We start from the raw sequence: 72,089 nt of genomic DNA on the forward strand, positions 1-72,089 counted from the left end.
ACGTTAAGTACCTTTGAAATTCAAACCGCTACTACTTGACAAAATGATGAGCCTTATTTACGAAAATAAAGGATCGTAGTTCAAACTAACATGCCTACATATAAACATCATAAACAACACACAAAAGTATTATGTACATGGGTTTTAACATCGCAGGTACTTAGCGCGGTACCTAGTGCAGCCAAGGTCTATGCACGGTACCTAAGGCCCTCTCATACGGACATGCCGGTACTTAGCGTCAGCCTCGCACACACACACACACACACACACACACACACACACACACACACACACACACACACACACACACACACACCACGACCCTCGTCTCGATTCCCCCTCTATGTTAAAACATTTAGTCAAAACTTGACAAAATGTAAAAAGATGACACTGTCTTTAAAAAAACGTTGTATGCATTTTGTTCTGTTGACGCTTATCTTGGAAAAAATGTCTGTTTTTTGGCTGTGCGATTTGTTATTATTGTGTGTGCATACTACTATCGTAATACCGTACAATTAAGTAAGTAAACAGTTGCAATGGGGTTGGAGATTTCATATTACTCTGTTCATGCAATCCGCGTCGCCCATATATATCCTCTACATGTGTGCTGTTTACTTCATCACTGTCTTGTTTTGAATGACAATAATCTCTTAAAACACAAAATTCATGCCGACTTCACTAGGCATCCTGCCTACTTCATATTCATTCAACTATGCGTGTTTATGTTTATGTTGTTGTTGTTGTTGTTGTTGTTGTTCATTTTGTTGTTGTATTTAATTTATTTTCTTCTCCATGATTCGTGAAATCCCAGAATAAAAAAATCAAGTTATCTTTAAAAATCCTTTACTTACAAACAAAAATAAAGGCACAGAAACACTTATTCGTATTTCTACTCCCGTCTCTTCCTCTTTCTACTACTATAAGCCTACTATCATTTTGTTATTTTACCGATCGCTGTGATATCAACAATAACATTATTCAAATATTTCAATGTCAAATTGACAATTTGTTTAACTGTATCGGCTTTGTGAAAGCCTGACACACATTTAGTTACTTCTCCATTTTTACATTTAGTCAAGTTTTGACTAAATGTTTTAACATAGAGGGGGAATCGAGACGAGGGTCGTGGTGTGTGTGTGTGTGTGTGTGTGTGTGTGTGTGTGTGTGTGTGTGTGTGTTTGTGTGTGTGTGAGTGTGTCTGTGCGTGTGTGTGTGTGTGAGTGTGTCTGTGCGTGTGTGTGTGTAGAGCGATTCAGACCAAACTACTGGACCGATCTTTATGAAGTTTTACATGAGAGTTCCTGGGAATGATATCCCCGGATGTTTTTTTCTTTTTTTCAATAAATGTCTTTGATGACGTCATATCCGGCTTTTTGTAAAAGTTGAGGCGGCACTGTCACACCCTCATTTTTCAATCAAATTGATTGAAATTTTGGCCAAGCAATCTTCGACGAAGGCCGGACTTTGGTATTGCATTTCAGCTTGGTGGCTTAAAAATTAATTAATGACTTTGGTCATTAAAAATCTGAAAATTGTAAAAAACATTTTTGTTTTTATAAAACGATCCAAATTTACGTTCACCTTATTCTTCATCATTTTCTGATTCCAAAAACATATAAATATGTTATATTTGGATTAAAAACAAGCTCTAAAAATTAAAAATATAAAAATTATGATCAAAATTAAATTTGTCGAAATCAATTTAAAAACACTTTCATCTTATTGAATATTCCTTGTCGGTTCCTGATTCTAAAAATATATAGATATGATGTTTGGATTAAAAACACGCTCAGAAAGTTAAAACGAAGAGAGGTACAGAAAAGCGTGCTATCCTTCTCAGCGCAACTACTACCCCGCTCTTCTTGTCAATTTCACCGCCTTTGCCACGAGCGGTGGACTGACGATGCTACGAGTATACGGTCATGCTAAAAAATTGCATTGCGTTCAGTTTCATTCTGTGAGTTCGACAGCTTGACTAAATGTTGTATTTTCGCCTTACGCGACTTGTTTGTTTTATTTTAGTCAAAAGTTAGAGTCCAACATTAAATACTTCTTGCTTGTTTACATTTGGATGTTTCTTTTCTGATGCAATCTCGTATTTAATCCTCTCTGATTTTGTTTTACCTTACTTAGTTCCACTGGGATTTCCTTCCATAAATAACGCGCGTCAGGGTGACAGAACTGCACTCGTCTTCCCAAATATATCATTCGCACACGTGCGGCACGTGTGTACACACAGACACAGACACAGACATGCAGACACGCACACACACATACACACACATACATACACACACAATCACGCACAACCACACACACACACACACACACACACACACACACACACACACACACAGTCCGTTCGACAAAAAAACAAAATAAATACTGTTTCACACAGAGACACATTTTAATCACAAGTCATGTCCAAAAACACGTCATCATACGTCATGAGAATAATGCAGTGCTGATGATGCAACACTAACAACGACAGGCAACAGTAAGTTCTGATATACAACTAGTCCTCATCAATACCGATACACAATATATTCGTTCACTCTCCACTCAGCGAGACAAATAAACAGAATAACATTGAAACAAAACCAACTTGGGTGATGATATTCCTTATTCACAAGTTTACGGGACCGGTGACACCATAATAATAATGACGTTTTCCATTAACACACTATCGTGAGTGTTCACGTTTAACAGAATGCAACCATTGTAATACCGAATACAATGTAATACGGATGATGTCTGCAGTGCACTGATGAGGGTTAATGTTTACCATTTACAATCATGAATATTCATATTCTTTTCACATGAGCGTTCGCACAAGTGATGTGAGAGACCAAAAGTGTTAAGTTACAGTATTGTTATATACAAAGTAATATATTGTGACATATATGCGAACAACAGTGTAATACATTGTGAATGACACTCTACCTTTGTACGGTCGTTCGCAAGAGGGAGCTAACGCTCTATATTGGATTTTATGAGAGGCAGTGCTTTTGGCTTTGCACAAATTCAGTTGATGTAGACAACTAAGATACCATATTAACAGTCATAAGGCAGGGATGTGTTTCTTCATTTCATCAGATCGAGAAGAAGAAGATTTGATCAGATATTGTTTTAAACTTGCAAATCGGCGTATTTTTTCCAGACACATGTACTATAGGGAAGAAAAGCTAGAGTTTCTGTTGTTGTTTGTTTGTCCTTTTTATATTTAGTCAAGTTTTGACTAAATATTTTAACATCGAGGGGGAATCGAAACGAGGGTCGTGGTGTATGTGCGTATGTGTGTGCGTGCGTGTGTGTGTGTGTGTGTGTGTGTAGAGCGATTCAGACTAAACTACTGGACCGATCTTTATGAAATTTGACATGAGAGTTCCTGGGTATGAAATCCCCGAACGGTTTTTTTCATTTTTTTGATAAATGTCTTTGATGACGTCATATCCGGCTTTTCGTGAAAGTTGAGGCGGCACTGTCACGCCCTCATTTTTCAACCAAATTGGTTCAAATTTTGGTCAAGTAATCTTCGACGAAGCCCGGGGTTCGGTATTGCATTTCAGCTTGGTGGCTTAAAAATTAATTAATGACTTTGGTCATTAAAAATCGGAAAATTGTAAAAAAAAATAAAAATTTCTAAAACGATCCAAATTTACGTTTATCTTATTCTCCATCATTTGCTGATTCCAAAAACATATAAATATGTTATATTCGGATTAAAAACAAGCTCTGAAAATTAAATATATAAAAGTTATTATCAAATTTTTTTTTTCGAAATCGTTTTAAAAACACTTTCATCTTATTCCTTGTCGGTTCCTGATTCCAAAAACATATAGATATGATATGTTTGGATTAAAAACACGCTCAGAAAGTTAAAACGAAGAGAGGTACAGAAAAGCGTGCTATGCAGCATAGCGTAACCACTACCCCGCTCTTCTTGTCAATTTCACTGCCTATGCCGTGAGCGGTGGACCACGAGTATACGGTCTTGCTGCGTTGCATTGCGTTCAGTTTCATTCTGTGAGTTCGACAGCTACTTGACTAAATATTGTATTTTCGCCTTACGCGACTTGTTTTTCCTTAAATTTGAGCGGGGGGCCGATAAAAATGTAGCGACAAGAAGATGTATTACTTAATGCCGCCCGATTTTCGCTAATTATTGAGATTCAAAGTCAGATACTCAAACAAACTCCAAGCCCTGAACAAGTTTTGTTGATCAGGGTTATAGGGTATGCATGGTCAATCCTTGATTTATATTGGCTGCGAAGTGTGCAGACATTTAAAGAGTAATACTTAATCATACCTTAAAGAATCATTTCGAAAACTGAAATCTAAAAAGTAAATGTGTAAAAATTAAAAGAGGTATATTAAAAATTACTACTGACGATTTCTTAAAAATCTAGTCAACAAATAAGCGTTAATAACCTAGATCGGTTTGAAATGTTATTACAGACATCAGTCTCGTTAGCTTGTGTATTCAATTAAGCGTGTTCTAGATCTGAAGTTAAATAATAATTTAAACAACAAGAAGAGCAAACGCTCGATCGAGTCACTTTCGCAGTTCTGAATATTATATGAGGCATCAGATGGACAGGAAGAAATTGCTATTCACAACACAATGAGTCACGTTCACATAAAATTTGAGCCCGGTCACTTTTATAGTTTCCGAGAAAAGCCCAACATTAAGTTGTGTGTTGCCGAACAGAAAAGGCTAGTTATCTCCCTTGTTTTTCTGATAACGTTCGTAAAAGGCTACAGATGTAAATACTTTGATGTAAAGAATAATCCTACAAAGTTTCAATCACATCCGATGAACTTTGTCAAAGATATAAAATGTCTAATTTTTCCTTTGACGCTGACCTGTGACCTTGAAAAAGGTCAAAGGTCAACGAAACCATCGTTAAAGTGTAGAGGTCATTGGAGGTCACGACTAAACAAAATATGAGCCCGATCGCTTTGATAGTTTCCGAGAAAAGTCCAACGTTAAGGTGGTGTCTACGGACGGCCGGCCGGACGGCCGGCCGGCCGGACAGACTAACACTGACCGATTACATAGAGTCACTTTTTCTCAAGTGACTCAAAAAGGAACAGTCAAAAGAACGTCTTGGCAACTGGTCAGTCCAATTTGTAATGTCGTGATTCTTTGACTCTTTCTTACAATAAACGTCACACAATTAAAAAAAGAAAATATTATAGGTAGGCAACATGCATATGCCTATGGATAGAATAAACTTCCAAGGACTATGCAGGTGTTGTGGAAACATCTATTCCGTTCACCAAATACTAACAGAAGAAGGAAACGGATGGGGGGGGGGGGGGGGGTGTTTAAGGCGAATTCCGAGGAAACTGAAGAAGAGAAGGAAGACGATGGGGAGAAACAAGGGGCTGGGGTAGTGGACTAAAACGATCTCTCAAACATGCACGCTGAGTATTAGTAGGACTTCCGTTTGATGATGACACAGATACCACAACTGGTAAACGTCTTGGTATCGATACACAAATGTTGACATGATTTTTTGTCAAAAAAATAGACCACTACATCGAAGTAGAAATGAGCAAAAATCGCCAAAAGAATTTGTGGGGTCTTTTTACTCTACGAGAAATACACACACAACAGAGAGGGTAAAATAAAATAAACCACGAAACGGAAAAAAACACATGCGCAAAAAGGAAAAGACAAAAACATAAAAAATAATTGTGCACAAAATCCACGATGGTACAATGAGGTGTAATGGGGTGATATTATGCAGAATGGTAACGTTTACTTACAGACGACATGTTTGACAAAATGGAGCCCTCAAAAAAGAAAAAGGAATGTATTATGTTCTTTCACGTGATCAAAATAAAACCACTGAGGTTTAAAACAAAAATTTAAAGATGAAATTAAAAAGGCAAAAGTCTAAAAATGGATAAAAATGATTTTGACTTGGAATGGTTCAATGTAAAACCATGAGTTAAACCACAAAACAGATCGTAAAATCACGAATATTGCTTAATATTAAAGCTTTCATTGGTTTTACAAGCGAAAAATACTCACAGGTTCAAACGAATGGAATGAAAAGGGGATCGAGGTTACGCCAAAATACACAATATGCAAATCCTACAATAATACAGTACGCTCGTCAGATTTCCACTCTGAGTATAGCGAGTGGTCGACTCTAAATCTGCCTGCATGTGCTCTGTCATTCTTTCTTCACAATATTTCAACACGGGTTGTCTGTCCTAGGCTGACGCAATTACCATACGACTAACTCACATCGTCTGTGCTTTTTAATGCAACCGTGTATTCTGTCACTATGACCGTAGACATTATATCAGACAAAAATAGAATTATATATGTTTATATCCCTGCTTAAAGTAAGTTTCAACGGAATCAAGCAATGTTGCCGATAAAAAAATTATGCTGCCGAATGCAATTATTCAAGGTAAAATGTAAAGCCTAGTCTAATTTTGATGGCAAATTAAGTATATATAAAAAAAAGAGGGAACGAGGTGCCAAAGTGTGAAGTATGGTTAAAATAACATTGCAACACTCCATAAAAATTGTTTGGGTTTTAAATAAATAAAAGAAATTTTAAAAAAATCGAGAAAAAGGGGGATAAAAAGTTTCACCTTTTGCATTCTGAAATGTTTTCTTTGGAACAGACATTGCATGACTAGTTTACAAGTTATCCTGAGGTACGGAACATTCTGACAGTCATTCTGTGCTACAGTGTACACATGCTAGCGAGTTTTCTCTTCACATAAACTAGACCCAGTTACACACATTACGCATGTATGTTTGGCCTTTTATTTACACAAATGATAAATCAACACAATATGTATACCATACATCGTATCTTACAATATTACTTTCATTTGGAACTGTGTATTTGACCAGAAAAAGAAGAAATCACAATTTGGTATTTTGTTTATGTAATCTTTACATAAGTTTCTGTAAATTAGAATCGGTTCTTCCCTTTTAAATGAAATACACAGTTTGGCGCCTTACACATCTCTCAGACAAACTCAAGCTTGAGTAACGATGTGCAAACACAACATGTTGTGCAGTTTAATCTCAAAACACTCATAAAGCGTTCGTCACTATAACATGATAAAGAGTTCGTCACCAACGCGTGCGATGAGCATAGATCAACGTTTCGATGTTGGTAGCTCCAGAGGCGACAATAAGCGCGTGCAGGTATCTTCAAACATTCAAAGATGGTAAAGAGACACCAGTATCTTGCTCATGTTAACAGCCGGACTGTTCGTGCTCCTAGCTGCAAGTGACATGCAGGTACTTTGCAACTTACTTTACTCTGAAGCTACCAAACAAACAGGCGGAAAAAACCCGCGTGTCTGTTTGTAACGTCTAATCAAAGGAGTTTGTATGCAACGCTGTTCTTAAAGGCTCGAGTCCTTCCTGGATTTGTTATAGGCTGAAAATGGGATGGGATCATATGTGCAACTCTGCTGTACAGTCCTCGAGTTTTCTCTGGACCTATGATCCACAATGGTCTTTATCTTTCTGAACGACCAGCCGTGTAGTGTAATGGCAGTTTGTCAGAAAACTGTTGTTTTCTCGTATCTGGCTTCTGGGCTTGTTGGTCAACCGAGTCAAGTGTTCTGTCTGCAGTTGATGTTTATATCTGTTGACATCAGGTTGTGCTGACGCGTCGCATGATCTTGTTGGTTACTACACAATACACACACATTTGAACGTGTAGTTACATGACCGGTTTGAAGTGAAACGCAATGTTAGTGTGAAATTCATTCAAACCGACAGATATAGAATGAATGATTGAGACATTTGACTCCAAAACGTCTTGGTGAACATCAGCACAAAATCTGCGCACATTGTTAAGCTTTGGTCAGTTAGTTCTTGAAGACGAACATGGCGAGTGATATGTGCGAGACACTATCAGGTGAGACGGACGAGTAGTCCGTGCTGACAATGGTGAGTACAGTGTTCACTGGATGAGCCGTGGCGCTGTCCGCCATGTTGGCAGTCCTCAGCTGATGTGAGACAATGGTTCCTGACACCGTTACACGAACTCACGTTACATTGTACAACGTGAAACAAAGAGACAATTTATACGGGCACAGTTATTCTCACGGGTGATGACGAGTCAGTAGATAATGCCTGAGAACGCTCTCATTTAGTCCTCATTTAGGCATTGAGTCCTCACACATTCTGCAAACCCTCCGTAGCCAAGGGAAATCAGAAAGCCACATAGCTGTGCAAGCCTCATTCTCCAAAATTATTACATGGTATTGAAGCAATGATATCTTCATTGCAGCAAGGTAATTCTCAGCTCTCGGCGAACTTCGTTGACAACAACACATGCCTTGCCGAGAGGTACGGTTTCCCGTATCATGCACAGACATGACTTCCGGTAAAACCAACGCGCAGATTCCGGTAAAAAAAAAAAAACCACCAGAATTTACTTCTGGTAAAATCGACTGATACCAGCTTAAGATACCAGCCACCTTAATCTCATGCTGAAATGTTTTACCTTCTCCCGAATCTTCCCATCTAAGAGAAGATGCAGTCTGGGTTTCAACGTTTTCTGCAGAAAACATTTAACACGTTTCTGCCTACAAATCATGTTAGATATTTGGGTTGTGGACTAAATTTTTTTTTAAAACTCATTTCTTTCTGAAATTATTTTTGTTTACCTTTGGCATACAACGTTGGACTTCAAACTATTAATGAGGCTTAAACAGTCGATAAATACAGCTCATTGAATCAAGATTGATACCATCCTTGGTGATTTCAACTACTTCAAGGGTCAAGGACACAAATTTACAGTATCTCGGTATTTTGCTCTCGAAAATCCTGTGTTATAGCTCTGAAGAAATAATTTACAGATAAGAGCAGGTTCAGTACATAAGCTGCTTCTTCTTCTTCTTCTTCAGCGTTCGACGATGGCTGTGTCTAGATTACATAAGCTGCTAATTTACAATGTCTTTGGGGAAGATTCCAACCGTCACAGAGTATTCAAATCCCTCAAACTGTGAGGTAATGTTTCGCCTGTGTTCTGTACAACAATCTCAAGCGTCGTTCTTCGCGACTGACTTGACGAGATACTGAGTCCAGTAAAACTGTTCATGGTACGGCTTAACCCTTGAATGACGTGAGTAGGGAGACTTAAGCCCTGCTTTATGAGACAGGTCTCGGGAAGGCGCGATACAGTCTCTTCTGTGTGTGGAAACCTTCCTCGAGAGATGACAAAAGTCAGTTGTGTGTGTGGGAACCCTCTAGGGGGTGATGGAAATGTCCGTGGTGATTGTGCGAGTCCTCAGAGGTTCTGGAACCTGGGCGCCCAGCCACTGGTGTCCTTGGGGGCAGCCCCGTAGTCGAGGCAGTCGCCGTTGGTGGTGGGGCGCATGGCCAGGCCGTTGCCGTTGCTAGGCAGCGTGCCGTATGGCGACATCTGGGTCAGCTGTCCGTTGCCTAGCGACATGGCCTGGTGGTGGCTGTGGTAGCTCTGTGGGTGGGAGTGGGGGTTGGAGACGGGCAGCTGCATGGGGGAGAGGTAGTCCGCCATGTTGCCGTAGTAGGCGTGGTGGTTGTAGCTCTGGGCCGGGGAGTAGGCGGTGGCGGCCTGGCCGACGTGCGACCCGGTCATGTGGGAGTAAGTGCCGCGCTGCATGCACGACCCGTTGCCCAGGATGTCGTTCACCGGGGGGATGGCAGCGGCAGGGTTCCAGATGGACCCGGGGGCTCCCACCCCCAGCCCGCTGCTGACGCCGTTGGGAGGAGAGGGGGCGAGGGCGGGGGACTTGTAGTGGGAGGAGGCGGGAGAGCCGGCGGCGGTGAGGGGCGGGGGAGACTTGCTGGCCTTGATGCTCTTGGGGCTGGGGGCCGTCCCGCTGCTGGACTGAGGGCTGCCGCTACTGCCGCTGCCGCTGCTGCCCCCGCCGCCGTTAGAGCCGAGGTTGTTGTTGCCGCCGTTGGTGTTGGTGGTGGGCGTGGAGGCGGAGGTGGTGGAAGGGGCGCTACCGGGGCTCTGCTGCTTCTTCTGGTCCTGAGCCTTCTGCTGCTGGCGGCACTTGGCGCGACGGTTCTTGAACCACACCTGTTCAGGAACATACAGGTGCTTCACAGGTAAGCTTCGGATTCACACACAGTACTAGGACTACATATACAGCTTCAGCAGCTACTGCTTTCTACCATGAAAACCACCCTTCCTTGAAAAAAAAACCCCAGCTTGAATCCCAAGACCAAAAACAAAGAAGACAAAAACAAAACAAAACAAAACACACAGAAAGAAAATCACAAGACATTCCACAGAAAAAGCAAAGAAAGACGCAAAGGTACAAGAAGGCGAGAGTGTGGGCAGGCCAGTGCAAAACTATAAAGCCGAGGCAGGGCGATCAATACAGCCTTTAAAAAGCCCTAAAGCGGAGAATGGCGATCCGAAGCGTATAAATCGTGTGTCCGTGGCACAGAGAGAACGGCAAGAAGTCAATGACAATAGCAGGGAGAGCAGCCAGAGTCGATTCCAGAGCAAGCACACCACCCTGCATTGTGCCCGCCGTGCCAGGAAGTGTCGGAATACCATCGGAAGCGGCCATTGTCCCGCCTGGGCGGGTAGATATCCACCCGCTTCCATTCAACGGGTGCGAACACCACTGTTCTGTCTGGGATCGATTGGAAATTGGCTCGGTCAACTTGCACTTCGGTTCACTCTTCTTCTAACGTTCTTATCGGTACGATTCATCTTGTTTCTACTGGACAAAAAGAAACCGTCTTCACATGCGGCTCACATTTGAAAAAAAGAGTTACAACTGTGTGTTTGCGAAATCAAACGAATAAGAATAAAGAAGTTAAAAGATATTGATCCTGATTCTATAGGTTTTTTAATCCCCTTTTTCGTCCGGGAAACATTCAGCCAATCAATGTTGATCTTAGTGAGATAAAACTTCAAGTTCAGATTTGTTCAGTGGTACGGTTGGAGATGCACTTTTGTACTGTTGATGATGTTGTTGTTGTTCTGTTTAAAATTGTGTTTTACGTTACAATATCAGCGCATGTTCATTCTTAAAGAAGTAACTTTCCAGACTGATACGTCAACATTGAGAACCAGAGTTCCAAATTACTTTGCCGTCCAAGATCTGTTCATGTTCGGTCACGCCGTAACCTCTTTCCATAGATTTGCACACAAAAAGAGTGTCAGCGTGCGGACGCCAGGCCACAAAATGGCGATCAGGACAGAGCAATGGGGGTGAGGGCAAAGCACAGCAAAGCAAACAGAAGGAGAGCAAACAAACTATCGTCACGCACACTTCTGGCCGTCCAGTTTGGCTGGACGCGATTGTCCACCCCTTAGGCCAACAAAAAAAAAGGTCTGTTTACGGTAACATAGGGTGAAAAAATAGGGTCGGTAGGTCGGCTTTTTTTTTTCCATTTTTTTTTTCTCCCCTCTCTATGATGTTTCACAGTTAATTTCTTCTCATCAATCCCTGTTTTTGCCCAACATAACTATAAACAGTACTTTGAGCTTACCTCCCTTTTGTCGTCTGCTGTTTGAGCGCAAACAGCTCTATTTTGCATGCGTTTTTATTTTTTTTCAGACGATCCAAAAAAAAGATTAGGGTCGGGCCAAAAAACTAGGGTCGGTCGGGTTACCGTAAACAGACCTATTTTTTGGGGGGCCTTACCAACGCGCGATAATATTGTGGTACAGGTTGGACGTTTCTCGTGTCTGTGTAAAAACCATTTCTCTTCTTCACTTAATTACACCCCCGGTATAGGGGTGTGTATAGGATTCGGTCGATGTGTTTGTGTGTTTGTGTTCGCAAGTAGATCTCAAGAATGAACGGACCGATCGTCACCAAACTTGGTGAACAGGTTCTATACATTCCTGAGACGGTCCTTACAAAAATTGGGACCAGTCAAACACACGGTTAGGGAGTTATTGGTGGATTAAAATTATACAAGGACTTATAGAGGGACACCCCCGTTGGTCAAAGGGAAATAACCATTCTCACTGCCACCAACTGAGAAGGTTATTTCCCTTTGACGGGGGTGTTTTTCCTATCGGAGGAATTTCTTGTTTTGTGTGTAACTTTTACCCCCCTACGCAATAAGAAAATGAATTAAAGTGTACAGCCATCTCACTTCAAGACCTAACTTTATTTTATTCAAATAAAAATAACCCAAAACATTACCTTTCTTGATATTTTATTCTTTATTTTATTCAAAACTAACTGAGTGCACCATTCGATTAAATAAAGTGTAACAATACCTATTAATCCAATCGATATGAATATTTCTTTGAACAGTTTTTACTTACTGAGGACTGTTTCTGATTATAAATTCATGTATACCCTTCGAATTCCATTGTGTGTTTGCTTGTAACCACGTTCTTGCTATAGACAACTAAATCTCACTCAGATATCCTGTGTTCCTTCGATTGAGATAGATAGGTGCATTTGTCTAAATGAGAGAGAGAGAATGAGAGAGAGAGAGAGAGAGAGAGAGAGAGAGAGAGAGAGAGAGAGAGAGAGAGAGAGAGAGAGAGAGACACACAGACAGACACACAGACAGACGGTAAAGCAGGCAGAAAATGAAGGCAAGTCAATGACAGCCATCATTGCCAACACATGGGAATAGAGACGTCACGTCATTTGTTGTCGCAGGCATCCAGGGCGCGCCGAGACAACCACAGCCAATAACCCCCACAGCCACGAGGTGAACGCCATAGAAAGCCAGCGTGTTGTGTACACTGTCTAATTAACACTCCAGTCAGGCGCAAACTCTCCACCCTCACGTTCCCCTCGTCCCGTCAAACGGCCAACAAAAGACGGTCGTAACGACAGGAAGTTTTACACTGAACCGCCCGCCCAGTCCAATGAGCCGATGGCTATTCGTGATGGCACCAACTTCTGATTCTGGGAGGATGGGGAAAATAGACAGAGGTTCCGAGAGCAAGGGGGAGGGAAGAGTGATTCTGAGAGTTAGAAAAAGGGGGAAGAGAGAGATTCTGATATCAAGGGTGAAGGGGGAGAGAGATTCTGATGGGGGAGGGAAAGGGGGAAAGAACGGGCCTGCCTTTGAGTGATGGAACCAATTTTCTGACTCCGGACGAAGAGGGGAAAAAGCAGCGAGGTTCTCTTTTAGCGGTGGCATCCATTTTTGACTGCGGGAGGAAGGAAGAGGCAGAGTGAATGGGGAAATAATTACAACATTATTCGTTCTAATTTAACAGTCGAGGGCTCACACACAAACGGAGACGGCGCTCGCACAGGATCCAGAAGAGAAGACAAATGGAAGGAGAAAAGAGAAGGGGGTGGGGATAAAGGCACAAAAGGGGCGATGGCAGTGATGGTGATGGGGAGACTGGGAGCAGAATTAATTAGTCTATTTGTTGTCAATGAAACGGGGCAACAATAGGGTTCCTGCAAATGTGGCCCTCGCCGGTGGAATCAGTCATGCGAGACTGCAAATGAAGTCTGTATTCTGCTCCAGAGTGAGCGTGCTAATGAACGCAACAGCCTTTATTCTGAAGAAGCAGTATTTTCGTTGTTTTTTCTATGTACGACAAAAGGGAATAAATGCCGGCGTTCACTGACTGAAAGCGAACTTGTTGCGAATCTTAACGTTGTCCTTTGTGGCAGAAACAATGGAGATGGGAATTGTAATTACAAGTTCAAAGAAAACATTGCCTTGCAGAAAGAACAACAAGTCGCGTAAGGCGAAATTACTACATTTAGTCAAGCTGTGGAACTCACAGACTGAAACTGAACGCACAGCATTTTTTTTACAGTGACCGTAGTCCGCCGCTTGTGCAAAACGGAGTGAAACTGACGAGCCTGTTTAGCGCGGTAGTGGTTTCGCTGTGCTGCATAGCACGCTTTTCTGTGCCTCTCTTCGTTTTAACTTTCTGAGCGTGTTTTTAATCCAAACATATCATATCTATATGTTTTTAGAATCAGGAACCGACAAGGAATAAGATGGACTTGTTTTTACATCGATTTCGGAAATTTAATTTTGATCATAATGTTTATATTTTTTTAATTTTCAGAGCTTGTTTTTAATCCAAATATAACATATGTATATGTTTTTGGAATCAGAAAATGACGAAGAATAAGATGAAATTGTTTTTGGATCGTTTAATAAAAAAATAATTTTAATTACAAGTTTCCGATTTTTAATGACCAAACTCACTCATTAGTTTTTAAGCCACCAAGCTGAAATGCAATACCGAAGTCCGGCCTTTGTCGAAGATTGCTTGGCCAAAATTTCAACTCAACTCAACTCAACTCAACTCAACTCAAATTTTATTGGCTTCAATTTTCATAGAAGAATTTGTCTTGCGCTTGGGAGAAAATAAGAGTATAACATATAAAAACAGCATTCATATCACATTTCATGTATCACACACAGTAATCACTAGTATAAGCCTACAATTATCACATTTGTACCTGTATCATACATGCAAATAAATAGTATCACATTTCCACGTATCACACACAATATATACATTACATAACATACAGCAAGCTTCCATCTCCCGCGCCCCCCCCCCCCCCCCCTCCCACACATACATATCCTCGCACGTGCGTCGACTCCATACAAATGACATCATCAGTCCATTAACTAAAATGCACAATGACTAGTAGTGGGTACATGATACTTAATACGTGCTCAACTAGACCTGCTAACTAAAATAATAACAGAAACAAAAACAAGGACTGGGCACAACATTTACACGTGTGTGACCTACTTACATCAAGTGCCTGTGATCTATAAATAACAATGATTGCGTTTAAAGTAAAACATGAATAATGCCGATGTTTGCTAACAATGAATACATAATAACTAAGATAAGAATGTATGTGCTTTCATAATATGATTATTTTATAAAACACAGTGGGGAAATTTGGAAAATAATTTTTATACGAAACTGCGCACATCGAGTCGAGCTCTGTGGCGTGTGTGTTCGGAGGCAGGAGACACACATGGCTGTGGATATTAATGTTCGGTGGATTAAAAAGGATACCCCGACTTCGGCAGGGCAGAAGGAGGTACAAGACGGTGTGCTGTATTGCTGTGTGTGAGTGTGCTGTGCAGACCTTCTGTGTTATGTGCATGTTCTATTCTAGTCTGTCCGTAGGCTTCATCTGAGGGCCTATTGTGTACAAGGGGAGGTCACTTCCGCCTTATAAACAAACACATGTGGAGACCCACAGAAATACCATAGCATCGTAATGAAAGAGGGCAAAAATACTGATAACAGTCTAGGACATTATTTCTAGGACTGACTAAGCAATGGAACAACATTCAATTTAATTGAAAATGAGGGTGTGACAGTGCCGCCTCAACTTTTACAAAAAGCCGGATATGACGTCATCAAAAGTTTTTATCGAAAAAATGAAAAAAACGTCCGGGGATATCATTCCCAGGAACTCTCATGTAAAATTTCATAAAGATCGGTCCAGTAGTTTGGTCTGAATTGCTCTACACACACACACACGCACAGACAGACAGACAGACAGACAGACAGACAGACAGACCATGACCCTCGTCTCGATTCCCCCTCTATGTTAAAACATTTAGTCAAAACTTGACTAAATGTAAAAAGGAAATTGGGGTTGTCCGGGCTTTCTACCGATCCTAGAGAAGAGCGCATACAGTGGGAATGTCAGGACAGCTGGCAGCGTGAGAACAAGCCTCGAACCCCGTTCCGAGACCCGCCAAAACCCGTTCTGCTTGCCCCTCAGCCCTACACGGCCGTTATTCAGTGGGGCAACGAAAACCTGGCCTCGGGTGGCAAGGCCAAGGAAAACTCGGGCCAGCCTGCAAAAACACAGCGCTGAAAGACACCCGGGGTGGGTTAAACGGGTAGACAATGGCGTCCACTTGTGTCCCCGGTTTTCTGGTTGACAGATGTCAAGAAGGGAGTTTGTGGGGAGCGCGACGGGCCGGCAAAACACGGGAGGGCGCTCCGTGGTGCGCTGTTTTCAGATGACCAACTTCACTCACTTCAGCGCATAATGGACTCCGGCACTGTGTATACTCCCTACCCGAGATCGGCCCACCCCGTTCCCGTTACCCCTCGTGCTTGTGTACATTACCAACCCCCCGCTCCCTTTTCTTCTCTACCCCGTCTACACCCCGTTATAATGTACACAACCCCCCCCCCCCTCCCTTCACCCTCCACGACCCACTTGCTCTTCCATTCCATTAGTATGACCCTCACCGACTCTCCATCGTGGTTCCAAATGCTGCGCAACAGGTGAACGCGGAACTCGCTGTTCTGACCGCCACGGCTACTCAACCACATTATTATGTCAACACATAGACTTTTTCTCTTTACTACGGGCATTTTCACCTTCCTCCCTTCACCCCAGCCCCACCCACTTCAGCCCACAAGGTGTAGAAAAGTTTGCAGGCGTTAATGTACACCCCGATCCTGACAGTGTTGGCTGAAAGTGCCTATCCGGTCAGGTGAACAAATAGGAAACGTAACGGTGCGTGTAGGGATTGCAGGGAACAGTATGTGGATGTGACCATTCCGTGTGCACTAATAATTCATCAGTGACAAGTGTCAAACACACCACGCTTTGCATTAAACACACAGAATGGGTTTTACTGAAAACTGTACACTAGCCGAATTTGCTTTTTCTCCCGAGTTCAGTGAAGAGAATATATCTCTCCTTCAGGCCCAAGAATTTATTAACCCGAAATGTATACGCCATTTAGAACCAACAAAGTGAGATGGTACTAATCAGTTTTACCTATCCGAATACGTCCAAGGAAAATCAAAATTTCATAAAGATGTTGAACCTGTTCCAGCTATTTGTCTGCTTTGAAAGACTGGAAGGCCATGGCCAGCGTTAGTTAGACTGACTGCATGTTAACGGCTCCGATGAAGACCCACCAAAAACCATACCACCATTGTGGCCTTTACTACAGTAGGCTATATATGTCCATGACACTTTGCAAAAGGGAGTCTTCGCCAGAAACGGTATGAGAACTATGAAGACATTTTCCAAGTTACTTTGACTATCATGACGACGATTTGTCTGACAGCACTTGTGACAGGGTCGCTAATGTGATTGAGTTTCCTCGATCAAGTGATCGGCTGGCCCAGCACAAACAAATGGTCCGCCCTACTTCCTGTGCGCTCAAGGGAGGTAAATGTTAAATAACTGCGTCAGCAAACAAGTTAGGTAACTGTTGACCCAGGTGGGGCCCGCAACACAAAACAGACCGGAAAGCCTACTTGGTGAATAGTCTAATGTGCTGGCTTGGTTGTAAGGCATTCCCTGGTTCTACTAAACTTGTTGGGTTTTCATATAAACGTATCGTGGTTACTTAGGCCTTGCTGTGTGTGTGTGTGTGTGTGTGTGTGTGTGTGTGTGTGTGTGTGTGTGTGTGTGTGTATGTGTGTGTGTGCGTGCGTGCGTGTGTGTGTGTGTTTGGGGGAGGAACTGTGGGAGGGGGTCTGTGTTGGTGTGTGTGTGTGTGTGTGTGTGTGTGTGTCTGTGCATGTGTGCCAGTGCGTGTGGGTGTGTGTCTCTCTCTCTGTATGACTGTCTGTATGACTACTTCTCTCTCTCTCTCTCTCTCTCTCTCTCCCTCTATCTCTCTCTCTCCCCCACCCTCTTCTCCCCTCTCTCTTTTATTGTTTTAACATATTGTTTCTGACTGCAAATACTGACTGCCAGTGACAGTGGACTATGATAACAATATAATAACAACGTTACATGCAAACTAGCACAAAAGTGTATCCTCTTGTACTGAAGTAAAATGCTCAATGGGCAGGAAGCCGAATGAATAGAACTTAACCACTACACACTCAATGATTTTAAACTCCATGAGCCCCCTGGAAAGCCAATTGAGAGTCGGTTGACGGAAGCCGACAAGTTTTTGTGCTGAATATTGAAAGCGGGGGTAAAGTCAACAAAGGAGAGTGCATTCCCAGGCACACTCGCGTCGCCACTACTGAGACAGCACAGTGCTAGCCACTCTCCGCTTTTTCTCGGGTACCTGTCCCCTTGCGCGATACCATCTTGTGATAACACGGACAAGGAATTTAAACTCACTCGCTAGTGCTTTTCTGGGCATTAAGTTTGCCGCTTTGCTGTATTTGTCAATGACATTCATTGTGGAAAAGCTGCGGTAACGACGCCGTTTTTTGCCTGTAAATCTGGCTTAATCCTTGCATTAAGCTTAAAAGAAGAGACCAATAGACAGCTTAGAGTGAAGTACCGAAGCGAGCCACAAATATACCGTTCTCCCAACTATATAGTCCTTTATGACATCGTAAACTTGCGCCGTTATTCAGCCGTTGAAAGGTGAACAATATTAAGTGTTAAACCCTTCAACAGCGCGGAGTAAGGCCATCATGCAGAGACTAATGGTGGGCTTTTCGTTGTGCGGGGTGTATAAATCCTTCTCGCGGTTGTTGAAAAAGCCATCAGAAAAGTACAAGCGGTGTGGAGCAATTTACAGCATGGAGCGCCGCGTGCTGCCTTTCGCCAAAAGATCGGCTCGTGCCGCAAATCTCCTTTCATAAGGCGAGGACGCTACTTCCCTTGCTGAAAGGTAAATCCCTTGTAATGATCTTACCTGAACGCGCGCCATATAGACAAGGCTGTAACTCTAAAACTGCCATTCTTCGTGGTCCTTTCTGTTCATCTCTTCCGCTTTCACCACTTTGACTTTATGCCTCCACCGCTTAATGGTTGTAATTCCAGACCACAGCATAAACATTTTACTTCTTACTTAAAGGCACAGTGCAGCTCACAGCCTTCGTTTTGCGTTTTTGTTGCAGCTGAGTGCATTTACAGTTCAAAAATCCTCCTATGGTAGTAAAACAAACCCAAAACTACCCAACGACGACATCTGTGAAGCTCGACAGTTTCTTGTTCACGCGCGTGCATAAATTAACCTAGTTATTACGTGGTGTTTGGTCGGAGTTCGATTCAACTGAGTGATTCCGGCCTCCATTTTGTTTTACACAAACTCATGATGACGTCTGACATAGTTTGCTACTGACGTGTCTTCAGTTTGTGCATGATGTGGTGATCTACCTGGTCTAAATTTAGATCCAAAAATAGGTCAAGACCAGCCGGGTCCGAGTACGAAATTAATTCGTAAAAAAATCGCAGTTCTTGACTCTTTGGGTGCAAGTCAATGAAACTTGGTAGTTCTTCTAACGGATGAGGTATGACTAAAAGCCCCAGGGGCTTCGTGCACCTGGATTTGACAAGTCCAGTACCTTTAATTCACTTCTTTTTACATTTAGTCAAGTTTTGACTAAATGTTTTAACGTAGAGGGGGGAATCGAGACGAGGGTCGTGGTGTATGTGCGTGTGTGTGTGCGTGCGTGCGTGTGTGTGTGTGTGTGTAGAGCGATTCAGACTAAACTACTGGACCGATCTTTATGAAATTTGACATGAGAGTTCCTGGGTATGAAATCCCCGAACGTTTTTTTCACTTTTTTTGATAAATGTCTTTGATGACGTCATATCCGGCTTTTCGTGAAAGTTGAGGCGGCACTGTCACGCCCTCATTTTTCAACCAAATTGGTTGAAATTTTGGTCAAGTAATCTTCGACGAAGCCCGGGGTTCGGTATTGCATTTCAGCTTGGTGGCTTAAAAATTAATTAATGACTTTGGTCATTAAAAATCTGAAAATTGTACAAAAAAATAAAACATTATAAAACGATCCAAATTTACGTTTATCTTATTCTCCATCATTTGCTGATTCCAAAAACATATAAATATGTTATATTCGGATTAAAAACAAGCTCTGAAAATTAAATATATAAAAATTATTATCAAAATTAAATTGTCCAAATCAATTTAAAAACACTTTCATCTTATTCCTTGTCGGTTCCTGATTCCAAAAACATATAGATATGATATGTTTCGATTAAAAACACGCTCAGAAAGTTAAAACAAAGAGAGCTACAGAAAAGCGTGCTATCCTGTTTAGCGCAACTACTACCCCGCTCTTCTTGTCAATTTCACTGCCTTTGCCATGAGCGGTGGACTGACGATGCTACGAGTATACGGTCTTGCTGAAAAATGGCAGCTACTTGACTAAATATTGTATTTTCGCCTTACGCGACTTGTTTTACATTTAGTCAACATAGAGGGGGAATCGAAACGAGGGTAGTGGTGTATGTGTGTGTGTGTGTGTGTGTGTCTGTCTGTGTGTGTGTAGAGCGATTCAGAGTAAACTACTGGACCGATCTTTATGAAATTTTACATGAGAGTTCCTGGGTATGATATCCCCAGAAGTTTTTTTCTTTTTTTCGATAATTGTCTTTGATGACGTCATATCCGGCTTTTTGTAAAAGTTGAGGCGGCACTGTCACACCCTCATTTTTCAATCAAATTGATTGAAATTTTTGTAAAGCAATTTTCGACGAAGGCCGGACTTTGGTATTGCATTTCAGCTTGGTGGCTAAAAAATTAATTAATGACTTTGGTCATTAAAAATCTGAAAATTGTAATTAATTTTTTTTTTTATAAAACCATCAATCAATCAATCAATATGAGGCTTATATCGCGCGTATTCCGTGGGTACAGGTCTAAGCGCAGGGATTTAAACGATCCAAACTTACGTTCATCTTATTCTTCATCGTTGTCTGATTCCAAAAACATAAATATATTATATTCGGATGAAACACAAGCTCTGTAAATTAAAAATATAAAAACTATGATCAAAATTAAATTTCCAAAATCGATTTAAAACAATTTCATCTTATTCCTTGTCGGTTCCTGATTCCAAAAACATATAGATATGATATGTTTAGATTAAAAACACGCTCAAAAAGTTATAACGAAGAGAGGTACAGAAAAGCGTGCTATGCAGCACAGCGAAACCACTACCGCGCTAAACAGGCTCGTCAGTTTCACTGCGTTTTGCACGAGCGGTGAACCACGGTCATTGTGAAAAAATGCAGTGCGTTCAGTTTCATTCTGTGAGTTCCACAGCTTGACTAAATGTAGTAATTTCGCCTTACGCGACTTGTTTCTTTTTCGATTTATTGATATGATCCATAAGCAAACGCAAGATCACCTGGTCTTGTGTACTACTTGTACTTCCGGAACGGACATCCATGGTAAAACTTAACGGATATGTTGAAAACCAACCAAACAAAACCATTAACAGCAGCTAGCCACTCTGTGACTGCGGAAAGAGCAAGTAAGGAAGAACTGAAGCCGACTGTATTGTTGGTCACGCAAACACATAACACTATAGGAGCGGCTATAAGCAAAAACTCAGAGATTTCTTCATCTGAGCTGAGTCTGATGGAACGACGCCTACTGCAAACTCATGTCCTTCGGGGATTGCAAAGTAAAAGATGTAAAGTTCTTCACAACATGAACGTTACGCGGCAAAACTTCTCACAGATGAGACAGAAAATACTTGAAAAAGAACCAAGATTCGTGCGTGCGAGCGAAAACTGACAGAAAAGAGCGCTTAAAGACTGAGAGGTCGAACATTTCTGCAAAACGCAGGACAGAAGAACACATGCTCAAACAAAAGAACGAATAAAACGCATGCTTTGCGGAAAACAGAAGAAAAGAAGAGAACAACACACACAAAAAGAGAACGTCAACAGCAACAAAATAACAAAACCACCAACTGCATCACATTAAACAGAAAAACATAGTAAACACAGATCAACAAAAATGACCACCCCCATAACAAACAAATAGGAACAAAAAAAACTAAAAAAAAACTGGCAATCATCGCCTTAGAAAATCAACTGCAATATAAACTGAATCAAAACTATAAACTCTTCTTTTATTGAAAATTAAAATCAAACAGGGAACACGTTGAAAATCTTACCTGAACACGGCTCTCTGGAAGGTTGATCTTGAGCGCTACTTCCTCGCGCATGAATATGTCTGGGTAACGTGTCTTCTGGAACAGGCCTTCAAGAATGTCCAACTGCGCGCGAGTAAAAGTAGTTCTCTCACGACGCTGCTTTCGTGGGTTGCCTGAAAACAAAAGCGATTCCAAAATAACATTTTGTTTTGAAACAATAAGTTAAATCAGTTATGTAACGATTTGGATTATGAGTGTAATGAAATTTCCGAAACCTTAGTTTGGTACACAACGTCTCTTCTATCTGAGAAGTTATCTGTCCCTCTTTTAGTCTTCGTGAACTCGCCTTTTGAAAGCAAGGACAAGTAGTTTAATTCTATTGGAAAGATCGGCCATTTGTGCATGTTCTAGCGGATCTCAAACATCCTTCATGTAAAACTGAATTTTATTTAAATGCATGAATGTGTGCCCATGGGGCTTGATATAACTTTGAATACAACCTGACAATTATATTATTGTAAGTTTATTAAATTTTGTTTATAAGAGTTATCTCTTTCAGTGAGGTGCATCGCTCTGATTGCATGCGGCAAATTTGTATTTGAAGCTGTAAAGTTGCAGTTAAGTCTTTTTTCATCTTTAAGACATCTTCTGTCTCTCTCTTTCCTTCTATCTCTCTCTCTCTCTCTTTCCTTCTATCTCTCTCTTTCCTTCTATCTCTCTCTCTCTCTCTCTCTCTCTCTCTCCACGAACACACAAGAAGCACTAACTTCACCCCCCACACCCCTCCCCAACCACAAGCTCGTGCGCGTTGCTAATAATTTCTCTCCGTCGGGTTTCCATTTTTCTCAGTGTCTGCTATTTGGCCCCTGTGCTATTGAGTCTTTTGGCTGTGCGGCGGTCGGGGGAGGAGTGGACAAAGCCAGCTCATCAGGGGCCGAGCGGGACAGACGAGCCACGTCTATCACCCTACAGCCCGGGCCAACAGGGGGAGCCCTCTTTTTTCAAAGCCATTTTCCAAGCAGTCTCATGAAAATGCAATTTCCTATTGACCAAATCGGCGGCTCGGGAAATGGCCAAACGTGCGGGAAAGAATGCAGCGAGCGACGCGCTGGTGTGAAGCCGTCACCCAGTGTATAGGGGACAGGATAGGGTACAGGAGAGGGAAAGAGAAGCGGAGAAGTTCGAGAAAGAGAAAGGCTTGTTGTTTGTGTGTGACGGTGGCTCTTCGGCGTAGGCTGTCCCCAAAAAAGAGATTTAGGGGGTATAGCAAAGATGAAGAAAGTAAAGATGAAGAAATAAGAAAGAAATAAACGAAGAGATGGGGAAGAAGAAATAGAGAGAGAGAGAGAGAGAGAGAGAGAGAGAGAGAGAGAGAGAGAGAGAGAGAGAGAGAGAGAGAGAGAGAGAGTCAGATAGACAGACAGACGGACACACACACAGTGTCAGAGAGAGAGGAAAAGGATTGAAGCAGAACCGAATCTGTAAAAGCCCGACATCATTCAATCACTATTCGTGAAACGAGCCCACATTATACAAAGTCAATTATTTTTACATTTCGCCAACTCCTCTTTTATTTCGTGTACCATTTCCCATATTTTCCCTTCTTCCAATAACCACACAGAAAAAAGCCATTTCCCGGAGCCTGACAAGCAAAAGTTATAAAAAAAAAAGATTAAAAAAAAAAGTCCCAACTGTCCAAGCAAACTAAAGCGGGTAATCAAGTTATGAGCTTTACCGTTTCAAGATCAAACCGAGCACACGGTGCCTAATCGACCCCATGTCGACTGCACACCGGCGTCTCATTTGTTAATGAGTTTCCACCATTATGACCGGGCTACATCAAAACACAGTTCAAGGCGAAGTATGAGGTATAGGAATCGATCCTACAGGGGCCCTCTGCTGTTGTAAACGCCCTGTGTTTTAAAGGCATAATCCTTCCCGTGTAAACGATTCGACGCACCATCTCAGATCTGACTGTTGGCTTTTACATGGGGTACGTACGACCATATCACCTGAACAGCCGGGGTATTCTGTATACAGAGTGAAACAAATGTATGAATCGATTTCTTGGCGGACACAGAAGGCAATCTGTGAAATTAATTCATCAATCAATCTTTCACTCTGTTCAGGAAGCAGTCAGTATAATGTTGATGTTATGGTAACTATACTCCCTGTTCTTATCCCATGTGGAAAAAAAAATTATAAAAACTGAAAAAATCTGACCAGATCCCAGATGGTGAGTTGAACGTTTTGTTTTAACTGTAAGTACAGTGCCTTTAAGACCAAGATGCACCCAGTGGTTCTGACTTCTTACCGATCAATGCGTTAGTGAACAAAACCCAGTGGTTTTTTTTCTCTCTCCCTGCAGTAGCTATATATCCCTTCCGACAGGGGATCAGAAATGGAATGGTTGTACAGATAAATTTACATTGATGAATTTACATTAGCACAGTGACATTAATTCTCTCCTGGAGACAGGATTAGATATATTTCTGTCAATGTGCCATATCTTTTTTATCTCTCTCTCTCTCTCTTTCTCTCTCTCTCTCCCCCCCCCTCTCTCTCACTCTCCCCCTCCCTCCCTCCCTCCCTCCCTCTCTCCCTCTCTATCTCTTACTCGCTAATACCATAAATATTATATATGTATTCTTAAACGGATTTTTGTTCTGATGTACAATTTTCATTCAATTTTCTTTTCATGTTTGCTTGCTTTTCATTTAAACTGTACAATAGCCGCCATTTATATGTACTTTCTAAAAACTGTAAACACCACTATAAGCATTATGCTTGTTGTTGTTTACTCAATATGCGTTTTTTGTAAATAATGCACAAACGTTAAATAAAACAGTTTAAACCATATCTTTTTTTTTTATGTCAGTATAGGAAGAAAGTGGTCTATCACCTCGACAACATACTTATCCTTATCAGACATATTTAGATATCGAAGAACATTTTCATTTTAGGTTTTTTAATATCTGTAGGTTTAATTTTATTATCTTAAAAAGGAACAATACACAATTTATTCATGAAAGTACTTTATTTTACTTTACGGTCAAAAAGTGAAATGCTAATGTATAATTTCCGGAAAATAGATTAAGTTCATGGTTGATTTATTTTGTAATATTAAACTGTCCTTTCATGCACGCGCCAAAATTTCAAGTTAATATGCAAACATCTTCAATATCTGTATATATTGTCTTCTTTGTGTGCAGAATATGTGTTTGGTTTGTAGGCCTTATGCATCATCCTATTCGTTTATTTACATTTTTATTTATTATTTACCAATTTATTTATTCGTTTATGTATCCAGTTATGTGTGCATTCATTTAAGCATTTGGTTAATCTGATCAATTATTTATTGATTTACTAACTTACTATTAAAAAAAAATCTTTCAAATAAAGGGACCCAAAAAAGAAATCCAGAATAATCGATGAAAATTATAACTACTCTCTCCAATCCGCATCCCGTAAACAAACAAAGGTGGGCGGGAGGAAGGGGGGGGGGCACAGAATGGTTAGAAGATAAAAAGAAATTATACAATGACACACCGCATGCAAACAAGTTACACAATCAAGGATAAGAAAAAGTGTGTATAGTCATCGCTTTCCTTCAACAACGCTTCTACAATTCTTAAACCCTCCCAACAATAGACAATCTTCTTAACATTCCAACTATATATATACATGGTCTCTACATACTCCAAGTTGCATAAAAAAATATAATCTCCAGACAGAGCCGACGCTGAGAAGAGTGCATTTAATCTGGCGCTTAACTTTGAAAACTCTTGAGGGAATTGTGCGTGTGTGTATATTCAGTCAAATCTGTCGGGTTGGGGCTTAATGCAGGTATTCAAACTCAAGAGGATTTGCTTTCAAGGTCTCGGTCGGGAAGGAAGAAGCTTTGAAGTGGCAAAAAGAGAGAGAGAGAGAGAGAGAGAGAGAGAGAGAGAGAGAGAGAGAGAGAGAGAGAGAGAGAGAGAGAGAGAGAGAGAGTAATGTTTTGGAAAAAGCAAGGGGGAGATAGAGAGACAGATAGTGAGAGCAAAGAGGGTAGAAGCTTCTACCCTCTTTGGTGAGAGCAGCTTCATGATTGAAAAAGAAATTGGGCGAGAGAAAAAAAAGAGAGAGAGAGAGAGAGAGAGAGAGAGAGAGAGAGAGAGAGAGAGAGAGAGAGAGAGCATGTACGTGTTTGTGCGTGTGCCTTTGTGTGTGTGTGAATGTGTGTCACATGTGTGTGTGAAAACCGAGGAGAAAGACCTGCGTTTATTGCCTTATAGAGTGGTGCTAAATACAAGCCACAAGCTCTTCCGCCTTTCTAGGTTTGGGAGTTAAACCGTTGCGCCGCGGATTTACTGGCCCAGTGTTTGCACTACGGATGTAACGTGCTATAGTTTTGTTGGTAGAGAATCAAATGATTATCGACAAACCACTACTACTACTACTACTACTTCCACTACTACTGCATACTTGGCTTCCTGCGCCATTTAGCAGGTTGAGAGGCGCAGGGGGAGATTTTGTTGGGAGGGGGAATTAAGGTAAGGAGATTAGAGGTGTGAGTTGATGTCCTGACCGGAGCCCCTATCACGTTTTGTGTGCTCCACATACCTGACCTGATCGGGTTCAACTCCCTCCGCTCGGGACACTCTTGTTTTGGTCTTGGGGACATTGTTTTTTCGAGTGTTCTCTTCCTCCTCGTTTTTATAAAATGTGTGATTTTGTTCGAGCGATTAACATTTGTTTTGCTTTTTATCCTTTATTCAGACCACTCTTCTTCGGACTAGTTCTTGCATGGCATCTTCCTTGTTGTTTGAAAATTGTTTTTTGACCACAGCCATTCAAGTTTTTGTAGGGGCCTGCTTGCAGATCGGCCAGCCTGGGTTTAGTTGTGGGGACAGTGTCTCCGGATTCCTATTCCTTGCTTTACAGTGCTACTTCAATCGACAGATTAAAACACCGTTTTATGCCCTGTCACTAACATATACATTCCTGTTGTTAGCTTCTTCTGCAATTTCTTTGAGTCTTCTTTCTTCGAGAAAATATTTTATTTTACTTTTGTGATTTAAAACAAACAGAAAGAAAACAGGTGCTTCGCGTGGAAACATACTATACTTAAAGATTTGAATTGTTCTCCTGTTTTTGCAAGCATTACAATGAATACAGATAAAACATTTTTTGTGCGTTTTGATAATACAACACAAAGTTGCAATACAATTCTCTATTGTTTCCTTCCTATTGTGTATTGTGTATCGAATTACTGACCTATCCCTTCTTTCCTATTTAAAACACAAGTATTTGACCTTTGAAGCTAAGGATAAAGCCCTGACCCACATAATTTATATAGATCATATATCGTTTATAATCCGTGGAATACATACACCTGCACAGACATTTTTTTTTAACTCGCAACTATTCCGTTGTTATTTTTTTGGTGAGATGGAAAAAATATAGACAAGTTAACGGCGTCTTGAGTTAATTTTCATTCGGAGGTAATAATGCACTGCCTTCATATAAGAGTGTATTTTCAAAGGTCTCCCCCAAAGCCAAGAAATGCCAGGGGCTTGTTTTTTACAATAATGTATATACCTCGACTATATTGACCCATTTGGCACAGTATGCTTGCAACATCTGCCTCGCGCATATATACAACTGTATGCAAGTCACATGTGGTCGACAAATTCCTCTGCTCGACACCGTTATGCATTTCGTTTGCAGATCATCCAATTTGACTATTGCCATTAACATATAAAGTATAAGCAAAATGCACAACAAACAATCAATAATACGAAATACAAAGAACACAGTCCAAGTTTGAAGCCAACAGAAAGATGTTAATGAAAGCGATGTAAAATAAAATGGAAATAAAATAAAGCAGAAGATGACCAACAATTTTAAGGCTACTGTTCCAAAATGTGATTATATTGGAATTCTCAATTTTCAAACGTTTTTCTAATTGTTTGTGTGTCAAAGAGCACTTTCGGGAGAAATTGGAATGATTATATACGTATTTTTGTCTCGGACCACGACAGTTACCTGTCTTATTGTTTTACTATTTTCATGGGAAGAATGCTTGATACTTTGGCGTTACAGAAAGACAGAATTACCAATACATGAAAAAAGACACAATTATTACCATAATTTTGGCAAAACAGACAAATGCAAATGAAAAAGAGAGTACTCAATACAAAACGATATAAGATAGGGATGGGTTTGTGTGGTGTCTTCAAAGGGACACAATTCGTTGTCAAAACTAAACGTTCCGATCAAAGAGAAATCAGAGGTTAAAGAAAAGCACACTATTTAATGGCGTGTTAGTGTGAATAAAACCAGTCATAGCCTGGACATGGCGATGACCACCGGTTAGGAACATGCAAAAAGACTGTTCAATCCACCTCAACCAAGATAGTTTTAACGTGCAATAACTGACACCAAAAGCAGTGCAAAAAAAGGCATGCAATACAAATTTAGTGCCACCACAAGAACTTAGTTTTGATGAAAGCAAGCAGATGTATACCTTGCATGAACACTTCGGAAGGCATTTGATTGCTCTGGGTTTCATACGCGCCCCCTGTGACAATCACAAAACAAGCCATACTGCACTGCTAAGCTTTGCACGAATTCTAACAAACAACACAGGAAAACTTAATCACAAAAGCACAAACACATCGGTACACAAACACGCGCTACAAACGCTAACAGATATTGTGGAAGCATTAAGTATAGCACAACATCAATGCAAAAACAAGCGTAACTACAATAATCGGCGAGATAAGAAATAAACAACACTGTTCTTAATTCTCAGTTCAGTCAATACAATTACGCTCTCAGATGCAGAGCTGGACAAGTACAACAATTGCTGTAACTGGACACCGCTAGTGCAAAATACACTGATTATGAAAATCAAAATGTTAGTGAACAATATGTAAAGGATAATCTTGTTCTCTCGGGAAAAAAACGATTTCCATATGGATGCTTTATATCAAGCTGTACTTTACACTGATTTTTATGGACACGTCTGGTTTGGGCCGTCATCTTCAGTTACGAAGTCTGAACTGTATGTCAAGAATATTGATTGAAAGAACATGTTTCCGACATTTCTGAAAAACGTCAAAGAATGCTTTTGAATGAGTTTAAATTAGACATTAATGCGGGCACTTTGAAGCTGTGGCGGAAAGCAGGCCAATCATGCAAGAAGCACTTCGCAGGGGAAGTAATTGAGAGAAAAAAATCTGTATACCTGACTTGAGAGTAAGAACTTTGCAACAGGAAAGTCAATCAAAAGTCATTTGGCCTACTGTTTGTACAGTAGTGAAACGTATTTAACGTGCGACATTGATGTGACGCAAGCTGACGTCAGCACGTGACACACGAATCACAGCAATCACGACTTCAACAGCCTAGCCGCTGTGTACAATGACGTCCTTCAAAGAACTCGGAGCGAGCGGCCCCGATTCTCAAGATGTTATGTCTTAATTAAATCTTTTGACTCGGCCCTGCCTTGTACTGGGAGACTGGTGTGACGAAGTTGATTTAACGGCTGAGCAGCCAGCGTCACGCTCGAATGAACTTCTCTCTGGCAGATACAAAGCGGAATGCCCCGAGAAACAAGGTCGCGTTTATTAATGAACACTGTCATTGTTTCGTCATTTATCACTTCATGGCTCGCCCCGTCTCTTCAACAGCTCAAAACATGGCGGATATTTTATCTTGATGAACTAAACAGTTATGCTCGGATAATTAACCAGTTACACAGCTGTTCTCGTCAACCTAAGGGATATATAATTAGGGTTATGATCTCCTAACATAAGCAAAGAAATGGCGAACGCGAGAGACGTTATTTGCTATCTGAAAGGTTCGGTGTCATTTAGGTACACTTGATGACTATTTTTCTTGAAAGAGGATGAAAATAAGAATAATTTGCTGTTTAGACACAACATCTTGTCTTCAAAATAAATAATGCAAATCAACAACAAACACAAAAGCACGCTACTAACTACACATATACTACACTTGAAAAACTTGCACAACTAGCAGGTAGCAGAAAAGAACAAAGAAGACTCAGAAGGGGGGGGGGGGGGGGGTATATGAAATAGGCAGCGCGTGACCTGATTTGTGGGAAGTATTTAAGGGTTGGGATGGAACCAAATGATTTCAGTAAGGGTACCCGGGGTAGAATAGTTGCAGAAAGTGCAGACTTACTGTACATGCTGTTGTCGTATTCCCGTTGCTGCATGTGCTGGTGCTGCATGGCGGCATCTATGTGGCGGAGCACGGGGAAAGAAAACATACAACACGACCGTTAGACGGCGAAAGCTCAGCAAAGCAGCTCTAGCACAAGTAAAGCAACTACTTCTTGTATCTGTAGAGAAAGAGAAAGCGAGACACACACACACACACACACACACAGAGTGAGAGAGAGGGAAACAGAGGGGGAGATAGGGAGAGATAGAGAGAGAGTGTGTTTGTGTGTCTTTTGTGTGTGTGTTTGTGTGTGTGTGTGTGAGAGAGAGAGAGAGAGAGAGAGAGAGAGAGAGAGAGAGAGAGAGAGAGAGAGAGAGAGAGAGAGAGAGAGAGAGAGAGAGAGAGAGAGAGAGAGAGAGAGACTTCAGGCTATTTCTGAATATATATGCGAACAAGGACGCACAGAATCATGCAGTTAGTGGCTGACATACTATAAGTAACTGTCTAACTAAGGATCTATATCATCTGATGTATAGCATGCAATACTCTGCATGCACTCAACACAAATAAGCCTCACTTAAGGAAGGCCTTTAACATAATAACAACACCCTAAACCAAGAGGAAAGGAAATGAAACTCACTGTACTCACTGTACATGTCGGCCGACTGATGGTAGCCCATGGCCGCCGGGTGGATCAGGTTGACGTTCTCGCTGGCCAGGCTGATGCCGTTGACGGAGTAGGGTGGGGTGTTCTTCACGTGGGACGCGGGCGCGTGCGTGTAGGACATGTTGGACATCTGACGGAGGTGCTCCGTGTCGGAGGGGGAGGACCCCACGCCATCCAGGCCCGGGCTGCCCTGCAGGGGCGCGTAACTCAGCTCCGGCCCTGGGCGTCCGTCGTTCAGACTCGCCCCGGAGTACTCGGACCACGCTGCAAACATAGGGGAAGGTGCTAGGGTTAAATAACAAGCTATGTTACTTTTTTCGGAGAAACTGTGAGCAAGAAGGACAAGATAGTGAACGTCGTGTAGAGCCGGCTCGGAGTACACGCGAGAGCCCTCTGCATGCACGGACACCGTTGGGGTTTATGTAGCAGTCAAAGCCGACTATTTATTATTTTTGTAAGAAGGGATGGGTGGTTGAAGGAAGAATAGAAAGAGACTGGAACTTCTTCTTCTTCTGCGGTCGTGGGCTGAAACTCTCACGTACACTCGTGGTTTTTGCACGAGTGGAATTTTACGTGTATGACCGTTTTTTACCCCGCCATTTAGGCAGCCATACGCCGTTTTCGGAGGAAGCATGCTGGGTATTTTCGTGTTTCTATAACCCACCGAACTCTGACATGGATTACAGGATCTTTTTCGAGCGCACTTGGTCTTGTGCTTGCGTGTACACACGGGGGGTGTTCGGACACCGAGGAGAGTCTGCACACAAAATTGACTCTGAGAAATAAATCTCTCGCCGAACGTGGGGACGAACTCACGCTGACAGCGGCCAACTGGATACAAATCCAGCGCGCTACCGACTGAGCTACATCCCCGCCCCTAGACTGGAACAAACTCCAGTAAGGTCGCAACTACAGCGGGGGCCCCTTGCAGTTTCCAAGTTCTATCATTTTATAACCTTATCACTTGCCCCCCCCCCCCCCCTGAAGTATCCCCCCCCCAAGATACACATATTAGTAAATACCCCTCCGCCTCTTCCTCCTGGTCCGTGCACGTGCACACCTGTGACCTCCAATCCTCAACCCCGCACAACATTATTTACAGTGTGTGGAGAAGTATAGCGTGACTCCAAGTTTCGAAGGGACAGCTGCGAATCAAAGATGCGAGAAGACGACTCGTTTTTTTAATTTTTTATTTCATTTTATAATTTATATACTTTATGATAAAAAAGCAAGAAGATTTAAACCAAAATATTCATTCTTATTCTAGGGCAGGGCGGGGATGTAGCTCAGTCAGGGCGGGGATGTAGCTCAGTCAGGGCGGGGATGTAGCTCAGTCAGGGCGGGGATGTAGCTCAGTCAGGGCGGGGATGTAGCTCAGTCAGGGCGGGGATGTAGCTCAGTCAGGGCGGGGATGTAGCTCAGTCAGGGCGGGGATGTAGCTCAGTCGGTAGCGCGCTGGATTTGTATCCAGTTGGCCGCTGTCAGCGTGAGTTCGCCCCCACGTTCGGCGAGAGATTTATTTCTCAGAGTCAACTTTGTGTGCAGACTCTCCTCGGTGTCCGCGAACACCCCCGTGTGTACACGCAAGCACAAGACCAAGTGCGCACGAAAAAGATCCTGTAATCCATGTCAGAGTTCGGTGGGTTATAGAAACATGAAAATACCCAGCATGCTTCCTCCGAAAGCGGCGTATGGCTGCCTAAATGGCGGGGGTAAAAACGGTCATACACGTAAAAGCCGTGGGAGTTTCAGCCCATGAACGAACAAACAATTCTAGGGCAAAGGAAAAGGATAATTACAGAACAATTATGATCACAAATGACCTTCTATCAAGAACTTTTTCTTCGTTTTTTTTTTTAAATAAAGAAAAAGAAAAAAGTAAGCGCTAGGAGAAAAGAAATTCTATAACACACGCAAACTATGGAGAAAATGGTGGGTAAAGGCGAGTAACAAACGAAATCATGCATCTGGTCTTCCGCCATCTGATTAAATATCCTACCAGTATCAATTATATATATAAATCCTAAATGCATGAATGAAGGAACAAAGTCTTCGATTTACCACGATCTCTCTCGAGACACTGTAATTCTTCTTTATATTCTTGATCTCGTACAACTTTCTTCCTCGAGCTACAACCAATGAAAAAAGAAATAAAAAAGAAGAATGTGAACTCTGCGAGGCTACTTTACACTATCTACCGCTTGAAAAAGCAAAAACAAAACAAGTCGCGTAAGGCGAAATTACAACATTTAGTCAAGCTGTCGAACTAACAGAATGAAACTGAACTCACTGTATTTTTACAGCAAGAGCGTATACTCGTAGCATTGTCAGTCCACCGCTCGATGCAAAGGCAGTGAAATTGACAAGAAGAGCGGGGTAGTAGTTGCGCTGAGAAGGATAGCACGCTTTTCTTTATCTCTATTCTTTTTAACTTTCTGAGCGTGTTTTTAATCCAAACATATCACATCTATATGCTTTTGGAATCAGGAACCCACAAGGAATAAGATAAAATTGTTTTTAAATCGATTTCGGAAATTTTATTTTAATAATAATTTTTATATTTTTAATTTTCAGAGCTTGGTTTTAATCCGAATATAACATATTTATATGTTTTTGGAATCAGAAAATGATGAAGAATAAGATGAACGTAAATTTAGATCGTTTTAACAACAATTTTTTGTTTTTACAATTTTCAGATTTTTAATGACCAAAGTCATTAATTAATTTTTAAGCCACCAAGCTGAAATGCAATGGCCAAAATTTCAATCAATTTGATTGAAAAATGAGGGTGTGACAGTGCCGCCTCAACTTTTACAAAAAGCCGGATATGACGTCATCAAAGGTATTTATCGAAAAAAAGAAAAAAAAACGTCCGGGGATATCATTCCCAGGAACTCTCATGTCAAATTTCATAAAGATCGGTCCAGTAGTTTGGTCTGAATCGCTCTACACACACACACGCACAGACACACGCACACACACACATACACCACGACCCTCGTCTCGATTCCCCCTCTATGTTAAAACATTTAGTCAAAACTTGACTAAATGTAAAAAACTAACAGACTAAGTGCAAAGAAGATCAATATTTTGATTTGATAATATTCAAGCTTTTCTTTTCTACCTTGTAGTGGTGAAAATCGTCGGATCATAAAGCACACTCAACGAACTAAAACATATTTTTTACATTTTTGTGAGAAGAAAATTCTTTTTCAAATGAATTATTTTTGTTTTGTGACCCGCGATTTTTTTGTACACGTTCAGGACCCCCAAAACACCCCACCTGCATGATCCGTTATTGTACGTGATTCTACCGGGTACTTCATAAACAGAACAGTGTCCTGTTTTTCTCACACATTCTCATCGTTGTTTCTCTCTCTTTCTCTCTCTCTCTCTCTCTCTCTCTCTCTCTCTCTCTCTCTCTCTCTTTCTGTCTCTCTCTCTCTCTTTCTCTGTCTCTCTTTTCTCTCTCTGTCTCTCTCTCTCTCTCTCTGTCTCTCTGTCTCTCTCTGTCTCTCTCTCTCTCTCTCTCTCAATGCCGGTCAAACGTTTGGTGGAAGAAAACAGAAAAGACAGCATGAAGAAAGTCGTCGGATCGTGTGCCATTACGGTGATTAAAATGCTGGCCTTGTTATAGATTTTCTCCTTGTCAAAGAAAAGAGCCTTCACTCGCAGCTCAATGCATGCACGCGACCAACAAATTACGGCAAATGTTGTTCCCCACAAAAAGGACACACAGGAATTGCTAAAGCCAACCTTTAAGAATTGACTTCAAATGCTTTCCCCCTTGGAGTGGGGGAGGTGGAGGATGGAGGGGGGGTGGGAGTAGTCGAGGAAGGGTTTTTATGTAAGACATAAATGTTTATTTGTGTTATACATGCCTGTACCGCAACGGTGGCAGTATCTATAGCGTGAAAGTGTAACGCACAGAAGTATTCTGTATGCCTCATCGTCTGATTTATTATCCACTGTTATTTCAAGACAAAATGTTTATATACAAGTCGCGTGAAGCGGTATAAAAAAAATAATTTGTCAATCTGTCGGGCTGAAACCTAAATATCAACACCCTCGTATCGATTCCCAGTCAATTTGAAAACATTCAGTCAAAATTGCCGTGATGTAAAAACTCAAAAAGAAAACAAACAAACAAAACAACAATAAAATTATTAAAAAAAAAGACAGACAGGAAAAGCTAACCCGCATCATTAAAAACACTGTTCCCACTCGTAACAATAAACTGAATCAAATTATTCATTCACTGCAATATTTTATCAAACCCTCGTATTTGTAACTAGGGACTTAGTTACCTGTGCAGGCCAAAGAAACCTTTAAATTATCACAACAATTTGATTCGTATCAAAACAAAGCTGAATACATGACGCTGTGATGAATACAGTTACATACCCACAATACCCTACAGTCTCATCACATTTGAAATCCGATTAGCATGCAGGTAACTTTCCTAATACTTCCATCCTTTTTTTTCTGAGCCTTTTATTAATCGCGTGAACAACCATACCAAACACAGAAATCATTTTCATCAATTCAACACATGGTGAAGATTCATGACATTGCTGGTGTATGTATACGTTTTTCTCTTTTAGGATTTATTAAACCGGACGAACAAAGAGTGTTAAAAAGAGAAAAAGAAAATGCGTATATCTGGCAACATGCATGTATTGTATATATATCAATCTTAATTTTCAAGTGAAAATCTAACCAACGAGGTATAGGAGGGGAAACTGCATCGAAGAACAGTTATAAATTATGTGACCTCGGTCATTTTCTTCGGTCCTTGGAGTTACACTTAATAAAGCATATAAATATATATAAAAAGAATACACGTATGCTGGTTCTCTTTTCTGTGACACTCTCCTACCTAATTTTAAGAAGAAGAATTTTGTTTCGTAACTGTAACAAATAAATCTCCCCATTTATTCAACCAGATTCCCTTTAGTAAAAAATTCAACCAACCAACCATTTAACCTACCAATGAACCAAACAAACGGAAAAATTACGGAGAGGCGACAACTCCTATAATTATACCGTGCATATATAATATACACTATTGAAATCATATTATGCATGCTAGAAACGCAGAAGTCCGTACCACAAAACGCGCTCAGGCCTGCAACAGGCGACACACTTAGTACCCCGTATTAAATCACCGGTCAGAATATATTACCCAGTTACAATGTATAATATACACGTATATCATTGTATACAGCATATAACTCAGCGGTCAGCACCCGTGAGAAAGGGAGAAGTCGTCAACACGCACATTGTGTACGGGCCCGCCTGGACAACACGATTAACAGGGGAGATTAGTGGTCTTAATCCCAAGGCAGGGATTATCCGCCCCTATACTCTCTGTACAGGACTGAGGCGCGGGTCTGTAAGTATAGTGCAAGTCCCTCAAGGGCGAGATTAACCTACTAGTGTACCCTACCCTGTATCACTCTGCCATTTGCACAAAGCAGATTTGTCTGGACAAAATGACACACTACATTTTTTCTGGTTTGAAGTCGTATAGTTTGTTGGGTTTTTACTGCGGAGGAAACTCAAAGAAGAACGCGAGGTCCGACGGTTTTAAGAAAAATACAATACAGATTATGGATTTCAATCATGTTATTTTTGTCAATGTTGGCTCAGTTAGCCAAAAGGCCGGGTTCTGCGCTAGATTATATATAAAAGAGTAAGAGAGAACTTGGGAGAGAGAGAGAAGACGAGAGAGAGAGAGCGAGAGAGAGAGAGAGAGCGAGAGAGAGAGAGAGAGAGAGAGAGAGAGAGAAAAGAGAGACAGAGACAGACAGAGAGAGAAAGAAAGAGAGAGAGAGATAGAGCAGGAGGGGAAATCGAGAGAGGAAGAGAGAGACAGACAGAGGGAGAGATAGGCAAAAAGACATGTTCACGTAATTGTTTTCAACAAAAATTCACATTTCATGTGCCCAAGACCATGCACTCAAAAACCCATTGAAAAAAGTGCAGACAAAACAAAGAAAAAGCGGAAATTTCACAGCAGTCATTAGCAAGCAATTATTCAAAGAACACCATCACAAGTAAACAAACACACACCACCGTTATACAACAATCCACAAAGCAGACAGGACAGGGTCCATACTCAAGCACTGATTCAAGCCAGCCCTATTCCCTCTAACCTTTCCTACAATAGATAAATGCAGAGATAAATAAATGAGTGAATAGATAACCAAATGAATGAATAGCCAAATAAATGAAAATAAAAAAGAAATACATGAATAATGAATAAATAAATCAGTAAATATGTAAACCAGTAAATCAATAAATCAGTAAATCAATAAATCAGTAAATCAATAAATCAGTAAATCAATAAATCAGGAAATCAATATTTTGGGGAAAATGCCTACTGTTTGTTCTCTCCTTTCTACGACTTAAACTGCATGTATCTTGCAGCGAATACAGCTTTTACGCAGTTAACCAGCTTATGTATTTATCAAAAATGCGTAAGAAACGGGACATTACAATGTTAAAAGTTCAAAAAAAGCAAAAGTATGTACAAACTTTAAATTTTGAACGTAAGCATTTCTCTCTCCAAAATTACACCAATTTTCAAATGAAGCATGCACATTTTAGTCAATCGGTTTATGCTCTCAAATAACGAAAAGTGCTTCAAAGCAAAACTGTATACAAACTGTGGCATGCAGGTTTACACTTGTGTTAAAAGTGTAACGAGAAAACCGCAATTTGATAGATACAGCTTAATCATTTCATTTTTTTGTTTCAGCTACACCATTATAAAAAATAATAAAAATAAAAATACTAAAATAGAAACAAGTCGCGTAAGGCGAAAATACAATATTTAGTCAAGTAGCTGTCGAACTCACAGAATGAAACTGAACGCAATGCAACGCAGCAAGACCGTATACTCGTGGTCCACCGCTCACGGCATAGGCAGTGAAATTGACAAGAAGAGCGGGGTAGTGGTTACGCTATGCTGCATAGCACGCTTTTCTGTACCTCTCTTCGTTTTAACTTTCTGAGCGTGTTTTAATCCAAACATATCATATCTATATATTTTTGGAATCAGGAACCGACAAGGAATAAGATGAAAGTGTTTTTAAATTGATTTCGAAAAAAAAAAATTGATAATAATTTTTATATATTTAATTTTCAGAGCTTGTTTTTAATCCGAATATAACATATTTATATGTTTTTGGAATCAGCAAATGATGGAGAATAAGATAAACGTAAATTTGGATCGTTTTATAATTTTTTATTTTTTTTTACAATTTTCAGATTTTTAATGACCAAAGTCATTAATTAATTTTTAAGCCACCAAGCTGAAATGCAATACCGAACCCCGGGCTTCGTCGAAGAGTACTTGACCAAAATTTCAACCAATTTGGTTGAAAAATGAGGGCGTGACAGTGCCGCCTCAACTTTCACGAAAAGCCGGATATGACGTCATCAAAGACATTTATCAAAAAAATGAAAAAAATGTTCCGAGATTTCATACCCAGGAACTCTCATGTCAAATTTCATAAAGATCGGTCCTGTAGTTTAGTCTGAATCGCTCTACACACACACACACACACACACACGCACGCACACACACACATACGCACATACACCACGACCCTCGTTTCGATTCCCCCTCGATGTTAAAATATTTAGTCAAAACTTGACTAAATATAAAAAGCAGGAATGAAAAAGCTGTGAATGAAGCGAGGCATGCTGACTTAATCATGCAAAATAATGATGAAAAGGCGTGGAAGACTCTGTCTTACACTAAAAGCAAACACCTATTCTGACCTTATAGTTTTCATGCATTATGCCATTCGCAGAAAATCTCGGACCCAAGCCGAACACGTGGACAGTTTGTATGATCAGAACCAGTACAAATCAACTAGCTTCCCGAGAAAAATGTTTTGAAACTACAAGATAATTAGTTTGATGTTGGATAGAAGACCTAGGTTGAAAAAATGCGTTCATTTTCTATTTGACTCATTTTTGTATGAAGAACAACTGATCGTGATTGGAAATACTATATCCTTAGCGAATTAATCTGATAAAATTAAAACGTGAGTGAAAAACTGTCCTGTTTAAATTGATTTATTCACTCGATGCTGAAATAACTACATGATGTATTTATTTGGTATGATGTAAATGAGAAATACTACTTTCATATTTGAAGTAACTCGGATGGTACCTGTCACGGTTAAACGTGATTACAGTCACTGCAATGAAAATCATTGACAATCTATTGTAGACAGAAAAATGCATTGTATATTTGTTTAGTTCACTGGCAGCAAAACAAAAAGGCCTGATCGATGTTTTAAAAACTGAGTAAGTTACCCTGCAAGTTGTTTCACCTATCACTATCATGATTTAGCTGCATTGTACCTGTCACAATACACAAACATAAATGAGCGAGCGAATAATTCAATCTCGGTCTGATTTTTAGTAATAAACTGTTCACGTTCGGCAAGCATGCTAGGCTAAAAGAGAGAAAGAAACAGATAATATCTACAGCAGATGCAAAACTTCAAATTAGCAAAAATGATCTTAAAGAGAAAAAAGCTACCTGCAACTAGTATAATGATACAAAATGTTTTAAAAAAAAGAAGCTAGACGCAAGCGACAGAGAATTTGGACTGATGGCAGCAAGGCATTATGATCAAAATGCGGGGAGGATAACAAAAAGACCGAAAGCAGAAAACTGTCCCAGCGCGGCCCTCTGTTCTCTCCCGCAAAGAAAATTGTGTAGTTCAGTGACCCTGTCCTACCTGAGTTGTAGCAGAGTTCACGACATTTTCGCCGCACGGTATCGCATCTGGAAGAGTCAAACATAAAGTCGGGGTAGGGGTGGAACTCACTGGCAGGCATACCGCTGGGAGGGGGAGCCTGTGTCGTCTGCCCGTCCCCGGGAGACGGAGGAGTACCCGAGGGAGACGTGGTGAACGTATCGTCCCCCAGCGTGAACAGCGGCGGCAGCCTGTTTCCGGGTACTAAACGGGTGGCACAAAACACTTCTGCTACGCCAGTCAAACGTTCGTTGACTATAGGTGGCCAAACTCTTTTGTCACTTGGAACTTGGAAACGTCGGGATGAACTTCGAGACTAGTCACAATTTCACAGGGTCGTTCAGTGTTGAAATTGTCGCTATACAGTGTCACACGACGCGTGTATAAATGTCACTTCAGTCCAACTTGAACATCAATCCCGTCAGTGTTTAACAATCAAACTGCACAGCAAAACGGTTCCAGCTGACAACAAACAGCAAAACGGTTCCAGCTGACAACAAACAGCAAAACGGTTCCAGCTGACAACAAACAGCGAAGTCCAAATCACAAAGTGTCAATGAAGTTGTGAAAGCGTAGATAAGCGGATGAGCCCGAACTGTTGATTAGGCGAGTCACTTCCCCGCCGCGGATGTATGTATATGCAGCAGATTTAGATAAGCTCAGATTTCTAAACAAGGTCGTCGCTTGAGCTGCGCCCAATTCCCAAGACGGACTTAACTCTCGCACCGTAACTCCACAAAGTGGCGAAAAGAAGCAGCTTAGCTGCAAATCTTCTTTTCTTGGGCTGTGAGCTGAACGACTGAAGGCCTCTCCTTGCACTACTCTGCCCATGTGTTTTGGCACCGTGCTATGGCTGCTACAACGACAACTCTTCCTTCCGTAGCGACGCCGTGACCATCGTTCGCAAGGACCTGGGAGTACAATGTGTACATTTCACATCTCACCGACCACACAAACCTCGCCCGCCCATGCCCGTCATTTTCAGCCTCAACCAATCAGCGACGCCGCCTTCCTCTCAAGGCGTGCCCTAATCGCTCGCTTGGCTTGTGAGTTTCCGCCTCGCTCAGTGGAGGAATTAAGGCCCGCCCCTTTCACGATCCACGCACGCGGCTCGACTCTCTGCGTCGTGTTTTGCTGTCGCGACTGTGGATCCCCTACAGCGCAGGCGTATCGAGGACAATTTGACCTGTCTGCCGTGCTTTCTGACTGTGGAGAGGCCGTTAAAGCGGTCGTGGTAGTATTGAAACGTTACGATTGGAGAACAACCTGACTCTCATGAGGAACAGTACACTTTCTATAAGCCTACTGTGGTGGGGTTTATGTTGATACCATTACGCCGAAATAAAGCTTCTTTTTGTCTGCATTGACATGAAAATTAAAAAAAGAGAAAATGGGAAATTCCCTTCATTGATATATTTTGTGTAGGCTAAAAACACTACCAGGTAGCTACGTATAAGCAAACAACAGAAACCAGATCCGGAAGTACTATAACAAAAAAAGCGACAACACACCTAACGACTTAATACACCACACACAAAGATTGAACAATGTGTTTAATTAAAAACAAGTTGTATGCTTATTTATTCTACGATGCAGGATATATGTGCTAAAGATGAACCAATTTAAAGCACTAGTTGGTTTAAGCGTGTTTTATTCAATTTCTCATCCACACGTTTCAAACAATAATAACATTAAGAACGTTAACAAGCAGATTGCTTATGGACACGTTCTTGAAATGATAATCAATACACATTCCGATAGCAAAACATGGCGAACAAGTGATAGCTTCAACACTTATCTTGATAATCTTTAATTATATTTTATACAAATAAGATGAAGAGAGAGACAGAGAGAGAGAGAGAGAGAGAGAGAGAGAGAGAGAGAGAGAGAGAGAGAGAGAGAGAGAGAGAGAGGGAGAGAGAGAATGCCTGGCTACATCAATTGCACAGTTAATATAATATCAGCCGAAGCGATTAGTTAACATAACATAGTTGTCTGAATTATGCCGACTAATCGCATTTCGACAATTCTATGGTTTTTCAAATGTTCTTGTCATGAGGTGATAGAGCGGAACCAAACTTTAAGACCTAAATCAAGCAAAGAAAGGCGGGTCTCACACAAAGCAGGGGAGTCTTGAAATGGAGATACATGTACTGAGGCTACATATCATCAACAAGCAGGGGAGTCTTGAAATGGAGATACATGTACTGAGGCTACATATCATCAACAAGAACAAAATCTGAAAAGTCAATGTCCTGAAGGAGGGTGGGGGTGGGTGTGGGGTATCGTGAGACTGCAAGTAAAGCCAATACACTCAGTACGCTAAAGTCACGCGCGAACAATAATTATAGCAAATCTTGTAGACGTTAACTGCGCGTGAAAAAGCAAGGCAGTTTTCCGTGAATGAGGGGGTCTTACGATGTGCGTCACTGTTTCAAAATCCACATGCACGTCAACACGTACACCCGTCCTTGTTTCCTAACGCGCAATTAACGTAAAAGATTTTCTCTAAATTGTTCGCGCTTTACTTATATTCTCACGATACGCCTTCGCGTGCATGTATAAGCTTTGGGGTTAAGAAAACAGACCTGCGGTCGAAAAAAAACCCATGACTATACCGTTCTCCTCAAGAAGAAATTGATGATCAAACTTTTTTTATCGGACACATTCCGTGTCAACAATTTACACTTTAAATTTTTCTACACAAAACAACCGGTTGTATAAAGCATGAATGTTCTAGCAGACAAATGTATCGGCACATGTAAAATCTCACATGTATAAAGAAGAACAAAGTTACACATGGGGGACGGGTTATTATGTGCAAAGCGTATAAGAATAAGAATAAGAATAAGAATACTTTATTATCTCATAGAGAAATTCAGGCGTGGTACAAAACAATAATACAAACAGGACATTGTTTTTACATAAGACATATAGCACTATATAACAGGGCAGGTTATAATCACACCTCCCACATGAATATTTGTGGGTATGTGTGTCCAAGAAGGCTGCACGTGCACACGGTGGAGTATATTCAATTGACACGACAGTTATGACCTCACTGAGGTGAACACTTTCTCCGAAATAAAACCTACACGATTTCGTGTATAGCCTAATTCCAGCTTTAACCCTGCTTCCACACACGGGGCACAACACTGCACTGGGCTTTTGTATTTTGACGAGGACTAGACGAGTTTTCAAGGCGAATTAAACCCCTCGGCGAGCCGCTCGGAAGCAAGTGAAGCACGTGGACGTGGACCTAATCGCCCTCACGCCAATCCCATTTCTGTTGTTAGAGCCAGACAATTAAGAGTATGCACGACGCGACAGGACAAGATCATTCTATAACGGTGCATTCAAGAAGTGGAAGAGAGAGTTCCAGACATATACCAGACAGCCTCATTAAGTGCTCAAAAGGATTTTTGTTTTTAGTTACTGGACGGATTAAAAGACATGGTTATCCAACACATAGCGATTGTTACATATGCACACATGAGGGTAATTTTTTTTAAGGCTTGACATTATCAACATTCTGCGCTGAAAATTGCGTCGTAGTACAGTACAGAACATCGAATGCATCAAAGTATCCTTTAGAAAAAAAGAAAAATGAAAAAACAAGAACTCGCTTGTTCTGCACCGATATAATTATCGTGATGGTAATTGAGAACTGTAAACTGCGCGTCAAAAAAAGTTGTTACATGTACAACATTTCAAATGATTGGGTTTCTAACCACTCCCATGACAACTTTCCGGTGTCACTGTCCCAGCCTCATCCCTCCCCCATTCACCCTCAAACCCCGGCTACCCCTCCTGTCCCCGTTCGACCATCCCTCAGCAAAGCAGCCAGATTCAGAGAACTAATAACGAGGATGGGAGAGGGGTGAGGATAGCAACATAATTAGTAAACGCCTATTTGGCAATATTGACTTATATTCGAGCGCGTTCCGAGGGTGGGCAAGTTTTTAATCAACGGGTACGGTAAGAGTAGTGTGCGTGTGGGCACGCCAACTTGTTATGTCGCCCTCAAGCACGTTAAGAAGATCACTTTTATACTAGGTAACAAGTGCATGCGGGCAATCAATCGCTCATGCCTGACTCCTGATTACACGTCGGCGTAATATCCTCGAAAACAAAAAGAACATGCAATGTTTAAAATCGTGGTGTCAAGCCGATCTGATTCATACAGGTTTCATTCAAAACCACCCTGGTTGTCAAGGTAACTGGCCGGACCTATACACAATAAAACTGAACTGCAAACACACCTGTACTGTAAATTACAGACAAGAATACTTGTTTTAATTTTCATTAAATGTTCACACTGTTTCACTTTTGGTTGGAGAAAAGTGAAACAAAAACAAAGAAAGACTCAGAAAATGTGAACGCGGATAGAGACATTGAATAGGACACAAGGCCCGAGCGAGAGAAAAAGAGCAGACGGGTCAGGACGAAGAAAAGGAGGCGTGGTCGAGTGAGAAAGAATGAAAGCCGATCTCTACTCTATGTTCCGAGGACGGAAACAAAAACTTATGTTTCTTTTATCAGCTGATGACTGTTGGCGGTATCACAACTAACAGGTCTGAGCCACGCGTTCGCACCTGCACAGAAGTGACGTCACAAACAGTAGACCACAGCTTCAATAGACCTCGTCAGTTCCGTCAGAGAGACAAGGATAAGATATGGACCACGGATAACGATAGACCAAGGTGTCGCGCACTATCTAAAGCCGAACCAACCAGTTCCCACTGTCGCTAGAACATCAAAGACAGGGAGTCGTCCGACCGCCAGGTAAAAAGACAGGTACACTGATAACAGGTGTGGCCGTGTACGGACTAATTGTCGCGAGACAATCACAGAAAACGATATGTAAGAAAACAGATAACCAGCGCGGCGAAGGCGTGGACTTCAAAGGTCGGATTATCATACTTTGTTTAACTTTGCAATAAGGCGTTCCGCATGAGTGAACGTATTGACTCCGGCCTATCTGTCCCGCGGCAAGGTAGGAGGCCTCTCTGATCATGTAAACCATTCTGCGATTCTCAAAAGGCTTCGATCATTCTTCTCTTTTTTCTCTCTTTTTATATTTAGTCAAGTTTTGACTAAATATTTTAACATCGAGGGGGAATCGAAACGAGGGTCGTGGTGTATGTGTGTGTGTGTGTGTGTGTCTGTCTGTCTGTCTGTCTGTCTGTCTGTCTGTCTGTCTGTCTGTCTGTGTGTGTAGAGCGATTCAGACTAAACTACTGGACCGATCTTTATGAAATTTGACATGAGAGTTCCTGGGTATGATATCCTCAGACGTTTTTTTCATTCTTTTGATAAATGTCTTTGATGACGTCATATCCGGCTTTTCGTGAAAGTTGAGGCGGCACTGTCACGCTCTCATTTTTCAACCAAATTGGTTGAAATTTTGGTCAAGTAATCTCCGACGAAGCCCGGACTTCGGTATTGCATTTCAGCTTGGTGGCTTAAAAATTAATTAATGACTTTGGTCATTAAAAATCTGAACTGAATTGTAAAAAAAATATTTTCTTTTATAAAACGATCCAAATTTACGTTCATCTTATTTTCCATTATTTTCTGATTCCAAAAACATATAAATATGTTATATTTGGATTAAAAACAAGCTCTGAAAATTAAAAATATAAAAATTATGATCAAAATTAAATTTTCGAAATCAATTTAAAAATACTTTCATCTTATTCCTTGTCGGTTCCTGATTCCAAAAACATATAGATATGATATGTTTGGATTGAAAACACGCTCAGAAAGTTAAAACGAAGAGAGGTACAGAAAAGCGTGCTATCCTTCTCAGCGCAACTACTACCCCGCTCTTCTTGTCAATTTCACTGCCTTTGCCATGAGCGGTGGACTGACGATGCTGTGAGTTCGACAGCTTGACTAAATATTGTATTTTCGCCTTACGCGACTTGTTTGTTGTTCAGTTTATAAAAAAAAGAAATCCTGTTCATCAGTGTTCATTTGAAACACGAGACCCGATATAAAAGCGATATAAAACAAAGACAAACTTTTAACACTAAGACTTGCACGTTTACAAAACTAGGTCACAGTGTCCGAAAGTCTTAAGTACTTTACATCCTAGCTATACGTTAGAAGATGAACAATAAATGAACATGAATAAAGTAGATTAAAAATAAACCAAAACAAAACAAACAAACAAACAAAAATCTAAACAACGAAGTGACTGTGGTAAGATGAACAAAGTTAAAAAACAAAGGATTACTGTACTCACCAATACAAAGACGACACAAGACGATTACGAAACAAACAAAAAACACACAGAAATTGACACTTGAAAGAGGAAAACACATGCAGATACCACAACACAAAAGTTTAAACCAAATAAATGAATGAATAATGTATGACAAAATAAATGAATGAATAACTCACTAAATAAATAAACAAATTAATAAATATCAACAAAACCTGAAAATACAAAAGTAAGATTCCTTTTAACACATGCGTGTATAATAAAGAATTAAAAAATTAAAAAATTAAAAACAAAACCACCAAAAAAATAAAAAATAAAAAACGTACGCACAATAAAAAAATTAAAAAAAATGAAATACGCAGAAAATCATGAGAAAAAAATCCCTGACAAAATGAAAGGGGGTCTCAACTTACAATAACGAGGTGCCATGCATTCTACGGATGACGTCTCATACACCGCGACAGCTTGACGAAACGCGCCTCCTAATGGCGTCATGTCCCGATCATGGCGAGAACCATTCACTTCGGTATCGCTGGAACCGTCGTCATCATTCAGAACGGTGGAAGACGCTTCCAGCAACTCGGTGAGTGTCGTATCCGGCAAAGGCGTTTCTGTACCATGCTGTATTCCAACGCAAACTTCCATGGTGTTGAGATTTTAACTATAGCTTCTCTGAAAAACTGAATTAAGTCTCCTCGACTGAAAACCAACTTGTAAAGACACTGCCGATGTACTTACACCCTAAACCTGACTCTATACGCTGATGTTCACTATGACTCTTCTGATAGATCAACTGATCAGCGAACGTTTGTCCTCATCTATTACTGAATTCAGTGATATCACGCATTTGTATCCGCTCCCGTGCTTCTCATTGGCTACTGATGATGCGTGCAGTGTGAATGCTGGGTCAGTGAGGTGTGAACAGAAATCCGTGACGAGGATTACAGACCTATCTTATCTGTCGAGGAGAACGATTGCCAAATCAAAACAAAGCATCAAAAGGTCGGGCGTCTTTTTTTGTGTGGAGAGCACCTGTTTTTCTATTCTTAAACACACCCCTTATGAATGCATTCACGGTAAACGCACAAACCCTTGCCGGCATTTCGACAAGACAAGAAGAGCAAACGCTCGATCGAGTCACTTTCGCAGTTCTGAATATTATATGAGGCATCAGATGGACAGGAAGAAATTGCTATTCACAACACAATGAGTCACGTTCACATAAAATTTGAGCCCGGTCACTTTTATAGTTTCCGAGAAAAGCCCAACGTTAAGTTGTGTGTTGCCGAACAGAAAAGGCTAGTTATCTCCCTTGTTTTTCTGATAACGTTCGTAAAAGGCTACAGATGTAAATACTTTGATGTAAAGAATAATCCTACAAAGTTTCAATCACATCCGATGAACTTTGTCAAAGATATAAAATGTCTAATTTTTCCTTTGACGCTGACCTGTGACCTTGAAAAAGGTCAAAGGTCAACGAAACCATCGTTAAAGTGTAGAGGTCATTGGAGGTCACGACTAAACAAAATATGAGCCCGATCGCTTTGATAGTTTCCGAGAAAAGTCCAACGTTAAGGTGGTGTCTACGGACGGCCGGCCGGCCGGACGGCCGGCCGGACAGACTAACACTGACCGATTACATAGAGTCACTTTTTCTCAAGTGACTCAAAAAGGGATAAACGCTTGAAATCTGTCATTTTTTCCAATATTCTTCTTTTTAATTCTTTATCTTTGTTGTTTTGTGCGTGGTATTGTAAACTTCTTTCTTTTTTCCCCTTTTCTCTTCCTCTTCACCATCCTTTCCTCTCTTTATATATATCTCCCTCTCACTCTTTCTCTCTCTATATATATCTCCCTCTCACTCTTTCTCTCTCTATATATAATTATCTCCCTCTCACTCTTTCTCTCTCTATATCTCCCTCTCACTCTTTCTCTCTCTCTATAATATATCTCCCTCTCACTCTTTCTCTCTCTATATATCTCCCTCTCACTCTTTCTCTCTCTCTCTATATATCTCCCTCTCACTCTTTCTCTCTCTCTATAATATATCTCCCTCTCACTCTTTCTCTCTCTATATATCTCCCTCTCACTCTTTCTCTCTCTATATATATCTCCCTCTCACTCTTTCTCTCTCTATATATAATTATCTCCCTCTCACTCTTTCTCTCTCTATTTATCTCCCTCTCACTCTTTCTCTCTCTCTCTATATCTCCCTCTCACTCTTTCTCTCTCTCTATAATATATCTCCCTCTCACTCTTTCTCTCTCTATATATCTCCCTCTCACTCTTTCTCTCTCTATATATATCTCCCTCTCACTCTTTTTCTCTCTATATATATCTCCCTTTAAAGAGGGCGGGGGCGGGTGGGGAGGGGGGTGGGGTGGTGGGGGGGGGGGGGGGGGGTGGTGGAGCAATTCGATTTTCATGCCCTCCAACCAGACAGAGTTCGATCTCGAATCACTCCCATCGATCCTGACCATTTTTCTTCCTTTTATCCTAAACCACAACCACAACCCCCCCCCCCCCCCCCACCTCAACTACAGGGACGGGAGACATTTTCTCGACTTGATTATTGGCATGCAACTTGAAGGTGTCCAACACACAGATGGTGCTTGGACAGACACTATTGTGTCATCTGTGTGTTGGACACCTTCAAGCTGCATGCCAATAATCATAAGTCGAGAAAATGTCTCGCGGTTGTAAAAAGGCAATGACTTACAAAAGAAAGGAATGAATAAAAAAATAAAAAAATAAAAAATAAAAAAATAAAAATTATTAACAGAAAAATTAATGTGTGAATGAAGAATAAATAACTAGATGTATAAATGAATCAAATATATATTAGAAAGGGTCTCACAGGAAGGAAGTATTGTAGAAAATGTGTCCGTTTTACAATGTTGACATTGTTACACAAGATACCTTATCCCCAACGAACGCTACTGATCGGTTGCTTAATTACTGCCACTGTCCATTAATCTATAGTGTCAAGACCACGTTTTGCTACCTGTCATTTTAATCGATTTCTCGGACCGCTGCACCCCGCTGCACCCTAACCACCCACCTTTCCCCTCCGCCACACACGCCCGTCACAGGTCAGTAAAACCCATCTGATGACACGAAAATCAAATCAAAACAAATCTCTCGCTATAATGTCCATTACCTCAAAGTTGCCGCGCGTCCTAACCGCAGAAATCGGAAGCTTTCACTTTAGGTGTAAGAATAAAGTGACAGGTATCTGCTTACCCCATTCAATCGAGTGTTGAAAAGGGAAGCCATATGTCACAAAATGGTCAGTTCGGCTTTTTGCTGCATGTAACAATATAGTGGAACGCGGTTTCTTACTTTGTAAATATGTGCATGGTCAATGACGAAAGCGTGGCATGTTTCGAAATGACATTCTATAAATGAACAAAATGTCGTGCCATTCGTTTTTTCCCACACTCAACCTTTGCAGTTGAAATATTTTTTCCCATGGCAGGAAATGTCATCACATGCACTGAGCGGAAAAAGAGTCCCGACAAGAAAAAGAAAGACGAAAGCGTGTCAGTCTTGAAAAAAGGCGACCGCTCCTAATTTGCACCGACTGTCATTAATTCATTTGGAGGAATATATTTCATCTTAAAATCGCAATCTGGTTATAAAAAAAAAAGAAAAAAAAGAGAAAAGTGTAATCTACACAGCTTACTGCGAGAGACGAATAACTTTTGAGAACGATGGTGCACGTCGAACACATTCCCGTAGTTATGTCATAGGGAAACGACAAGAAGGCCAGTGATCTTCATGAATACTAAATAAATGCCTTAGGCCAAAAAAAACCAGGTCTGTTTACGGTAACATAGGCCAAAAAAATAGGGTCGGTAGGTCGGGATTTTTTTTTTTTTCCAAAAAAAAAAATTTTTACGTTATTTTTTTTTCTTTCCCAAATGCCAAAAAAAAGTCTAGGGTCGCGCGAAAAAAATAGGGTCGGTCGGGTTACCGTAAACAGACTATTTTTTTTTGGCCTTATACATTATACTTGTGTGAAGAAAAGCAGTTTGACTTGTTCATATTCTATCGATATCCCCTTCCCCGCTATACTATATTTTTGCTCTTTTCTTCAGGGCTTAATTCTGACCACCTTAGTTTGGAGCACTTAACGCTGTGCTGAACGTTTCCCCGTCATTTGGTGCATGCTTTCGACAAATACTTCAGTTACGTTTCCACACTTGAACCTAAGAAATGTGCTCGGTTTCACTGTCCTGCAGCATCACTCGCTGTTGACAAACCAGCGAACCGTAGCAACAAACGTCGCAGCCAAGGGCAGAGTCATCCACCTGTGACGTCACTCGCATGGTCAATAACCTGTTGCGGTCAACAAGCGTGACGCTGACGTCACTCGCCCCCTCTTTCACTTGACTGCCTGGCCTTCTCTCGCCTGTTGGGTCCGATGGCCTTTACCTAGAACTCGCCGAAAGGAGCATTTAAAGATGTTCAAGAGGCGGCTTATCACGGGATGCGGGCTCTTATCTTGCAGAAGGAGGTCTGGCCAAGAAAGTGTAATCGGCGAAAAAGGTTTGAACACCTGTGCAGCACGAAAAGACCGTGGGTCCCTGTCACCGAGACATGAAACTAACGTTACGTCAACAGTCAACAAGCCCTCGTTCCAAGAGCAAAACAAACAGAATGTCAGTCCTATAGCATGTTTTGTCTCTAACTTGCAAGAAACGCTTTCCTGTTAGTGAGTTTCTTTGTTAGCAGCATGAGTGGAAAGAAACAGAGTTGTTGAAAAGGCGGAGTTGAAACAGCAGTGTATGCAGGCGTTGTAGAACCTTAAGGTGCTGCACTCTAGGGCCTATATATATATAATTAGGCCAGGTTTTCATACCCGGGTCCCAACCTCCCCTCTAGCGTCTAAAATGTTAAAAACAAAACAAAAATGTACACACATATGTTATACTAGATGAATACCCGCTTCGCCGGGTAGCCGGCTTCGCCGGGTACGGCTTCGCCGAGAAGAAGTCGAGCCGAATACCCGGAAGCCGGCGCACCGCACGAAGGAAGGGAGATAAACGCGCAAAACACTGAGGAAGAGTAAAAATAGTATAACGGGAATATGGATTTACCGTTGTCGCCAGTGACCTTCTAACAAGAAGGGCAAAGCCCATACGACTCACATGCTTGACCTTGACCTTTCATGACATCATACACTAAGAACTGCTTTACACATTTTTCCTACCAAAATACATGTGACCTTGACCCAAGGTCAAGGTCATCCAAGGTCATGCAACACAAAGCTGTTAATTCAAGACATAGGAAGTACAATGGTGCTTCTACCATGAGATATGGTCACTTTTAGTGGTTCACTACCTTATTTTGGTCACATTTCATAAGGGTCAAAGTGACCTTGACCTTGATCATATGTGACCAAATGTGTCTCATGATGAAAGCATAACATGTGCCCCACATAATTTTTAAGTTTGAAACAGTTATCTTCCATAGTTCAGGGTCAAGGTCACTTCAAAATATGTATACAATCCAACTATGAAGAGCTCCTGTGACCTTGACCTTGAAGCAAGGTAAACCAAACTGGTATCAAAAGATGGGGCTTACTTTGCCCTATATATCATATATAGGTGAGGTATTCAATCTCAAAAACTTCAGAGAAAATGGGAAAAATAGCTGTTTTTTAGACAACATTTATGGCCCCTGCGACCTTGACCTTGAAGCAAGGTCAAGATGCTATGTATGTTTTTTGGGGGCCTTGTCATCATACACCATCTTGCCAAATTTGGTACTGATAGACTGAATAGTGTCCAAGAAATATCCAACGTTAAAGTTTTCCGGACGGCCGGCCGGCCGGACGGACGGACGGACGGACGGACGGACGGACGGACGGACGGACGACTCGGGTGAGTACATAGACTCACTTTTGCTTCGCATGTGAGTCAAAAATAGAAACGGGAATATGGATTGACGCCACACGAAGGAAGGGAGATAAACGCTGAAAACACTGGAGAAGATAAGGAAGAGTTACTGGGAATGGATCCAGAGAAAATCTAAAATCGGTTCAGCGCTGCGCGCTGAGAGCACATGTTGAACTATCTCATCGACCAGGTTGTGTCCGGGGTGTACCTGAATATGGCCACCAAATTTGAAAGAGATCCATCGAGAACTTTGGCTATACATCGCGGACACACACACACACACACACACACACACACACACACACACACACACACACACACACACACACACACACACACACACAAGTCGTATATATATATAGATATCAAGTGGAAAGTTGGAGGGAGAAAAAAATACCCGTACTTGCAAAATGACCCAAACTAAACAGAGAGAGAAAATGTTAAGTTTTACGCCCTCACGGCAAAGCCATTAGGGGCATGTTACACGGGGAAACCCGGCTTTGTGTAAAAAAAAATGCGAGGGGGGGGGGGGGGGCAAACTAAACAAAACACTGCATGACAATTATTTAGCGCTCCAACTGTGCTGCCGCTTTATGAATATTCAATTACTGTTCAAACAATCGTTGGTCAAGGAAAGATGAAAGAAGCAATATTCAGCGACCTGTTGCACACTGACGATCTATCTATTGTCACAAATGAAGCTGTATCTTTTTCTGCCATTTCGATGACAAGAACTCAACGCTATTTATTGGAGAATATTTTCCATTTCCTCTGTGTACGAACAAAAGTAATAATTAGCATCAACACATAAAGGAACGTCAAAGGAGTTCTCTCAATCTACAGGCAGGTTTTTACTTTTCCATGAAAATACAGTAGCATACGTGTTCTTAAGCGTGAAAGGTTTTGCAAACTAAAGCAGCCAGCTGTAACACCGTAAACCCCATCAAAGTATCAGCAGGTCGTGCCTGTTTCTCTTAGTGGCTAACGGCACAAGCCACATAAGCATGTCCACACACTACCACCCAAAGCACGCGACAGAGCAATCAAAAACAACAAAAGAGAAGAAACCCTCTTTATTGAGAAACATATAAAAACACGGCTGTGGATTAATATCCTATCTGCATTTTCCTGATTTTGCCGTACATCATTCGCGCTTTCTCCCGCCTCTCACTGTCGATAGCTCGTAATCTCTTTATCCGTGTCCCAGAAAGCCAATAGATCATCTGTGCGGTCAAAGGCGCTGTCGCTATCGGCAAACTTTTCTTTGAAAGTGTTCAATGGATTATTGCCGATTTATGACATGGGAGCGGCCATTTGGGAACCGCCGCGTGAAAACATCGCAAAGTGTTGCCTGTTGAATATCAGTACCATTGCCTTTGCATGTGTAAGCGATAAAAAGTGCCAGTTGAATCATTGCTCAATGCAACTTGGTCGCGTGTGTATAGATGAGGGGAAACGTTTAAGAACAGAAAAACCATTATGTATTCGTGAAATTCGCTGTTGATTGTAATTCCATTTAGGAGCGATTATTTCGATGTTCGCTCGTGTTAAGTCAAACACTTTTTCGCAACAAATTATCTTGGAAACTTAGTACCAAAGGAGAAACGTTTGTAGCACGTGAAAATCTCTTCCGCACAGGAACGCATTCCTCTCTACATCTATCTCCTCCCAAATCCGACCGCTTTTCAGTCCTTACGAATAACTAGCCTAGCTTGTACTTAACAGTATAAGTAAACTCCTAACTAACCAAGCATGCATTCAACACAAATTGCTCGCAAGTCTGCTTTCATCGCAGTGACCATACTGCTGTGTGAGTATCTCACAACATGGCCACCGAGTAACATTTGGTCCCTGAATAAAACCCACACGATCATTCACAGAGATGCTTTTCTCTTTCTTCCGCAGACTGTCGCTGGCTATAAAAAAAAATGGACGCCGACTCTCTGAAGTCATTAGCAGCCCAGACAGACATAAGAAAGGAGACAAAGGCCGCAATGAGAGAAACTACCCCACATGCTGGTGGACCAACTGGGTTGAGAGAAACTACCCCACATGCTGGTGGACCAACTGGCTTTCAAAGCCACAACTGGGCGGGGATGTAGCTCAGTCGGTAGCGCGCTGGATTTGTATCCAGTTGGCCGCTGTCAGCGTGAGTTTGTCCCCACGTTCGGCGAGAGATTTATTTCTCAGAGTCAACTTTGTGTGCAGACTCTCCTCGGTGTCCGAACACCCCCCGTGTGTACACGCAAGCACAAGACCAAGTGCGCACGAAAAAGATCCTGTAATCCATGTCAGAGTTCGGTGGGTTATAGAAACACGAAAATACCCAGCATGCTTCCTCCGAAAACGGCGTATGGCTGCCTAAATGGCGGGGTAAAAAACGGTCATACACGTAAAATTCCACTCGTGCAAAAAAAAACCCACGAGTGTACGTGGGAGTTTCAGCCCACGAACGCAGAAGAAGAAGAAGAAAAAAAAGCCACAACTAAAGAACAAAAGAAAAAGAACCACTACAGTCAGACCTAACCACACATAGTTGTTTTCCACGACGTAAGGGGGGAGGAGACGGGAGGAAAATGCCAATGATGACCATTTCACAGCGCTATGAGTGTGAGCAGGGGAAGACTTCTTGCCTCGAGGCTACCCGCCTTCAGCTCACTGAGTTGCTGTCTTGTGAACAGGTTCAACAGTTAGTGTGAACAAAAGCACAACTCTGTTACGCCATGGGAGACCGTCTGTGGAGCAAAGAGAGAAGGGAGAGCAGCTAGCTAGCCATCAACACAGATAATGTCCACGAATGTTTGAGACAGAATTTTGATATTCGAACGCTTTTTTGAAAGAAGGTCAACGGGTGTCCTCTTTACCGTTATTTTCCCCAGATGTCGACTTTGCCAAGACTTTGCGAAGTCTATTTCAAGTATTTGTTCTTCAAAAATTCAGCGCCAAAGCTTCGTGCAACCAGCAAGCTGACTTCACGAAGTGAACTTCGCCCAATGTTTTTTAAGGCATCACTTAATTGAACTGCCTACTGTCTAGGTCAAATAGTCGGGGCGACAATATGGGCAAGAGCCGAACATCGATACGAATTCATCCTGATCAGCTGGGGTTTAGGGAGTCCCTTGCCTTCACTCGTCGGCGACGACGTCATATGGTTTGAGTTGTCGGTGTTCCTCAGATGTGGGTTAATTAGCAAGAGAGATCAATGCTGGTGATAATGTCGACCACAGACTATCGGTAACACACAGTCGTGCCCATACTGACCTGTAAACATCTTGACTTTGGCCGTAGCCTTTTGAGACAGTTGAGGACAACGGTAAACGGTAACGGGCAACGAACGGTAAACGCTCATTTGGAACAGCTGGGGGTTGTCTGGGTCTACCAAAGTGGGTTTATTTTCAGATTAAAAAGTATCAACCATTTCTTTTGGAATGAAAAGAAAATCGGAGTCGGGTAGGTTGAAGGCAGACGCCTCGACCATTCAACTGATCAATATTTCTGACTGGGTGAGATCAAGATTGGTGCAATCTCAGCTGGATTGGAGACATTACTGTCTCTCGATCCGTTCTTTGGTGACCCCGGCCCATCTTGTGGATACATGGCATTAGTTGTGAAGGGATTTTAGTTTTCCTTTTCTAACCTAGGTGGTGGGTTCAAGTGCTAGTCTTTCGGATGAGACGAAAAACCGAGGTCCCTTCGTGTACACTACATTGGGGTGTGCACGTTAAAGATCCCACGATTGACAAAAGGGTCTTTCCTGGCAAAATTGTATAGGCATAGATAAAAATGTCCACCAAATACCCGTGTGACTTGGAATAAAGTGTAAAAAAATTCCATCTCACACGGCATTAAGTCTCAGGGCTTGGAAACATGAATACACGCATGCAGGAAAAAAATGGGTAGCGCCGTATACTGTATGGCAGCTCGCTTTCCCCAGGGAGAAAGCAGCCCGAATTTCTGTGAGGTTACCCTCATGGACTATATAAAATCTTATCCTTATCCTTATCACTTAATACTGATCACATAACGTTTTCCCCCCAGACTGAACATTCTCTGACATAGACAAATAGTCAAATATCCGTGAAATACGTCTACTTGGCTGGACAACGTTAACGGACCAGTCACAGGAATGGGTAATGAATGGACAATGAATAGTAAGATGAGTCCAAGCATAACACCACATATATCCAATTAATAACATGTTCGAAGATATTTAGAGTTTTTTGGACATCATTTTCATAACTCTACAGACTAATCTGCTCTTTATTTCCTTTCCTAATGTCTCTTTTTCCGACTTTCAATTACTGCCAATGTCAATGTTTTTCACACAGACAATTTAACAAGCTGATCTTCTACGGACTACATTCATCGTTGACATCAGTCTGTATCATCCTTGCAGAACCTGTCGTAAGCTGACTAAGGAACATAATCCGATTGCCAATTTCGTATAATTTTGCATAATCGCGTGTTTTCTGGCAGTGACTCAAGGCACCAGTGACCTAGTCATATGCAATAAACTAGCACAGTCAGCGTACAGATTAACTTTGCCCTACAACAATCGTGCGAAGATCGCGCACGGTAAAAGCAAACTTGCAGTGACATGACAAAGGTCCTATTTTTGAGATACTAATATTAATCAGATTAAAACCCTAGTTTCCTATATAAATGCTTGTATACACATGTACGGCAAAACTTATTCTCTTTCTCAGAAAGGAGAACCCAGTAAGTATTGTAAATCGATGAAAGCAAGAACACTGATTATTACCAATTTTCAACATAAATCTCGAAATATTTCGTGACTTTTTTTTCTCGTCACACGTGCAGAATTCTCGCGCATTGGTAGTGGCTAAGCTCCCCCGTGCAGACTGACGATATTATGCATGTTCGCCTTCCAAGCATAGTTGAAGAGCCTCGCAAAGCCTAAGAGAAAAGGTGCCAAACGCCATTGTTTCGGACCACGGCACCAGAAGGACGACGAGGCTGCAAATGAACGGTTCGAGATTCAGAAGGGGGAGCGGTGAATATTGGGAGTGACAGGCAAGCATCGGCTTTGAATTAATCGCCGTCGTGACTCTTCTCCTTCCGCTCCTTTCAGCGTCCTGAGCGGCGTTTGTCAGCGCTATATGGTGGCCGTCTTATGCAACGCGCAATATCATGCATTAAGCGCCAGTTAAAGGCCCCGCAAGACGAGCTAATCCTCTCTCTGTCCATTACTGACAACAATATTGTCTGACACGGCTCGGGGACCTCTCTTCCTTCTAAATCCCAGTCTTGTTGGCTAATGTGTGAGGTGATCGACACGCTGCTGGTGTCTGATGCACGTTTTGTCCCGTGCTAAATTACAACGGCGATAACTTTTTAACGAGATTTGTAACCGTCTTGTCACTTTCAAATATGACTCATGGCCCCGAAACGCTAATAGCTGTTAAATGACGGAAGGGGTACAGGCCTCCTCCCCCTTGTTACCCCCCCTCCTCCTATGCTTCTCATGGTACCAATGCTTGAATCGGTTCGTGTCTTCAACAGCAATGTGATCACGAAATTATCAACACTATGCGACAAAGCCAAATCAGCATTGGCACTGCAAGAAAACGAATTTATCTTGGTGCATAAATCAAAACGGTCTTTAAATTGTTTGTTTTTCAAGGTCTGTATTGTATCGGGTTTCGAGGACCATTCTATTTCCTAAAAGACCTAGCGAAGAAGAAGGAATTAAGGCAGAAAGAAAGAAAGAAAACAACAACACAACAGAAATCGACAGTAAATGAACCAAAGTATTTTGCACGCAGGCAGAACTATATAAAGCAACAAGACCAGTAATAACTGCGAGAAATAACAAGAGCAACTCAGGCACCAAAAAGCCATGCAAAGAAAAAGCAGAATCCTACAACAGCGGCAAACGCGAGGACAAAAGAGTGGCAGGAACACGAAGACTATAGCATGGAAGCAGCGGAACTACAAAGGGGAGGAAAACAAAGCGGTATGATCGCGAGATAGACTGGACCTGCTCATTGTCACAGCATCATAATCACCCATCGAAACTGATTCCCTGGCCGTGGCACATGCTCCGATTAACTCATTAGTGACCGGTGGCCGAGCACGAAATGAGCAAAATGAGCGTTAAAGTGTACGGCCGCCCGCTTTGGTTGTCCTTAGATAACGGAGAGAGAGGGAGAGGGGGGAGGGAGAAAAGAGAGAGGGAGAGAGAGAGAGAGAGAGAGAGAGAGAGAGAGAGAGAGAGAGAGAGAGAGAGAAAAAGAGAGAGAGTAACGAGTGGGAAGGAATAAAATTTATTCTAAACATTGGAAAAGTCACTGCGATACCACTGCCAAGAGCATCATGTTGATAACTAACTCAGGGAACTATAAACAAACAGCCTTTAATCTTCTTCCCAGGAAACAAACATGGATTGAAAAGAACGCGTTGTTAGTAGGACGCGCCCGCGAGCACCACATCGACCTAATTGTTGTCTTCAAACGCGCACGTGCGGTCCGCGCGAGGTGGAAATAATGAGTGATGCCGCCGCAAATCAGCGAGAGAAAGGCGAAGAAAACGAACGTACGCACGCGACTGCTGACCAGGTGTGCACAACAAAAATGGAATTAGAGAAAAGGAAACCAGAAATCAAAGGGACCGGCGGGGTGGTGGTTGGGGGCTTGATGGTGTGGAGGTGGTAGGGTGGAGTTGGATGGGTAGTGGATGAAAAGAAAGGAGTGAGGGATGTGTGTTTGTGTGTGTGTGTGTGTGTGTGTGGGGATAACTGGTCAAGCCCGAACTGATCGATAACAGTTCTAACGAGAAAAGTAGCAGAGGTTTTTTGTTTTTGTTTTTTTTGTCTAGCTTTTTCCTAGTACGACTTCCTTCTTGCAAGATCTCCAAAGATGTTCCGGAGGAAAATGTGTTAGTTACGTGGAATATGTGATTATAAGCCGAAAATACAGTGTTGAAAGAGAAAGCGAAAGAGAAATGGGGAGGGGGAGACTTCTGATGACGGGGTGTGGGAGGTTGGCCACAAGTGCACGAGGCGATTAATGCACGCGACGTGATCAGGTGCCAATAGCAGAGCTTCCACGGAGGGAGCGAGACTGAGACAGACAGACACACATGCAGGCACACAAACAAGACCAGAAAAAGAGGAATTCGACACAGCCAACTCTGAGACTCAATTGTCCACGATGTTGTTTGGGGATGATCCACACACAGTTCTGGAACTGAGATTTCCACTCCACTGTTTCTAGACGAACTATATATATATATGTATACTGAGGCAAGTCTATGCCGTTTCTAGACAGACGATATTCTGAGTTTGATATGTTTTATTCTATGCTGTTTCTCTATACGAACCATACACCGTTTAGAGATTGCCATTTGCCTCCATACTGTTCCCATACACACCCAATGCAGGCTGTGACTGTGTTTTTCACTCCACACTGTTTCTAGGCGGTCACATGCAGTGTCTCTCCTGTTAGTCTGGGACTTGGCACAGTGAGGGGCGTGTATGACTGGGGGGGGGGGGGGGGGGGGGGGCGGGCAGAACCACGACTAAAATGTGTTGGCTTTGGGGGAGAGAGAGATTACTTTTTTCTAATCCCCACAAGAGACGGTCTCCCATGCAGACAACAGAGACGGGTTTGGGCATTGAACTCCTACCAGTGCCAAACACAACACAACCAAACACAACACAACCAAACACAACCCTACCAAAGACAACCCAACCAAACACAACCCAACTTTCTCACCGCCCCCCTCCGACCCAGCACAACCAAAAACCCACACAGTTCGATTCTTCGATTTTATGTTGAATTTCAATTTTTCATTTTGTGTCAGAATTTTCAATTCATATTTAAACTAAATTGTATCTGCAAAACTGTGCATGCTGTGGTGTCTGACAAAGTTAAGTAACAAGATATTAAGTGAACATTTACACTTTTATTATTCGTAACTTTAGGTTTTCATTTGTCACTATGGGGTTCTGATATTGTACTTATGTCCCGGCGCACCTGCTTCCACACTTGGCATGCTGCTATTCTGGTTACTCCATGAACTCTCCCCTCCCCCCCACCTCAGTTCCAAGCCGGACTTGTGGCATTGAGGTTCAACGTGGCGGTCAGTGTATCGAGAGGAGCAGATGGACAAGTGGACACCGCCGTGTGACTGCGGACACTTCCAGAGTGTTACACCCAGCCCAAAATATTTGCAAACCATGCACCCCTGTGGTCCCTCTCGAGGATTATTAATTTCGGATTAATTAATATCGCACGCTGCTTTGCCTCCGCGGGCTTTATTTGTTCCTGAGAACAGCTGACCGCAAGGACTTTCTGTGGTCTCTGGGTTCAGCGTGAAAAGAGCTCAAGATGATTGTTTAATCATTTTCCTGCTCATTTGGGGTCACAAGGACCAGCAGTCGTGCAGAAGAATATCGAGAACAGAGAGAACATTGGCGTTCATGTGTGCAGTTACAATCAACAATTAATGATCGAATAAGGTGACAATTAATGATCGAATAAGGTGACGCTATTTATAAAATCTTATACATCTGTTAAAACTTGGAAGCATTTCCAAAACAAGTCAAAATGCACTCTTTCTATTACATTTTGTTTCTTATCTATTTGACAGCTTCTTGATATGAAACTACTGTTGGGTGTCACCCGCTCACAGAAAGAAACCACGCAAGCGTAGAACCATTTATGTATGGACATATATGCTATTCGTCAGAGTCAGTGCCACAAAAGCTCACGCGCAAAGTAAGAAATTAATTAATTGTGTCAGCACAGTTTCGAATCTAATATGGAAGCATCTGCTGCATCTGCGACTAGTTACTTCAACAACAACATTGGTCGACCACAATGTTGTCTCATGAAGGAATTTCTTTTTCTTTGTGATTTAAACACAGAACAAGTGGAATGCAGTGTCCGTAAGACCGGTTTTTTGGTCAGGTGAAACTGGAGTACAATTTCAGCCTCCGACGTTAAGACTCAAACAATGGCGAACGTGTTGCGCGCAATGTAGTATGTAATTGGAACTGTGCTTCTTTCACATTCAGCTTCATAAAGTGGTCTTGTTTTTGAACGTTAAAAATATTTCCCTCCGACTGTTCAAGAAAATAAAACTTGTACAAGTAGTTGAACGCGTGTATGACATCACGTTAACATTATAAATAGAAAGGATTAAGCCCCAGAGAAACCTACATCAAAACAAGAGAAAACTGAGTAGATCTACACGCGATTTTGTAGGGAAAACAAAGTGAAAAACGACATAAAAACTATGGAAAAATATTATCTTCACGCTAATTTTGTTGCAGTCTACTTCATCTTACTTCGGTCGAGCGTCATATATAGAAATATACCACTGCATGCATCTTAAAAGTAACTCATAAAAAAACCCAAATCGTATATAGGCTTTATTGATGTGGGGTCGGTCGATACGGTTTTATATCTCACAGAAACGTAATTATATATAAAACATCAGAAATTGTGAAAGAAACAATTGAAAGTCAGCAGAGACTTTCTTCCGAGATTTATATATATAATCCTGATTCATGGATCACACTGACACTCACGGGTAACTCGAGTCTCTTGCCTTGTATGTCAGGATGACATCATGACATAATGTCCTTAACTGGTAAAAACAACAACTAGCGACGCTTTTCTTTTTTTCAAAATTGGTTTCCAGTGTCAGAAACTGTGCCCTGTTTTAAAGCACAGTAGTTCACATACCTCTGTCAGTGAATCTCTGTTTCTCCGGCAACGAATCTAAATGTATTCCTCCTTTCGTCCAAAAGTTTGTCACTGGAGCTGCGCAACTCAGCGTTGCTTCCGAGACCGCCATAATTGTCACCATCTTCACCTTTATTTTCCCAAGAAAATCCTCAGACTATACCGTTGCCTAACTTTGTCCTCTATCTCAGTGACTTGAACGAAACTGTCAATGAAACAGTAAGAATTAAGCCACCCGAAACCACGTGACCGTCTGGGTAACCACGTGACGTAGACACGCCGTATCTAATCGGATGCGTACAGCACAATCACCCGAAAGTCGGATTAAGATCGTAACGGGAGATATTTTAAAGAATGACCTTCTGCTGTCACCACCATGCACCATTCAATCTTTTTCAAGAGAATCTCCGATGCCATGCATAAACCTCCTTGAGGCTTTTTTTTATATCAGTATCTGCTGGCCTTTCACAAACCTCAATTATCAGTTGTCCAAGAAACTAACGAAAATAGTAGAAAAGCAGTCTTGTATTTGCTGCTTATGGGGTGGTACGTATACACCTTTTAACACCAGAGAGGAGAGAATCTTTAAATGCGTAAACACTGAAACTCAGGAGGTCAATGTTGTGCACACTCTGACGAAATAATCACTTTAAGAATACACACAGAGACACTAGCACTCGTATGTTTTACTCCTTCGCGGACAGTAAGCCTATACAAACCGAAGCGAACAGTATTTCTGCTTGTCACATGCAAAAATAATAACACCGAATTGCTTCTTTTTTTTTTTTTGGGGGGGGGGGGGGTTGTTTTGTTGAAAGAAATCGACTACAGAAAGGGATGTGTTATAAACGTGTGTGAAGACAAATACCGTCGGATATAGACAGAAACAGTGCCCACCACATTACGACTTACACTCATTTTATATCAGACGAAGCGCGAATTCTTTGGACATACCGACCATGTTCAAGACAACTAATCAGCACCTACTGTGTAATACTGAACAACACACAATCAACAGTGATGAAAACTTCCGTGTCATATAACGATGTTTCCTTCAGACAAGAAACCAGTGTTGGTTGACAGAAACAAGAAGAATAACTGTTGCATATCTGAGTTTTCTCAGATGTGCCGAGGACATTTTGAAGACGGTTCTCCTGACCTTCTTGTATAACTGCATGACCTTCAATACTGTCGCTTTCAAAAGACACTTGAAGCCGTAAAATCAAAATTTTGCAATAAATACTTGTTATTAATAACGAACTTGTCGTAGCCGAGTAAAATTAATTCGAAAACTGAGGTCACGAACTTTGACACCTAACAAAACAAAACCTCCCTTTTCCCCCTTAACCACTCTACCCTACCCTCCCTCCCTCCCGTCCTAACACTGTCCTCTGTCGGAGAAATTGATTCATTGATTGATCAGCATCGTTATCGTGTTTACCCCGCCTCAACGGGGCCGTTATGACGAGCGTGTGACGTGAGAGTGATAAGCGACGCATGCACGGTCAACACGGGAAAGTCAAGGCGAGGAAAACGATGATACGATGGAGGACAGTGACGAAAGGAATTAGTTAAGGGAGATAAACGATTAGAGGCCCCTTGGGCTCTTTCTCTTTGAATCGAGATCGGTTTTTTTCTTCGTTTTTACATTTAGTCAAGTTTTGACTAAATGTTTTAACGTAGACGGGGGAATCGAGACGAGGGTCGTGGTGTATGTGCGTGCGTGCGCGTGTGTGTGTGTGTGTGTGTGTGTGTGTCTGTCTGTGTGTGTGTGTGTGTGTGTGTGTGTGTGTGTGTGTGTGTCTGTGCGTGTGTGTGTGTGTGTAGAGCGATTCAGACTAAAATACTGGACCGATCTTTATGAAATTTGACATGAGAGTTCCTGGGAATGATATCCCCGGACCTTTTTTTCATTTTTTCGATAAATACCTTTGCTTTGATGACGTCATATCTGGCTTTTTGTAAAAGTTGAGGCGGCACTGTCACACCCTCATTTTTCAATCAAATTGATTCAAATTTTGGCAAAGCAATCTTCGACGAAGGCCGGACTTTGGTATTGCATTTCAGCTTGGTGGCTTAAAAACTAATGAATGAGTTTTGTCATTAAAAATCGGAAACTTGTAATTAAAATTATGTTTTTATCAAACGATCCAAAACTAATTTCATCTTATTCTTCGTCATTTTCTGATTCCAAAAACATATACATATCTTATATTTGGATTACAAACAAGCTCTGAAAATTACAAAAATTAAAATTATGATTAAAATTAATTTCCCGAAATCGATTTAAAAACAATTCCATCTTATTCCTTGTCGCTCCCTGATTCCAAAAACATATAGATATGATATGTTTGGATGAAAAACAAACTCAGGAAGCTAAAAAGAATAGACATACAGAAAAGCGTGTAATCCTGCTCAGCGCGACCACTACCGCACTATTCTGCTTCTGCATGGCTTGTCGATTTCACTGCCTTTGCCACGAGCGGTGGACTGACGAAACTACGAGTATGTGGTCTTGGTGAAAAAAGCAGTGCGTTCAGTTTCATTCTGTGAGTTCGACAGCTTGACTAAATGTTGTTATTTCGCCTTACTCGACTTGTTTTCTTAAAAAAAATATATAAAAAAAACCCCACTAAAACCTCGTTTTGCTCAGCTCTATTTCTGTGTGTGTATTTGTTCCATAAGCAAAATGCCAAAGGAATCCTACCTTCAAAACTTGACCTGTCAGACAGTAGAAATCGCAGATTCAGCGTGTTAATGTCGAAACAAGACATTTTGGACGGCTGATCTAAAATTGGTGGATTTTTTTCTTCGCATAGTTGACGATAAACCTCGGGGCTTTCAACTTAAAAAATTGCTACGGTAATCACATTCTACACTTTGACAAAGTTCTGTCTTACACAACCAACTACAGTTCTTATCATTACGAGACAAGACTAGAAGAGTGACGTCAGTGCGTGCATGAAACAGAACAGATTATCAGTGTGTGCTGTGTCGTTTATCTACGACAGAACTTATCTTCCTTTTGGTATCATTTCCCTCGGATAAGAAACAAAACACTTGTTACATTGAGAACAACCTGGACAAAAATTGCCAATCCCATTGTCTGTGTAGCTTCTGTATATATATTAAATTCTCGTAGCATTTTAAAACAACACTTTGAGTATCGTACGCAGAAACAAAACCTTATTGATTTTCTTTAAGGTTCTCTGTGAAGACCAATGCAGCCATCTGATCAAATGCTGAAAATTCGAGTGTAAGTTATACCACTTTGCTTTGGACATGATTCTTTTGCACTTGAAAGAAAAAAATGGGCTGCCTTATCTAGAGATAAACAAACAACTGCGTGTTCGTATAATTGGTGTTGCAAATGATAACCCGGAATTCTGTCACAACTTGGTGTGGATATCATCGGATCATCTTATCTTTCATCCCGACGTATCATCTCTAATCCAAACGATGAAATCGTTCTGTTATCTAAATGCTATATAATGAGGGCGTAAGAAGATCAGATGACACGGAAAGTGTCCACAAATGTGTCGGAGGTGGCGAATTTTTAAGAAATGAAATCACAAAATTGCCGACATACAGAATTCGTTTGACGAGATATGGGAAAGATACAGAACACGATAAAAACCACGCCGATATAAACTAAACTGGACGATATCAAGTGATCAAAAGCCAGTACGACCGCTATCTACTTTTTAAAGACAATGGACAAACAACCCACGATAAATACAAACAAGGATTAGTCACAGAGAAGACGGGAGAAAAAACACTGAAAAACAGAACAGAAGAAGAACAGAGCGGGAGAGAAAGAAGGAGACAGAAGACAGTCTTTAACAATTCATTAGTGTGGTTTTTTGTGTGTGTGTGCGAATGCGCGCGAGTGTGTGTGTGTGTGTGTGTGTGTGTGTGTGTGTGTGTGTGTGTGTGTGTGTGTGTGTGTGTGTGTGTGTGCGAATGCGCGCGAGTGTGTGTGTGTGTGTGTGTTTGTGTGTGCGAATGCGCGCGAGTGTGTGTGTGTGTGTGTGTGTGTGTGTGTGTGTGTGTGTGTGTGTGTTTGTGTTTGTGTGTGTGCGTGTGTGTGTGTGTGTGCGAATGCGCGCGAGTGTGTGTGTGTGTGTGTGTGTGTGTGTGTGCGAATGCGCGCGAGTGTGTGTGTGTGTGTGTGTGTGTGTGTGTGTGTGTGTGTGTGCGAATGCGCGCGAGTGTGTGTGTGTGTGTGTGTGTGTGTGTGTGTGCGTGCGCGCGAGTGTGTGTGTGTGTGTGTGTGTGTGTGTGTGTGTGTGTGTGTGTGTGTGTGTGCGCGCGCGCGCGAGTGTGTGTGTGTGCGCGCGCGCGAGTGTGTGTGTGTGTGTGTGTGTGTGTGTGTGTGCTCATCCAGAAGTATCCTCCCGGTTTCCTCATATTTTTGAGAAACAAATCAAGGGGGAAATCCCGGCCTAATCGTGTTTTCAAGAAACACGAAAGGAAAGAAACTGGTGAGATGAAGTAGGATAAAGAGTTTCGAATTACAATCTCATTTAGCTGCTCATATGATTCATGCGATTCCATGGCCCAACCCCCACCCCGCCCTCTATTTTGTTTGTTTCTCTGATGTTTTGATGTTCTTAAAAAAACAAAAACCTTTGGCAACCTGGTTTTATTCATGGCTATTGTGGTGTTGAACAAGGACGGAGGTGATGCGATAAAGGTGACGTATAGAAACAAGTTTCATCCAATTAACTCAACTGACAATATATTTGAGTCTTTTCTTGTTCATTTTTGTCTGTCGATTGTAACGTTGGTTTTTTGTCAGTTTCTTTCTTACTTTCTTTTACAAAGAATAAACAACGAAAAACACTAGTCGCTGCCAAATCAAACACGAAACACTGTTTTCCACAGCCAGTTCCAAACAAGTCAAACAGCAGGCAGCCAAATTCTACAATACATCGAACCCCACGCATCTTCAACCTCCCGCTGTCATCTCCCTCCCTTGTCCCCCCGACAGTTACGCCACCCAAACCCCGCACAGGTGGGCAAGACAGGGGTGCACAGAACGGTGACAAAGTACCCCGGGTGGCTTATTGAATAGCGACAAAATGAGCGCCTCCTCGCTTTGTGCAAGGGGGACAATCAGCATGGGGTGATTAGGACGCCGAATGGAGCACCACTCAATGAAATCAGGACCTTGTCGTCAGCACTGAATGGAGAGTCGCTCGCTCTCTGTCGCTAAGCTCCTTTGCTGACACCGGCTTTGGGACGGAATTACAACTTGTACACTGTTCTCTGTCTCGCCGAGCTGTTTGGCAGTCGGGTATATACAGACTACATTACAACTAGTTCTCTTCTCTGTCCATGATAGCTGTTTGGCAGTCGGGTATATACAGACTACATTACAACTAGTTCTGTTCTCTGTCCATGATAGCTGTTATAGGGAGTTGGGTACAGACTGCATTACATCTTGTGATAACTATAGCTCTCTGATGGGGGTCGGGTAATGTCAGAAAGGTGGATTTGTGTTAGTGACTGTTATGTGTTACGAAGAAGTATGGTGATGTTACAATATCAGACGCGTTACGAAGAAGTATGGTGATGTTACAATATCAGACGTTAGTGACAACAACATAGCTGTAACTGAGAAGTCGGGTACATGCAAGACGCGAGGGATTATCGTGCTTGTGACTGTTTTGTGTTACATACGAGCGCATGGTGGCGACACATTGTAGTGATGTGTTGTTAAAACGTCAGGCCACGAGGGGTTTAATCCGATTTACTTCATTAGCACCCTGGACACTGCACATGACACGTTCACTCCTGATGATAGGACGATGAGCTCAAATAAGATAAGTGCTCATCAAGTTGAAAGCAAACTTTTACTTCTGTTTGCATGCTTAGAACTCTGTGACCACCGTGGTCGTTTCTGCTTTTGTCCAAAGAAAGAAAGAAAAAAACAAACAAACAGAGAAAACGAAAAAAAATAGTAAGTAGAAAAAAAGGTAGAAAGAATACAGACAGATAGATAGATAGATAGATAGATAGATAGATAGATAGACAGATAGACAGATAGATAAATAGATAGACAATTAGACAAATAGACAGATAGATAGATAGATAGATAGGAGAATAGATAAATAGATAGATAGATAGGTGGATCGATAAATAGATAAATATGCATATATATACAAATACACGTGTGCATAGATAGAGAAAAGGAGAGGCAGATAGAAAAAAAATAGATAAAAATAAAGAGCAATATATAGATAGATCGACAGATAAAAAGATGGATCAATGAATAAAAAGTGGGAGGGACAAGACAGAGAGAGAGAGAGAGAGAGAGAGAGAGAGAGAGAGAGAGAGAGAGAGAGAGAGAGAGAGAGAGAGAGAGAGAGAGAGAGAGAGAGAGAGTGAGAGAGAGAGAGAGAGAGAGAGAGAGAGAGAGAGAGATAAGCAAGTAAATATCAACACATAACCCAAAATATGTCCGGCAGTTAACATGTTCTTCTCTAATACACAGCAGCATGGAATCTATAGTAAATGACCCCCCACCCTTCAATATCGCCCCTGCTCTACCCCCTACCCTGCAAACCATCACCATTCACGTACAACTTTTCTGTGACGCTGACCATTTCGTATATATATATAAGATACGGATAATTAACATATAGATACGGGGTGGAGTGGCCAGCATTTACTGTAACATTGTACAGTAATTTACTCATCAAATCCGCAGACACACGCTAACAAGATACGGAAATCGATAGGTTATTCTACCTTACATGAATTTAATAATTGCCACAACTAACTTTAATCCACAACACTGTAACTGTTGATTCAGCGGACATGATATATATAGGCTTAATTGCCACAACTGACTTAAATGAATTACAAGGCAGTAAATCAACTTATCTTCCAGTAGCAGCGGGAGTTCCTCAAGGTTCAGTGCTTGGACCTTTGCTCTTCCTAATTTATGTAAACGACATTGTACGTGATATAGAATCTACGATTAAGCTTTTTGCTGACGACACTAGCATGTACTTGTCTTTAACCAACCACAACATCCGTGCTGAAATTTTAAATTCAGATCTTGAAAAAATTGTTAATTGGGCAGAAACATGGAAGGTAGCATTTAACCATGCAAAAACTGAATTGGTGAACTTTTGTACACAAAGAACCCCTGATATCGCAGATCTAAACTTTGGCAATACCATCCTTGAAAGTTCCCAAAATCACAAACACTTAGGAATAATAATACAAAACAACTGTAAATGGGATGAACATATAAAATCTCTTGTTGCAAAGTGCAGAACTCTCGTAGCTTGCTTGCGTACATACAAATATAGACTGAGTCGAAAATCATTGGAAATTATGTTTAAATCCTTCATTCTACCACACTTTGATTATTGCGACATAGTATGGGACAATTGTAGCAAAACCCTAACAGATGAACTCGAAAAGTTAAACCTAGATGCAATACGAACAATCATCGGAGCTGTCCGCGGAACCAGTCATTTTAAGCTTTACGGAGAATCTGGACTCCAATCATTATCTGAAAGGCGTAACCGTCATAAACTAACCATGTTCCATAAAATTATTCACGACAAGACCCCCCCATACCTACAAGCAGCACTCCCACCTCTCGTAGCAGCCAACAACCCCTACCACAGACGCCGCCCCTCAGAACGAAGTATACCCCCACATCGAACAGAAACGTACAAAACATCCTTTTTTCCTTCGACAACAGTACTCTGGAACCAACTACCTGAACAAATACAGTTAACCGACTCCCTCGGGGAATTTAAACATTACTTAACAAAAGACGACACACAAATTCCCGTTTACTTCTACAGTGGCAGTCGACAAACACAAATAATTCACACAAAAATTAGACTTAAAATTAGTGATCTAAAGAAAGACTTAGTTGAGCGACACCTTGCGGAAAACAGCGTATGCGACTGTGGTGATGGAACAGAAACTGCAACACACTTTTTACTAGAATGCCGTTTACACTTAGCTGCAAGAAACAACACAATCAACAAACTAACCAACAACCTCATACACACAGATATTCTACTTCATGGAAACCCCTCCTTGCAAACAAAAATTAACAAAAAAATATTTTTAACAGTACAGGAATTTATTGGACAGTCCGGCCGTTTCATGTAATCATGTAAAGTGAAAGCACAATCGATACGTCTACTCGTCTCTCTCTCTCTCTCTCTCTCTCTCTCTCTCTCTCTCTCTCTCTCTCTCTAGTCTCTCTCTCTCTCTCTCTCTCTCTCTCTCTCTCTCTCTTTCTAGCTCTCTCTCTTTCTAGCTCTCTCTCTCTCTCTCACTCTCCCCCTCTCTCTCACTCTCCCCCTCCCTCCCTCCCTCTCTCCCTCTCTATCTCTTACTCGCTAATACCATAAATATTATATATGTATTCTTAAACGGATTTTTGTTTTGATGTACAATTTTCATTCAATTTTCTTTTCATGTTTGCTTGCTCTTCATTTAAACTGTACAATAGCCGCCATTTTTATGTATTTTTCTAGAAAACTGTAAACACCACTATAAGCATTATGCTTGTTGTTGTTTACTCTATATGCGTTTTTTGTAAATAATGCACAAACGTTGAATAAAACAGTTTAAACCAAATGAATTACACTGTAACTTTTGATACAACGGGCGTGATATATATGATTGCCACAACTAGCTTAATTCAATTTCACTGTAACTTTTGATATGGCGGACGTGATATATCTATGATTGCCACAACTAACTTAATTCATTTATACTGTAACTTTTGATGCAGCGGACATAATATGATTGCCACAACTAGCTTTATTCTACAACACTGTAACTTTTGAAATTGGATCTGGAAACTACGCAGGCGCGTGGTATCTAAAATGAAAGAAGCACGTGCACGAGCATTGATGTGGAGAAAATTAGTGTCGAGAAAAACTGATGAAAATTAAGAGTGATACGTTAAAAAAACAAAAAAAAAACAGTCCTCGGTGACGCCGGCAGTAGGCGTTGTTTAATTTTGCGGAATGCAAAAATACAAACAAACAACAACAACCCAGATACACACAAATGTTTCCTCGCACGTGCACAATCACACGAACACAGACAGACAGACAGACAGACAGGCTCTCTCTCTCTCTCTCTCTCTCTCTCTCCTCTCTCTCTCTCTCTCTCTCTCTCTCTCTCTCTCTCTCGTCATTTATTTACAGAGCTGATCGTGAATAAGGAGGCGAAGGGAACAAACGTCTTGTCTTATTGTACAAGGAGAAGTGGGACTCTATCCCGAGAGAGTATACGACTGCTCGCTTTATGCAAGTTTGGAAAAGCAAACAGAGGCCGAGCGGCGGGTGTTGGTCGTATTTAGGTCATTGTGTTCGTGATTGTGCTACGTGTTAGACGCCAGTTCGGGGTGTATTTTGTAAAGTGATATTACACAAACCATCCAGGAATTAATTCGCGAAACTGATATGTCTTTTGTACTCTGCTCAAAAACTGCTTTCCCGGCCAAAGGTATATACAACGATCAACTCGGGGTAGTGTGACTGGTTGGGGTGGGGAGGGGGGGAGAGAGAGAGAGAGGGAGAGAGAGAGAGAGAGAGAGAGAGAGAGAGAGAGAGAGAGAGAGAGAGAGAGAGAGAGAGAGAAAGAGAGAGAGAGAGAGAGTAAAAGATCAAAAACAACAACAACAACGAATTGATTGAAAGGAACGATTTCGAATAAATTGTGTTATATCCTAGCTGTCAGAGATATCCCATCCTTGACATAAAAAAAGTCAAACGCAAAACACGTCATGAAATCCACTTCCTTGTCTGAGCTACTCATTATTCTTTCTTCCATGATTCCCGAACGTGGCGCAAGCAACATAATGAGATTGATTGATTGATTGATTGATTGAGTAATGCTTTGATTGATTAATTGATGGATTGATTGATTAATTATTTGAATGACTGACTGACTGGCTGACTTACTGATTAATGAATTCATTCAATCATTCATGCATTCATTTTGAAAATCATTTTGTGTCAACACATGGCTGAAGTCTGGTTTTTTTTGTTGTTTTTTTCATTCTCAACTTTCTGTTATTCAGTCTTGTTTTGTTTTGTCATTGATTGTACCAAGGATTCCACAGATCAACTCTTCTCTTTTTCTCTCTCTCTCTCTCTCGACTTTCTGCCGTGATTCTGTTTGTATGACTTAACAGAAACATCTACATTCCTTAACCCAAAGACTCGTGAAGGAAAGTAACAGTATCACCTTCACGCGGACAAGTTGGCCACTTTGTGTGAACATGCAGGGGCTTAAGCAGGTTGAACAGGAGCCCCCAAAGCACAGGGAGCGGAAGATAAAGGCCCAAGTGGCAACACGCGGCCCGATGGGGATTAGAACTAAGCCCCTCTTCGCTTCGAGAGCTTTCTCTCCACGCGTTTGGTTGTAGACCTGCACCCAGCACAGGGTCTTTAACACCTCATCATCACAACACGGATCACCTCCGGGTGTGAGGGTCGCCTCCTGTACACTTTTCCTCCTAGTCAGTGAGTAGCAACGCCTTTCAAATCGTATTTAAGTCAATTGGTTTTGATGTTTAAAGTCAGGATAATTCCAAACCCTTGAACCTTGAAGTGATACTTAATTTCTTTAGTCAGGAAAAATTGAAAACTCTGGACCCTAAGGGATTCTTTTTTCTAATCTAAGAATTAAACAAAACCCTTGAACTTCAGTAATCTTTTAATCCTAATGTGAGGAAAAAAGAAAACCCTTCAACCTTTGTGATTTTTAATTCTCAAACAACAAGAAAGGGTCAAAGTGTCTTGTAACTGGAGTTGGAGGAAAACTC

At 41.5% G+C, this 72,089-nt stretch overlaps 1 protein-coding gene across 1 annotated transcript; it reads right to left on the reverse strand.

The window, feature by feature from the left end:
- Positions 1 to 2,388: 2,388 nt before the first annotated feature.
- On the reverse strand, positions 2,389 to 30,887 carry LOC138953699 (homeobox protein OTX2-like). The gene is made up of 3 exons (XM_070325590.1): positions 30,610 to 30,887; positions 21,813 to 21,964; positions 2,389 to 10,067 (listed from the first exon to the last, which is right to left on the reverse strand). Exons 1-3 carry the CDS (start codon positions 30,764 to 30,766, stop codon positions 9,288 to 9,290), a joined length of 1,089 nt encoding a protein of 362 aa, XP_070181691.1. The 5' UTR covers positions 30,767 to 30,887; the 3' UTR covers positions 2,389 to 9,287.
- Positions 30,888 to 72,089: the final 41,202 nt, after the last annotated feature.

Source organism: Littorina saxatilis, linkage group LG17 (genome assembly GCF_037325665.1).
Source record: "Littorina saxatilis isolate snail1 linkage group LG17, US_GU_Lsax_2.0, whole genome shotgun sequence".
NCBI lineage: Eukaryota > Metazoa > Mollusca > Gastropoda > Littorinimorpha > Littorinidae > Littorina > Littorina saxatilis.

Bases quoted from the DNA above. Each gene is read 5' to 3' on its own strand.
- LOC138953699 (XM_070325590.1), bottom strand. From the start codon at position 30,766: ATGTCCAACATGTCCTACACGCACGCGCCCGCGTCCCACGTGAAGAAC. The intron at 21,965-30,609 runs GTGAGTTTCATT...TTTTGTTTTCAG, and splicing joins CGACATGTACAGTGAGTACA to GCAACCCACGAAAGCAGCGT. The intron at 10,068-21,812 runs GTAAGATTTTCA...GTTCCTGAACAG, and splicing joins TTCCAGAGAGCCGTGTTCAG to GTGTGGTTCAAGAACCGTCG.